This window comes from Aphis gossypii, unplaced genomic scaffold, assembly GCF_020184175.1.
Source record: "Aphis gossypii isolate Hap1 unplaced genomic scaffold, ASM2018417v2 Contig00369, whole genome shotgun sequence".
NCBI lineage: Eukaryota > Metazoa > Arthropoda > Insecta > Hemiptera > Aphididae > Aphis > Aphis gossypii.
This window is the reverse complement of record NW_026083082.1, coordinates 15,723-79,203: the sequence shown is the minus strand read 5'-3', so window position 1 is coordinate 79,203 and position 63,481 is coordinate 15,723. Positions and strand designations below refer to the sequence as shown.

Here is a 63,481-nt window from a genome sequence, read left to right as displayed (position 1 = left end):
CGCAAATTTTTATATGCATTAAAACCAACCAAATATGCGCTAAAAAATCTTAAATACTTATGCATAAATCTAAGCCTAAAATGTTAAAAATGCATGAAAATAAAAAAATATGCATAAAATGATTAGCAAAAAAAAAAAAAATATAATTTTTGAACATTAGTAAATAAAGTCAATGTTTTATCATTGTCGTAACACTCGTAACCGTTGTTTTCTTATCTTAGTTTACATATTTTATTCGGGTTGGGTGAATTGCGTCCCAAAAAAAAAAAATGTTAATACACAGATAGGTGAATTGCGTCCCCGATATTTTTTCTGAATAGGTGAATTGCGTCCCCAATACTTTTGGAAAGGTTACACACGAAATATTTCGTTCTAAGCGATATAACTGCAGAACAGCAGAACCTTTATTTTATTTTATTTTTATTTATATCATTTATCAGAATATCCAAGAATTAAATAATATTTTATCTCACATGACCGTTTCAGTATCAATACAATACGCGCGTTTAGAATCGGACTGAATAAATTTTTATATTTATATTCGATCGTTCGCGACAATAATTGCGATAACATATAATTACTATATAATATTTGTGAATTGTGATTTCAAATTTCCCAACCTATACAGTTGACAAGCAGTCGTCCGTTAGTCCGCAGTCATCAATCGTCAGTACTCAGTATATAGTGTAATTTATTTATTTATTATTAATTTTAAATGGCGTTTTCAATTAGTGAAAAAAATAAAAAAATAGTTATAATTGAAGGTTTTAAATTTCGATTCCAAAAACTATTAAGAAATGACGTACAACGTTGGTGCTGCTGTTTAAAATCTTGTAAATGTTTTTTTAAATGTGAAAATAATTTTAATATAATAGAACATCTACAGAGCATAATCACCCAAAACCAGAACAAAAATTATTAAATCGACAAAATATTATAATTTCTCTAAAATAAAAGCTATAGATGATATTTCGTCAAAACCATCTAAACTTTTACAAGTAGATTAAAAAAAATGACGTAGAAACAATAACAACTAGCGATGTGCACTAATCAAAAGAAATATTCGTTATGCACGTACATCTGTTCACCCCAAAATACCAAAAAGCCTTTCCGAACTTCACGATCTTTATGTATGTACGAAATAAAAACCATAAATTGGAAAATTTTTATTGGTGAATGACAAACCAAATGGCATAGTTGGTTTTTCAACGATATCAAATTTAGAGGTATTATGCAAAGTACAACATATTTATATTGATGGTACATTTAAATCGTGTCCAAATTTTTTATGCAAGTTTTTTACATTCATGGACTCCATAATGATAATTACGTGCCTCTTATATATTTTTTATTACAAAACAAACACACTGAAACGTATGTGCAATTATTTAAACATGTTTACATCATTGTGATACAATGGTTTCCTGTTTTCTCCTACGTATGTCCACATAGATTTTGAATCCGCAATACATTCTGCTGTAAGAAATGTTATTACCTAGCTCAAATTAAGGGATTCGTTTTCATCTAGGGCAAAATTGGTGGAGAAAAATACAGTCTTTTGGTTTACAAAAGTTTTTAAAGATTATAATTCTGAAAAAAGTCATTTTTAAAGTATTTATTTGGGTTGCCTTTCTTACATTCAGATGAGGAGAAGAATGCTTTCAGAATGATTTGCAATCTATTTTACTTATTGAAGACGAACGAATTAATAAATTCATAGATTACATATTTAAAACTTACATTACAAAAGATGCAAGTTTCCCACCAAATCTCTGGACTGAATTTACACCAACAACAAATCGGACAACCAACAGTTGTGAGGCGTTCCACTCTAAATTAAATAATCTATTTATTTCTAGTCATTAAAATATTTACAATTTTATTGATGTTATAAAAGATATTCAATCCGAAACATACATAAAAATACGTAGTAATCGACAAAGAAAATCACGTCAAATTATTGAAAAAGAAAATTATATTCGAGAAAAAATGGTTGAATATAATAACAAATTATTAACCAGATTTGAATACGTTAAAGCCGTTTCATTTAAATTTTTACCAGTTTATATACTTTTATAATAATTTTTTTTTTTTACATAAATAATTGACCTACAAATTTAACTAAAATTAATAATAAAACCAAATTTTTAAAATTCTTAAATCCTATATTTTTATTTTAAAATTAATAATTTTTTAACATTTTACTCAGTGACATACTATATTGATATATTTTTACATTATTAGAACCTTATGCAATTTATATAATATTAAATTTAAGTGCTTTTTGTTCATCTTACCAATAATCAAGCTGTTTTAATTTAATTGTATGATATGATATAATATAATATAATATATTATTATGCTATTACTTATTTAAATTGTATATATTTATTTTGTAAATTGTAGCCACTGGGTTGTTTCTTTTATCACGCGATTTATGTCATACTTAAAAATTTAGCTCATATTCTAATTAAAAAATAATATTGTAATGTTCACTTATAGCATAAAAGCATACGAACAACCAAAATAAATGCGCAAACGCATACAAATTCGCGTTTTACTTAGGTTATAGAGCTTATAAAATATTATCTATAATTTTTTTCTACGTACATCATGTTACTAATTATCTTTTAATTCAGAATTCTTGATGCAATGAATATTATACTTAAATATATTAAATTATTTACATGATACCATGATATTTTAATAAACATAAATCATAAATTATGACTTTAAGTCTCGTCATTCAATGTTTAAACCGGAGTTTAAACCATAATCTAAACCTTAAAACCGGTTAAATAACATGAATCCGCATACGGAAACCAATTTTCACATACGGAAACCCATCCGAATCAACCGTGTGAATATTTTTCACATGACATAATTGTATCCGTATACGAAAAAGTGTTTAGAATACGGTTTTTTGGGATCATGTGAAAACTCATGTGAAAACCACGATTTTCGTATACGGATCTTTTTCGTATGAGTTTCTGAATAGCCCTTTTATTAAATTTTCAATCATTAGCTATAAAAGTTGAACATTTTATACATTTTTAATTACAAAATCATTTTTCATTTTTCAATTTTCAATTTGATAACAATTTGTTATAAAAAAGTGTTACTAATAAAAATTTAATTACTAAAATTTAGATAAATATGAAAACCTACATATAAATATAGTGAAATAATATATAGGCTGAACGACTATTCCCGTTCAGAATCATAAACAAAAATTGAGTTTTATAGTTTAACATTAATTTGGTACCTTTGAGTACACACCTGAAATTAATTGAAAAATGATAGGTATATTTAGGTAGAGAGTAAGTAAAAAAAATACACAAATAATCTTATTAATTACTTAACGTCTTTTTTGTCAAATGCAATTTAAATAAAAAAAGACATTGAGTAGGTGTACTATCAGTATATAACTAATAGGCAGATTAAAACCAAATTTTATACTACATTACTTTACCATACTCTACGACAGTAAAGCAAAAAATGATTATAACGTGATCGAAAGTCGATTAAAATAATTTTAAAGACAAATAATGAAAAAAATATAAATATAATACGTTATCACAAATTATATTATTTTATTAATTGTATATGATTAATTTAAAAATAGATGTTTGATAATAAAATTAGTGAAGTTTAAAAATAGTATGTACCTATACAATATATTTTATTGTTCATATACGTCCAACAATAGAAACATCGGAGTGCAAATTAAAATATAAATTTAATATATTCTCAAAAATAATAATTTCATGCTGATGGTTATGAATTTTTTTGTAAAACGTATAGGTAGTTAACAAATTTAAAAGGTAAGTCGACTTTAACAATTGTATACGTATACTTATAGTAATAAATAAATAATATTTATAATATTAATAGTTATATTTAAATTATACCTTTAGATATAGGATAAATAACTCAAATAAACTATTTGATGTAATTAATTTTATTTAAAAAATAATAACTCAAATAAATGGGTATCATACAGTGTGATTAATTCACAATAAAGGTAAAATATAACTCTTCGATTTCAGCCGTATTGTACAATAGAACAATAGTAGGTAAACATGGTTAAAAACAACTCTTCATACGTAAAAAATACTTAAGATGGATTATATAGTTAGTTCAAAATAAGACCGGACCTCGGCGGCGACTAGTTTTCGTTCGCGACGGTCAGGCACCTCCCCCACCATAAATCACGTGACCATGGCTCCAGCTGCCTGTGCGGTCCGTGCGAGGTGCATGTGCGTACTCGCGTCATGCGTCGCTTTATATAAGAAAAATTTTCTATAGAAAAAAAAAGTATAGCTTGGTATTGTGTGTAGATACCTCGTGCATTTTTGAAATTCCAGGTAGCAGCTGGACACTTACGACAGCTGCTCTGCACATATGCCTATTATATCAATATAACATGTAAGATTTAACGAATTCAACGCATTTGTTCTCCACTCTCCGTGTCGACGCCTGCTTGAAAATACGCTCCGTGATTTTTACCCCTTGTTTTTTTGTTTTCTTGATTGTTTTCGTACGTTTTTTTAAACTTTTCGTTTTACAAATTCACTATGGGTGATCGTGTGGATATGGTTTCTAAATTGGACAACGTAGAGGAAAATATTTCACCTAAAAGAAGAAATATTCCAGGAAAAGTGAGTAAAATATTATAAATTAATAATATCGGTACTGTAATAATACACGTTTAATTTTTATGATTTTTATTTCACCGGTATTTCGAAATTTTGTTTATACGAATTTTGATTTTCGAAATTAAAAATACGAAATATATATAACATACTCCCCAAAATAAAATAAGTTTGACCAAATTAAATATAAATTTGTTTTTTAGTTGATGTGGAGCCGTCAGAAGACCATGATTATCAACATTTATAAGGACTTGAAATTGAAGTCTCCGAGTAAGCCGTACAAGGAAATTATGGTTGAAATTTCAAATATCACAGGTATTGGTCGCAATTCGATAGTTTCAATTATTTCCGAATACAAAAAAACTGGAACTGTTACGTCTCCTAATAAGACACGTAATAAAAAATGTCTGTTCGATAGCATTGACGATTTAGATCGTAATGCACTTCGTCAAAAAGTTCATTCCTTTTGGTTGAGAAAAGAAATACCAACCATCGACAAAATTTTGCATGCGGTGAATGAAGATCCTGCTCTTCCCGATTTCAAACGCATTTCGTTGTATTCGTTGATAAAGAAATTGGACTTCGTCTTCACCAAGAGGAAAAGATGCAGCGTGTTGACGGAGCGAGAAGATCTGTTGGTTTGGCGTCAGAATTATTTGTACGATGTACGTAAATATAGAGAAGAAGGTCGTACCGTCTACTATCTAGACGAAACGTGGCTAAATGCAGGTGATCGTGTTGACAAAGTATGGGTCGACCAGACAATTCGGTCAAAACATGACGCTTTTAACAAAGGTCTGACAACAGGTGTTACGAACCCGACTGGCAAGGGCAAACGTTTGATAATTGTACACATTGGCTCGCACAAAGGTTTTGTAGATGGTGGTCTGGTATTTTTTGAATCAAAAAAAAAATAGTGCAGACTACCATGACGAAATGAATGGTGACAACTTCCACGAATGTTTTAAGTCAATTCTTCCACGCCTTGATCCAAACTCGGTAATTGTGATGGACAATGCCTCGTATCACTCGGTCAGGACAGAAAAAATACCGACATCCAGCAATCCAACACAGAAAAATAAGACATTATATCGTAGTTAATTTCAAAAAACGTTGTCATTGACCGAAAAATGTTTAAACTACAATTACTTGCGAAGGTCAAAGAAATAAAGGGGCAATATATGTCATATGTTGTCGACAATATGGCCAAAGACGCCAGTCATAATGTATTGAGATTACCACACTACCATTGCGAATTGAACCCGGTAGAATTGGCATGGGCAATGGTTAAGGGCTACGTCAAACAGCACAATACGACATACAAAATCGATGACGTTAAGCTCCTTCTGAACATGGAAATTGAACGGGTCACCAGCGAAAATTGTCAAAATTTTCTTTAATATGTCAAAACAGAGGAGGATAAAATGACAGAAGTAGACGAAAATATGAATGCAATTATAGACAATTTAGAACCCTGTATCCTCACCATAACAGGCGATACTTCCAATTCTGACGATGACTTGTAATTATTGACTTGTACATAATAATTATTTGTAAATATTTTTTTGCCAATCATTTTTAAACTATAGATATTTGTGTAATTTTTATTTGTATAAGTGACTGAATGTATTATACTTTTTTTATAAAATTGTAATTTATGCATAACTGACGTATACTCAGCTTTTTGTTGAGTATTAATTAAATTAAATTAACCTATGTAATATTTATAAAAAAAAACAATACTTTAATCACATACTTAATTTTATATACGTTGCATTTATTATATTATTATTTATTTATATACATCGATAATTCACGTCCAACCGGCGACCTGACAGTGTCGTATAAATTAATACGCTTCATAGCTAAACATTGCATTTTAAATTATTTGTACTCGTCTGCAGTCGATACTAGAATAATGCAGCGCTCTCATTGGCTGCGGCGTGTCAGGCCGAGCCGCAGAAATAAGCCACGCCCATGCGTACAACTTGGTCGCCGAGGTCTGGTCTTATTTTGAACTAACTATAGGAACCAATTTTCGATATTTAAAATTTAATTTAGTATATTATAGGTAGTATTTAAGTTGTCATAATATGTGTCACTATTCTCAGTGAGTGTATAGTACCTACTTATGTATTAAGTATTTAGTTATATTTTACAATTTTAATTATATTCTCCAGTTACAACTCAGGTACTTTTATGCTTAAACGATTTTGAAAGAATACTTATACAGCGAGCCAAAACATTTCAAGTTGTTGTTAAAATAAGTTCTGTGGCCGGTCGTAAACAATCTAAAAATGCTATGAATCAAAAAGTCATAGGAAGAGCATTCCATTTACATCTGCCATTAGAGGAAACGTTAAAAAATTACCAATTCCTAACCAAGCTATAATTGAACATGAATTATATATTCTTGTTCGTAGCATTCCAACGAAAAACAAAAAAATATGGCAAAGTTTACTTAAAATTTAACAAGTGTATAATGCATTGTTATGGTTAAAGGCTAATAATATGTTGTACAAAGATAAATCTATTCCACACTGTAACAATTTTTAAAATGATATATCTATTCCACACTATAACAATTTTGAAATTATATATTGACTATGAAAACTAAATATTTATTATCAGATTTAACTACTGATGAAGATGAAATATTAAGTACCACTGATAACGACAACAATATTAGTATTAACGCTGAGGGCCTACATAAACATGCTCAGAAATAGGAAAATGAAAGTACTGGCAAGCAAAGGGACATAAGTGATATACAAGCTATGCTAACTCAAGCAGAACCAAGCGATGAGTACTACGAACAATACACAATACATACACTTAATGAACCTCGTAAGAATTCTAAAGCTACTGATCTTTATCAAATGCTAAAAGTAGATGCACAGTCAATTGATCAACGAGATTTACAATTAGATTGAAAGTGTTTTCCTGTATTGTTTCCTTTTGGAAATGATAGTCAATATTCTGACCGATTAGTACCACTTATGCCTTCTGAATTTATCAAATCCCGATTGTTGTCAATGAATTTTATTTTTAGAACTAACGTTCAATACTTTTTTTTCTTGTTACATGACTCTAATATTAAAGCGTTAAAGGCTGGTATTTATCATAAAATAAATACCAAAAAATCTCCAGAAAAATTAACTTCTTTAGAATGTTTAGAGTGTGCAAAACCTGATTAAAATTTATTTCCAACACTTTCAAAACGTGTAGATTCATATCAAACGCATAAGCACAACAGTTATTGCATGCGCAAGAAAAATACATCGAAAGGTATAGTTCAATGTTGTAGATTTGAATTTCCTAGGTATGTTACAAATCAGTTTACAATCCGTGATGTTGCTACATCTATTGCTGGACGAAGAAATCTAAAATCGAAAAGTAGACTTTATGATCAGAAGAAGAAAAAAATATAAATGATTATAATCCTGCTATTCTATTAGCATGGGAAGGAAATATGGACATCTAATTCATTGGTGAAAAGTCATGTGGCCTAAGTTCTTACATAATAAAATATCAGACTAACTCTGAAAAATCAAATGTTTCACAAACGTTTGATGTAATAAATAGTACTAAGTCTTTAAATACTAAATTATGGAATGTAGCCTTGCGCTCACTCAATAACAGAGAATGTGGAGTTCTAGAAGCAAGTGACACGTTGCTAGGTATACCTTTGTATGGAACTGATAAAAATACAACGATAAAATGGCTGGATGTAAAAATAATAAGGAACAGAAGACTAAAATCAAAAACAGTAATAGAAAATTTGGATAAGTCAACTGATTTGTACTATCCTTCGATGATTGATATTCATTACCCTAATAGATCTACTGAAATAGAAAAATTTGATTTTTCTAGTAAATACTACATTGTAAAAAAAAAAACCACGCTTGACAGAACTTGAGAGTTATGAGTATCCCAGTTATGGGCTTATCAAAAAACGATCACTGTCACATTTAATTAAACATCCTATTTATAACTGGAAATTAGAACCAGAAAAGTATTTTCATTCTTTATTGATGTTATTTAAACCATGGAGAGAAGAAAGCGAATGAGTAATCGGTGTAAGCAACACATATTTTGAGGCATTTATGTTATTTAAAAATACAGTTGAATCAGCAATATATTATCATAATCACCTGCAATATCTTATCACATCTAAAGATGATATTAATAAGATTATTGGGGAATTGCAAAATAACCAAACTTCACATACTACAAACGAAACAAACCATGAGTTTCAAATTAATGAATTAGAAGAAGCTATGGAAGAGCTACAAAATAATGAAAATAATGAAGAAAATTTAGACAATTTAGTATAAAATTTAAACGTTGATCAAAAACGAGTATTTGATTTTATTAGGGGTGAAATAGCAAGTGAAAATCAACCAATACGACACTTTGTTTCCGGTGTAGGGGGTACAGGGAAATCATATTTGATTAAAACTATTAAGGCTTATGTAACAAACCAATTAAATCGAAATGTAGCTATAACAGCTCCAACAGGAAAAGCTGCATATAATATACACGGTATGACTATTCATCGTTTATTATCGTTACCGGTAGAACATGGGCACACCCAATTATATAGACCCTTATCAAATGATTCTCTTAAATTAATTCATGAGAAAATGAAAAATGTAATTTTATTCATAATTGACGAGATAAGTATGGTATCTAATGTGACATTGATTTATATACATTTAAGACTATGTGAAATTTATGATAATGGTAACAGTGATGATGGTTGGTTTGGAAAAATCAATATTTTAGTTTTCGGAGATCTTCTTTAACCACCACCAGTAAATGAACAATCCCCATTCCTACCATTAAATGCAAAAAATAGTGATAAGTATCTACATGCATTGGGTGCTATAAATTTGTGGGAAAAATTGTGTACTTTCAATGAATTAACCGAAAACATGAGACAAAATAGTGATCCTGAATATGCAAATATACTGAAAATAATTAGAATTAACACAGTTACACAATCTGACATTCAAACTATGAATAAACAAAAAATTAGTTTTAAAAGCAAAGAAAAACCTGACGATATAATAAGACAAGGCCGTAGCCAGAAAAATATTTCAGGGGGGGGAGGGGGGTTAGAGTATAAATTTTAAATTATGTAATAAAATATGAAATTATAAAAAATATTATTTAAATTAAGAATATGACATTTGTTTTTAAATTTCGGTTAGGTAACTACGTACAATGTACATTATCTTATATTTTTACATTAATAATTATAATTCATTATACTTTAGTATACAAGTTAAATAAATATATATATAACGTACTATAGTACTACAAATTAATTTAATATGAAATTATAAAAATATTATTTAAATTATGAACATGACATTTTTTTAAAAATTTCGGTAGGTAACTATATACAATACATATAAAATAATTCACCTGCCACGTTTAAACTAATAACAAACTCGCTTTTAATGATAGCATTAAGGAATTGTGAGGATTTAGACGAAGTGTCACTATCATAGTGGTTTTCCAACTCTTCTAACGTGTACAAAACTGGACAATAAATTTCAATGAAACTTAGGAGTGCATCAAGGTTTTCAATCCACCTCGTTTCACACATTGAAATTAACGTAGTTTTATTAGTTCCTAATATATACTTAAGAATATTTTGTTTTAATATTTGTGTACGCTGAGCAGATGATTTAAAAAAGTTACAAATAGTATAGATTGTTCCTATAGAATTTCGAAATTGTTGAATTTTACAAGAATGACTTAGTGCTAGATTTAAAGAGTGAGCGCTATAGTGGACATACAGAGCTTTAGAATAATGTTCTCTAATTTTAGCTAATACACCATTTAAATGACCACTCATAGCCGTCGCCCCATCATAACCTTGACCACATAATAGTTCTAAATTTATTTTCATGCTGTTTAATGAATTTAAAATATTGATGCTATCCCATTTCCGGTAACATCGATTACTGGGACAAATGTTAAGAAGTCTTCTCTTATTTTAAATTCATTACAGTTATCTGCAGACATATCTATATATCGGATACATAAGGATATTTGTTCAATTTTACTTATGTCGGTTGTTTCATCTGCCATAATTGAAAAACACTTTGATTTATTTATTCTATTAACTATTTTTTCAAGAATTAAATTTCCACAAATCGAAATAAATTCATATTGTATATCCGGGCTAGTATAAAGTGCATTACATGGAGCACTTTCAATATGATTTTTTAATTCCGAATCTCCAGATTTAACACGCATTCGTAAAATTGCACGAAAATTACCATAATTTATTATAGGTTCGCTATCGCTTACCGTCTATCGTCCAGAATCCGACATACCCCGAAATGGAATTTCTTGCCTACCCATCATTATTATAGTATTAACTATTGGACGAATTTTTTTTTTTTATTTTCTTCAATCTGTTTTTTTAAACCTACATCAATTTGTTGAACAATATTTGGTTGTAAACCCCGTTGTACAGATAAAAAACGTTCAGCAGATTCTACAGATCTTTTATGGTACAGATTATTTGAATGTAATTGAAAAGTTTCCAACGCATTTTTCCAGTTTGAAAAACTGTTTAAAACCAGAGCCCCTAATTTAACGTGATTTCCTTTTCCTGCACATTCTCTGGCAAAAACTACACAGTATTTGCACAAAGAAGATTCAGTCTAAAAATTAATAGCCAAGTACTAAATTTATGTAATAAATAATGAAAGCACCATGTAGTAAACCGACGTTTTTAGTATAAAAACGTAGTTCTAAAGTCCAGTGGCCTAGAACTATATCACGCCACCGAGTCGGACCACTGATGCCGTTTCCTGATTGGATTAAACACATCACGCCACTTCATAGACGTAGATCATCCTATTCTCCATCACGGCATGTTCCATATAAATATGAATCCTCATCATAGATTTAATTAGAGTTAGTTAAGAGTCAGTTAGACTTAGTCAGTGTTGTCACTTGCTCTCCGGTAGTTAAGTACTTGTACTTACGCTAACGAAAGCTTTTTCATTTATTGTTTTAACAAGTTAATAAACGTATCAATTATCTTATTAATCTATTGTTTAACTTATATTCCTCATCTCTCCAACCTACGACGGAACGTGCATTCGTCGTAAAAGAAGCGTGCAGCAACCATCACTGGTTACTACAACCATTACAATAAATAGATTGTTTCCGGCCAAGTAAATTAAATTGGATCAATTTGAGTTTAAATAATTCATATTATAAATTTATATAAATAACCAATTTTTATTAAATTTGAATTAATTACTTATACATACATTTTATTCATTAGACCATTTACTTAGATTCCATCTAATATCACACGTTTTATTGCATTTATATTTACTTATTTTTTGTACTTAGCATTTTTTTACACGGAGTTGACGTAGTGTTTTTGTTGGGATAGAAAAAAACACGTTTGAAAAAACAATGAATTAAGTGAAGAAATTTCTATAATATGTGGTGTACCTCAAGGGACAACCCTATCACCTACACTGCTTAATATACATATTTATCAAATAAATTACTTGAATACACATGGAAAACTAGTTTGCTACGCAGATAATACAGTACTCTTTGTTGAAGGTCAATCTTGGGATGAAGTATTTGCTAGTATTCAATCCGACATGATTAAATACAAAATTGGCTATGTGAAAATAATTTATTTCTAAACTTAGAAAAAAACTACATATTACCACACTATATACTCGTATGTAGTTAATTCGAACTAACCAAATAAAACAAATCTATGTATATATGAGAATGGCTGTTTAAATCAAAATATTTTTACATGCCAAACCTTTTTTAAAATAGTTAAAAACTGTAAATACCTATGTATAGAAATGTGTCATAATTTTAAATAGAAAGATCAAATAAAATATATAACAAATAAATTAAGAAAACTTATGTATGCATTTAAAATTTTAACAGATATCTTAGAACTCATGACAATTAGAGTAGTGTATCAATCATTAATAGAATCCATAATTAGTTATGGTATTTCTATATGGGGAGGTATGTACCTACCTATGATATTAATATAGGTCCATTAAAAAAAAATACAAAATAAAATACAAAAAATTATCCTAAAAAAAGACTCAGGATACCACACAAAATATTTATACTTTGACATGAATGTACTACCAATAAAAAAATTATTTTATAAAGCGTCAGTAATTTATATAATTAAAAATAATTTTACTTACTTTTAAAACTGAACACGGACATAATACTAGACAAATATCTAATGTCAAAGTACCAACTAGGTATGCTCAAAAAATTAACACAAACCACATACTTAAATATTGGTCCAAAAATTTACAATATACTACCATTAGAAATTAATCAGAGCAACTCTTTTATGATTCTTAAAAAAAAAATTACACTTTGGTTATTACAAGAACAAAATATAGAAAGACTCTTAACAAAATATGTATAGGATTATTTCATAACTGATCATATTATTAGTATGAATTTAGTAATTATTGTTAATAATATAGTTTTTTTATCTATTTTACAAATAATGATTAATAGTATAATTTGTTTTTAGGTTCCGTTGATCAAAATAATATTATATTATCGCCAAACGTTTTAAAAGTATTAACTCCTACAGATAAATACGAAAATTATTTCAAAATGCGAACTCCTACTATGTCTCCAAAATTTACATTTGTGTTCGGTAACAGTCCTTCATTATTAATCATACCAAGTACAAAAGCCTGGATTTCAGAACTAATAACTATGCCAAGTCCACAAAATGCATCAAATACGTCAACTATTATAATGAATAATCCTAAAAAAATAAAAAATAAAAAAAATGTATTGCAAACTAAATTAAATATTATGAAAAAACAACTGAAACGACAACGTGCTATTATCATTTTTTTAAAGAAACCTAAAAATAAAAATAAAATTAATAAAAGAAAAGCTAAAGAGTTTTTTGAAAACGCTAAATTTTATTCAAAAAATTCGGAAATTTTTGTAAAAATGCAATTGCTTCACAGTAAACGAAAACCATGGTCCACTGCAGAAAAAAACTTCACGTTATCACTTTATTATAAATCTCCATCAACTTATAGATATATGAGGAAAAATAATCTAGTTTTACCTGGAGAGAGCACTATTCGCCGATGGTTAAATCCTATTAGTTTTTCAACCGGGTTTTCAGATAAATACTTTGAACAAATAAAACTGAAAACGTCAGAAATGTCGTATGTTGAAAAGAAATGTCTGATTCTTTTAGACGAGATATCAATAATGAAATTTATAGAATATAATAAGATTTTGGATTTGATTGAAGGATTTGAAGATATTGGAATGTTGGGGCGAACCAATAAAATTGGATCGCATGCTATAGTTGTGATGTTACGAGGGCTATACAAAAATTGGAAATTTCTATTGCGTTATTTTTTTACTGGAAGTGGTATTAAAGGTGATAATTTGGTACTTATAATTAAAAATTGTGTACAACAAGTTCTTGATCTGAAATTAATTCCTACTTGTATAGTTTGCGACCAGGGAACTTAAAATCGTCGTATGTTCTCTATTTTAAAAGGGACAGAAGATAATCCGCATACAACTATATGTGGTCAAAAGCTGTTTTTAATATATGATTTACCACACCTCATAAAAAGCTTAAGAAATAATTTATTAGATTGTGATTACATGATTGAAAAAACTAAACTCGTAACAATGAAAGATATAAGAAAAACATATGAAATTGACAAAAAATACAGCACGTGGAATGTGTAAAATCACACCAACCCACTTGGCCCCAAATCCATTCCAAAAAATGACGTGCAAGTTAGCAATTCAGCTATTCAGTCACTCAGTTTCAGCAGCGATTAGGACATGCATAACCATAGGAGAGCTCAAATCACCCACCGCAATCAATACTGCAAATTTTATTGATATAGTGAACAACATGTTTGACTCTGGTAATAGTAAATTCCTGTATGATCCAAATCCAAACAAAAGACCGATAAGTGATCGCAATCCTCAAGTGTTCAACAATTTAGAAAAAGCAAGACAAATGTTTAAAAATGTCATTAAAATATGTCATAAAACAAATAAATCTACCGTTCCGCCGTGTTTGACTGATATGATTTGGACAACAACTGCGATATGTCAACTTTATGAAAGTGAAAAGAACAACGATATTATGAAAAATAATGAAATGGGAAAAGGATTTTTTTTAATGACAAATAGACTTACACAAGATGCATTGGAAAATATGTTTTTGATAAATCGTCAAAAAAATGGGTAAGTGTATAAAATATTGAATTATTTACATATTAAAGTAAAATATAATAGTTGATGATTATAGTTATTTAATACTAATAATATTTAATATATTTATGTAGGTTTAACAGAAACCCAACAGCAAGAACTTTTCGTTGCTCTTTTAGTCATAGTTCATATAGCCTTATGCAATGTTCTTCAACATGCAATAATTGCGAAGCGGATAATGATGAATATATAATTAATGCATTAAAAGATGTTGAAGTACAAAAAACAACAGAGTTGGTAGAAGTAGCTTATGAAAAACAACCAGAAACTACTGAATTTAATTCAACATCAAACTCCCCGTCATTTATTTCAAAAAGTCTAAAGCCTTTAAAATTGTTTTATTTTTCGTTGTTATTTTTTTACTTTATTCGATGTTACCGGTAACGCTTTAGTCATAATAGTCATATGACTAGCAAGATTTATCTTATGTGATGGGCTTATATTAAATTTTAATCCCATCTTAAGATCCGTAACGTTTAATATGTAGATCGATTACTAATTTTTCACCTAAATTGTTTATCGGATTATGATCTTGATCAACTAATTGTATAGTTATTAAATCGATATTTATTTTATTTTATTTATAATATATTAGGTTAGTTGGAGATTGAATCAGCTTCGTCCCTATGTTCTCAGGGGAAAACTCATAAATTGATTGACTTGGAATATGGATGTTGAATGAACCTTGAGCTATATTGCACATTACTTTTATTGAATTAATACTGTTTAAATTTACCACTTTCTGTGAACGATGGCCATCAATGTATTGCATGTGTGGTTCATAATTTTTTTTCAAATCCCAATAAAGGTCCTATACTGTTTTTTTACGTTAAAACGTATTGTACCATTACTAAATATGATTGTTCTAAAATCTATTTGATCAATCCCGATATCAAAGGTTATTTTCTCTGTCAATTTTATTCCAAAGTAATCGTTATCATTATTAAAGTTATCTATTTGTGTCAAAATTTGATTTTTAATATCCTTAGGGCGGGTTGCATAAAGAACAGTCTGTAAATTTGTTATTGGCCCTGTAATTTACCGGCTCTGTAAGGTTTTTAATGATTGTATAAACTCTTTTCGGGTTGCATAAAGAAATATTAAATTATTGATAACCGTGGTTACCAAAAAAATTAAACCATATTTTTTTGATAAAACTAAACTAAACAATTCTTATCATAATTCATAAATGTAAATACAAATTAATTAAATTAATATCGATAATTTTAAAATGTCAAAGGTTAATGAAAGTATGTTGTTAAAAAAGAATTCAAGAACTAAAAATTTTGATGAAAGAGAAAAAAAAATCTCTTTGAACTTATTAATCCCCACAAACATATAATTGAAAACATAAAGGTATGTATAACAAATTTAGTTAACAAAACAAAACAATGATATTAGTGTAGGTACTTATAATATTGATGTATTAATTTATTTTACACCTATTCAAATTTGTTTTAGACTGATGCTTTTAGCATTAAACATAAAAGCAAAATATGGGATGATATTGTTATCAAATACAATGATCAGCAAACAACTGGTATAAGAACTGTTAAACAGCTAAAAACCGTATATGACATGGCCAAAAGGCAAGCAAAAAAATCAGTTAGTGATGATAAAGTAAGTTAAAATTTATAGATAAATACTAAGAATGTGTTGCAATTATGTATGAATTAGCCTGTTTTATTGTTGTCGTCAGGTACACTAATACAAAGTTATGATAAAACTATAATATAATATTATAATTTACTGTTTAATGAAATTAAAAATATAAGAAAACATTGTATTTAAAATAGGTGTTAATGTATAAAATCATTAAACTATTTACGGATGAGGAACAATCCATGGTTCTGGATTTGGTCCAATCTCAACGTTCATATATCTAATTTTTTTTTATTATTATTATTAACATAGCTTAGTGGCCATTTATTTGAAAAGGATGAAGCATGGTCAAATGTTCTTGAAACATTTAATTTGCACCAAACATCAGGTGTCAGAACAGTAGATAAAATCAAATATTTATTTGAATATTTAAGTAAAACTGCAAAAAGTGAAAATAAAAATGATAAAGTAAGTCCCATTATTACTTAATTTATCCTATCTCCCTTAAAATAACAATTGGTGATAGACACTCAGTAAAAGTTTTGATTTTAAATATTTTAAATGAAATGTGTTCTAGCATGATTTTCAATTACGTGACATTAATTATAAATTTAATATTTCTGACAACCAAAATTACTGTTATGCAAACTCTATGTTTCTATGTAGTAGAAGTGACTGACTAAGATTTAATGTGTATTCAAATTATGTTATTATTTGTATTACAGGTTAAAAGATTTAAAACTGGCGGAGGACAATACAAACAAAGTATGAACCAATTAAGTGAGCAAGTAATTGCAGTAATTGAAGACCGAATTACTCCGTTAGTAAATGAATTTGATGATGATTATGGCTATGCTGGTATGTCCTAGTTACGTATATATAAATTATATAATGCAAATAAAAATTAAGAAGGGCAATTGGGTAAGACTCTGATTCCTAACCTATCAGCCAATATTAGTAAATAGTAAATATATGATATGGTATATTTATATTACTGTATTAAAGTAAATTTTTCATTTACAAAAAATCTAAAATAAAAGGATTTTAATAATTCATAGAATCAAAATTATGTATACATATTATCTATTGTATTAATTTCAAAATGTTTTAGTAATTTATATGAGTTCTTTATATTTAAGATCCAATAAACGCTGATAGATGTGTTCAAAATGTACAAGATGATGTGGAAATTATTGAATTTGAAGATGGAGTAGAAGAATTTGATATCACACAGTAGATGATTTAACTCATAATTCCCATAAAAAAGTGGATTGGGGTATATAAATTTTATTTATTATGTGTAACTATTGGGATTTACATATATGAAGGTCTTATAAATGTATAAATGTATTAACTTATTTATAATTTTTTAAGGTATATTTAATATAGAATCTGAAACATCAACATTTAATAACAGTTACCAGTCACCTGAAATAAATTTGTCTAGTAATTTAAAAACGGAAAAAGATACTGTGGTTAAACGAAGTTCATCACAAAAATCTGTGATGGTCTACAAGAATTGGCAAAAAAAAAATTAACAAAGTATGTACTCAACAAAAATTTTCATCAGATATCCAAGACATAAAAATTAAAAAAGCAATGATAGAATTAGAAACGGCAGAAACTACACTGCAAATAGTAAAGACTGAACTTGCTACAAAAAAATTAGAATTGGATTCAAAAACAAAACAAATGAAACTGCAAGAAGAGATTTTAAATTTACAAAAACAAAAACTATTGGAAAATTAGTTTTGAATGAGTTTGTTGGTTTTTTTTTTATTATTTAAACCTAAAGGAATTATATTTATAACACTTTAGAATATAATACTGTATTTATTATTATTTATACTAAAATAGGATTTTTTTTTTTATAATATTATTATTAGTAAGTATTTGTTAATATTCATATTTAAAAAAGAATTATGTTTTTGTTATAATATTATTATTAGAATTTGTTAATATTCATATTTAAAAAATAACTATGTTTTTATTATAATATTATTATCAGTTTTTTTAAATATTTAATTTAATTCTTAAAAATCACATACAGGTACATAAAATAATTTTATAAAAATAATAATTGTAAAACAAATTTAATTAAATACAGTCTCAATTAATGTTCGACGTACTATATTTCCAGTTTGTTGTACAGGGTAAACTGGAACTTGTCGAAGCAAATTTTCATTTAGGAGAGTATCATCTATAGGTAAGGGATCATTAGCTTTAATCAAAATATTATGTAACACTGCTGTGGCGATGATTGTGAGCAAAGTAGTTGGTATTTGTGTCCGAATACCAACAGATAATACTGGGAACCGCCTTTTCCACACACCAAATGTTCGTTCTATAACATTTCTGGTACCGATTTGGGCTTTCTAAAAAATATTAAAAATGTATTGCTTTAACTAGAACAACTAATAATGGTTGTCATTTATGAGACATGTTTTGATTTTTCTAACCTGATAACGTTTTTCTGCTTCGGTAATTGGATTAGCAAGAGGGGTCATCAAATAGTTTCTACATGCGTAACCTCCATCTCCTAGAAGTAAAGCATCTCCAAATTCATGATTTTCAAATTGTGCTCTCAATAGTGAATTGTCAATATGGTAGAATCATGAACCGAACCAGGCCAACTATTAAAATTTGAATAAAATGTATACAATTTATAATGATTAATAAATTACGAGTATTTTTCTATGTATAATTATTTAGTTATAGTTACTAACCGAGCCACAATATTTGTAAATTGTAAATTACTTTTACAAACAGCTTGAACATTTATGGAAAAATATCCTTTTCTGTTTCTAAACCTTTCTCCAATATTACTATTGGGAGACTGTATTTTTATATGAGTACAATCAATTGCACCAATAACATTGGGAAATTGACGCAATTGATTGAAACCTTCATACACTGATTCTCTCTCTAGTTCTGTTCTAGGCATTTGAATGTATTGTGGTTTGAGGGTCGCAATACATCTAGACACTTTTTTAACAATACGACAAACTGTTGACTTATGTACACATATATGGTCTCCTAGAACTGCCTAAAATATAACATAATACATTTATATAACTCTGTATTTTATATAACATATTTCAAAGGTCTAACAAAAATTTATGTGAAGATTATGTAAAATTCTAAAAAAATTACTTGAAAAGCACCAGTTGCATAGTATCTAAGTGCAATCAGAAGCTGAAGCATTGGTGACAAAGACATGTTCCGGTGTGAATTATGATGAAGATTTCATCTTGTATCATGTTTAGCAACTCCATGAACATCATTTTAGACAGCCTAAAAAATACAAAATACTACTCTAGTCTCTGATAAATAAAATACCTAACTAAATATAGGCAGATGGTATAAACCCAAAAACTTAAATAGTGCATTTTCACTTGAGCCTTGAAATATGGTTAAACTATAACCTAAATTTTCTGTTTCATTTATAAGGAATCAAATAACTAATACATAGTTTGGATTTCCATTTTGGGATTTGAATAGTCTGATTTAACTAATCAGTTACATACAAATTGTAGAGTATAAACTCGGCTAATGGTTACTTTATATTTGTACCTAACAAATTACAACAAAAAACTAGTGAATTAATATAGGTACCTGAATCTTTGTTTGAAATCCGTATCATCATATTCACTGAAAGGATTCGATCTGTCACGAAAATATCGTGGTCTTGGTAATACCTGCAATACATCAATTATAAAATCTTCATCACTAGACGAAGACGAATCATTTGAACTAGACGAATCATATGCCATCGTTATTATAATATTGAAAAAAATTGTGCGTAGCCACGTAGGTATTTAACTTAAAAATAATTTTTATTCTTTAATAATCGCAATCGCAAAAACTAAAAAATATATAATATAAATTGAATATTGATAATATTGATAATAAAACGCGTTTATCTTATCATAATAATAATATTATATTATTTTAACCGATCTGTAACTAGTTACAGAGCCCAAATCGGATCTGCAGTTTACAGGTTCGGTAGCCGATAATTTACAGAGCGTTCAAGCAACACCTAATTTAATTTACAGAGCCATTAGCGCACTTACAGATCTTTAAGTCGTTACAGAACGTTTATGCAACCCGCCCTTAATACCGTAACACCCCTTTTTCAGCGTGATAAAACAGATTGGAAATTTATTATTATTTAGTAAACGATCGGGGTTTTCTAAATATATTTCAAAGTTGTTTTTAGTTTCGTTTATGTTTGCAAATGTATTATATGTTTGCAAATTTAACAAAAATATTTCCGAGTGATATACATCAATTAGTGGACAATAATGTACAGATAATGTGGTTGTATTACCAGATAAACTTAAAGTAACTGATTCTTGCATTGTAAAATATTAAGACATAAGTGTTCTCAATTAAATGAATTAAAATCTTGATAATTTGTGTAGTTATATTTAATTTTGTTTCCTTTAAAATAGTTTTGTACTTCAATCGGTGGAGGTAAATCACCGAAGCTATCAAAATATTCAACCTGCACTTTGATTTGTTTTATATGCATAGAGTTTAGGACGTAAAGTAATAAATTCTTATAAGATTTCAGATTTTAATTCGTCTTTAAAATAACCTGGTTGATTTTTTCTACGATCACTAGAACAATAGTGATTTTTCGGATAATTTGAAGTATCAAAGTAAGAAAATAATTTTCGTTTTATGTCATCGAAAAAGTTAGAAGTTCTTATTTCGTAAACTAACGAATCAGTATCTGAATACACAATGTTAATTTTATTTCTATACATATTTTTCATTACATTATAATGAAAATCATACATTATTGATTTTGAAATATCCAATATTGCAAATCCTACATAAATAGGCTTATCAAATTTAATTTGTTCCTTATTCATATGAATGGCCATTAAATTGTTTGTGTATATAGTTCGATCTTTAAATGTTGTTTTCGACTTTAATCGATGTGCTTTTTTTTCGTTAGATACTAGAAACATTGACATACGTTTTCTTACATTTTCCATAGACACTATTTACTAACAGCTTTCAGAATTGTCGCTCAAACTCATTCCTTGACTTAACTCTCATATTTGTACATACATTTATATATGGACCCATCCAACGAGATTGTGAAAAACGCAGAATCCTATGAACTTTTTTCACTTTTAATCCATTAACGATGGCCTGTTTCAAATTTATATAGTGAACTACATAATTATATTTCGATTCTAATGTTGTTAATAGTTTTTTTACTTTTGAATTGGGAGGACATTTATTCTCAGGTAAAAATGGGAAATCATTATGATTGTCATGTAATTGTTTTGGATAAATAACATCTACTTCTAAAATATAACCATATTCAGCATCATCTTCAATTTGTGTTATATCTATTGTCAAATCGTTAAACCATTCAAAATTTTTATGAGGTAAAGCAGATAGCATTGATTTTCCATATAGATTTACACAGTCCAAGTAAGCTAACCACGTTACAGGTTGTTTGAATCATAATTAATATTTTGAATATTAGGAATGTTAGCTTTTACATGTCTTTTAACTGAATGACAAATTCCACCACGTGATCCGTTCTCCAGAAAAATTTGAATATCATACTGTTTAAGCCGTTCTAATTTAACATTAGTATGTTTTAACATACAATCGAATGCAAATCCTGGAGCGGTAATAAAATGTGAAGCATCGAGTTTAAGTGTTTGTAAACAAAGATCTCTAAAATTTTCAAAAACATCAGAAAGTAAACATACATCTGTTGCTAAGTATAAGTCACTAAATTCTCCTAATGTTTTTATATTAAATTTTTTCCAAACCTTATGATTATGCGCATAATCTTCATCACTAATATCTTCATCGTTTAATGAATTATAAAAAAACTGTTTTGGTGGTAAACAAGTTTCATTTAATTTATTAGGATGGTCAATATATTCATAAGGAAACACTCCTTTTCGTGTAACTAAATTTAATGTTGACAAAGAAAATATTTTTAATGTTTCTCTAAATCTAGTTTTGTCTTCAGATAAACTATCAGCTAGTGAACTAAGAGATTCTGACATAAAACGAAATGTGTCAATACATTTTATATTGAATTTATCTTGAATAGTTTTACCAAATGATATATATTTTTCTGATGAATTAGGTATTACATGAATATCATTTTCATTACAACCAAGTTCACGAACAATGAAATGACTGTCATAGACTAAGTTATGAAAGTATATTGGAATAAATGAAACATTAGTTAATTCAAAATTACAATTTAAACAAACAGCTGATCTAAAACGTCCTGTAAAATGATTATAATCTCTTACTTTAAATAAATTATCGTTTTTAAATGATTTGAAGCAGCATTCACATAATCTAGCATTTTGAAATTTATGCTCTTCATCAACAGTTAATTTGTCCATGGGTATATTTATCTTATAAAGATTACACACTTTTGAACCTATATCTATCATTGTTTTTATGAAATGTTTTGCTGCATTACGGTTTCTATAAACATGAAGTTTTGTTGGAATTTTATATTTTTTTATTAAATATTTAGGTATAATGTCATAATATATTTTTACATAAAATGTATAACTCATAGGTTTATGTTTATGAGTTATCAATATATTAGTTTTAATGTCTTGGTTGTTTATTATAGGTTATAAATGACATTCAAAATCAGAATAAATTACTTTAGGTATTCGTTGAGATCTTTTAAAATTTTTAAAATAAATAGTATCGTCATCACCGTTATCAAACATTACAGGTCTTCCAAGTTTATGTTTTCCACAAATTTTTTTAAGTTTTTTTAACCCATTAATACCCCATAAGTAGTATAAAATGGGGGATTCTGAAACATATCCCCCTGATCCTTGCTGATCCGCTGATCCTTACTAATCCCGCAGACCCCTCCGCCCACTAGGTGTGTGACGTATATTCCGCATGACCCATACCGCCCGATCCACTACGTGTCTGACGTATTTTTACACCGCTGCCCCCTGACCATCATGTACCCCCGCCTCCTGCCGAAGACCCACTCACTACGTGTGTGACGTATTTTTACACCGCCGCCGTGGTTATCAAGTTATCAATTACGCTTATCATATTATTGTACCATTGTATTAATGTACATGCACCTTATTATTGTACATTCACCATTTACCGTACACACATCATATTACCGTACTCGCACCATATTATTGTACATACACCATATACGCGACCGACACCATATTATTGTACATGTATTCGAGCCACCACCGTAAATTTCATTTAATAATATTATTTGAAAATAATTTCGTATGTTTCTCCGACTAACATACAATTCTCAGTATGTCATCATCATTCTTCAAAGGTTTTACTGAGCAACCATTGTGTATAAATCTTTAGGTGGAATATATTTTTTAAATCACATGAGTTTTAAACCAGACGTGTTATAAAACGCAACACAGTATACTATTAGATTTATTCAGATACGTTTATAGCGAAACAAATATTTTATTTGACATTACGTTTACATAAAATATTTTTTTATATTTATTATTTCTCGTTATTATTTTATCTACAGACCTACAGTCTTTACAAGTATTTTTGTATTACATTTTTCACTTTATTTCTATCAGTTAGTTTAAATAAAAAAATGATTAACTCATTTTTCTTATATATCTGTTATTATTTTCTTAATCCAATATGGAAACGAGAATTTGAGGAAGATATCCTACTTTCACGAGCTGAGCTCATCGCAATCCATGGCGAAGTTTTTCAGGAAGAGTAAGCTATATCATTTTTATTTATAATTTATTTTTTAATTTGTTATTTTATATAGTGTGATGATTGAAACAAACCATGTGATTGCACCGATAAATGAGCGAACTATAAGGGTAATTTATCAAGAATACTTGGTGAGACATACGTCTATCGAAAAAATGATGAATTGGGCATCACGTGTAAGGACTTTATCACAGCAAATCAATCTAGAAATAAGGCGTTAAGAATGCTAATATCTAATCATTATTCTGATAACTCAATATTTCAATCTCCGTAGACGAGAGTATAGTAAGCTTATAATATATACAGATAAAAAATATTAAAATTAGGTATAAAAATTCGTTAATATTATTATAGGTTATGATGTCACTTGAAGATGTATTTCGTTTATCAAGGAGAATTACATATAACCATACTCAATATTATATATTTATGCAATTTATGTATTGGCTTAGGAGATTGGGGGAAATTGAGCCACTAGAATATAGACGGCGTCTAAAAGTACAATGTAGGGTAAATGCAATTATGATTTTAATATGGTACGACTTCCCGAGTGATACTCTAGATTTTATTATAGAAAGAATTCAGATTATAATATAGATGTAAATAATAGTAGTAGTATTCTACAGGAATTAGATTTAAGTTTCGAAATAAGTGTGAATAATTCTGTAAATTTAGTTTTTATTATTTTAATACTTACGTATCTACTTAATGTATTTTAATTGAATAATCTTTCCTATCAATAAATATATCTATATAATCAAAAAAATTGTATAATTCTTTGAGTATAGCGATTCTCAAAGCGGTATATGTCGGTATTATTATAACAACTATTTTTATGAGACTTCTATAAAAGTTAGCTCGAAATAATATAATAATCATAATTTTTGTCAAATGCTACGTAAACAACACTAGTATTGTTGACGACACGGTATGCGTTATATAAAATGTTCTATTGCTAACAGAATGGCCTGTCCCAGCCGGTCTTTGGTTCTATTGTGCTCAACACGCGCAGTTCAGTTTCTATAATCGGTAATGAAATTCAGTCCAATACATTGATACCCAAAATAATTAAAAATCTATAGCGATGTACACAATTATCATGGTAAATACCCAATTAATATTTTACCTAGCCCTGGCTGAATTTGTCTTTATCACCGCAAATGCTAAGATACTTGCTCCGTTGTCGACCGATGTACAATCGGTCTGATCTAGACATCTATAGCGTTTACTTTGCCATTGCTCTCTCCGTATTTTTACAGTCCTTACACAACAGTATTATCAATTTTTCTCAGTGTAATTTTTTTCAAGTGTTTAAACACTTTATTTTCATCCGTTTTATCTTAAAAATTTACATCATGTTTAATTGCGAACAGTGTCAGTCAGTTTTCACCATGAAACGTAATTTGGTCGCCCATCAAAAAAAAGGATACGGGTATACGTTTCTCGTGCACTATATGTTGTTATGGGGTATGAGATATCTATAAGATATCTACGAGATTACAAGGCTAAGTTAGTATGACCATGCCTCGTGTCAAGGGTAATGCGGATGCTACTATGACCATGACTCGTGTCGGGATAGTAAGCGCACCAATAATTACAGTGTACTAATGATGCATTTGAGATGTTATTGCACATTCTCAAATTCGTGTCCGAATTTGCAACAACAACTACAAGGACACCGGGTTTCACCCAGAAGGCGACAACTCGACGTAAACAAGAGACGCACCACAATATATAAGGGAGCTCGAAGACCAGCAACGGAGATGTACCAAAGCTATCAACAACTGAGCACTTTCACGACACTCAGCCACTTATTTTGTTTGTTACATGTATTTTATTTATATGCAATAAAGACATATTTCGTTGTTAAGTTTAACTTTCATTCAAATTAACCATTTGGATTCAAATCTGATACTGGCACGCAACAATTTAATATAATTGCATTTAATATAATTTTTATAAAATAAATCATTTAGGTTTTAAAACATAAAGTCTAAATTCAATTATATCTACTTGATAAGTAAATAAGTAAATTTATTATTTAATGAAATATTTTTATGTAAGATCAAGAAGACAAAGAAGACGAAGAAGCAGAAGAAGTGACATCCATTTGTATTTTAAATGCTGTAGAAAAAGGAGTGAACAAAAGTAATTTGTATAATTTGACACTACCTCAACATCAAAGGTGTACAGCGCATACCTTAAATTTGATAGCTACTGTTGACATAGAAGATGCTGAAAAAGATAATGCCTATAAAGTAATCAGCAGACGTGTATTTGGAAAATGTCAGGCTTTGTTTAACAAACAAAATCAATCGTCACAATGCGCAGATCAAATGAAAAATGTACTAGGCAGATATTTAATTACTCCAAATGCTACTAGGTAAGATAACATGGTACCTGTTGACGCCACAATCACCGTTTACACTTGCACGCAGTGTTCACCACCAAAGGCCCGATAAGCTTATCTGTTGGCCGACCGGTCACGGCGGTGGTGACTCCGCATACGCTTCCACAGTACCTGAGACGCAGCCGCGACGACCTGTACGTGTCGTCCGTTGCCGCTTTGTTTGCAACATCATAATATTACTGTGCGTCTGTGCAAACCTCTCCGTACGTACGTCGATATACATCGCCCGTCCCTCGTCGCAGTGCAAAAGTTTACTATAATATACGATCATCGCTCGTCCGCCAAGTGCGCAAATATTATTGCAGTGCTTGGACTATTGGCCATAATTATTATCATCGGCGACAAACTATCACTACAACGTCGGTACGTAGTATTGCGTAAGTGGTCCAGCTGTTCCGCCACGACATACACAGCTACATAGTACGTACTATCATTATTATTTATTGTTGATTTGTGTTCGTTTTCGTTTGCGACCGTTATTATTATTTAAATTATTGTTGTTACTGATCATATTTGGTCTATTTATTATTACATTTTACTTACAGTGGTCGCCTGTGACCATATTAGTACTAACATAGGTTAAGGCCTAGTTTTGTATTATTCAATTTATTTTATTCTCAATATTAGTCTCAATTGTTTGTCATACGCTATTCTTTGTCAATTTAATCCATATTCTAATCCTATACTGTTGGTAATTTGAAATTTCCTAGCAATAGTTTTGTTGGGCGTACCAGCCGAAACAGTACCTATATTATGTAAATTAATATAATATAAAATAGATGCTGTAGGTATAGGTTTACTTAGCCTGTTTAGTAAACATTTTAATACTAAATTATGTTTCAGATGGAATTCATATTATGGCGCCATTAAATGCATTGTAGATAATTTGAATAAAATAGATGAAGTATTTTCCATAACATCATTGCCGTCATTATCTAGACCACGCGAGACTTTATTTTTAATTGAGTATTGCAAGGTATTTTAATAATATTTATACTTGTTTTTATTCAAATAAAGTTAAATTTATCTAGTACTATCAAAGTATTTAATATTATACCATGTTTCAAATATTTCATGTAATGCAGCCAATTGCTAAATAATTGGACATATTACAAGGGGACAAACATGTGTGTCTAGAGTATTTACTTCCAACATTAACTGCCATTAAAAAATCATTAAACAACATGTCAAGTTTAAATCACTGTAAGCCATTAGTAAATGCTTTAAATAAAAGAATAGAAAAACGGTAATTTAAGTTCATTATAACTACTTAGAATTATTTTAACACATTTTACATAATAATGTTTTGTGTAACAGGTTTGAAAGGTACATGGTTTCTACTACATGTCAAATATCATCTGCTTTAATCCCTAAATTCAAATTAAACTGGGTCAGCTTAGAAGAAAAAGCAAGTATTAAAGAAAAGCTGGTTGACATTTTAAAAGCGAGTAGTGAGGATACAGATAGTATAAGTTGTTCTTCACAACCTTTGACTGAAACAGACACCGAGGTTGATGATTTTTTGGTTTTTGAAGATAACTCACAAGTACCACAGAATAATAATTCACAAAAAAAATTAGTATCTGAGTATTTATTAAACTCTAGCATAAAATCTCCTGCTGATCTACCATCATTATTGAAAAACGCTTACATAGAGTACAATACTGCAGTACCGTCACGAATGGATCATAGCAGGAAAAATTCCTTACTGTCCATGACGTCATTATACTGTTTATCACTGTTGATAATAATTGGAAGTAATGTATTTTAGATATTATAACCTTAAACCTAACTACCAAGATATCTACCATGACATCGCTGTCCCTCGCGTCTTGTTATTTATTCTTAATATAGAACAGTAAAAATGTAGCCTTTGGGTATTATTCTATTCTGTGGTATTATGTATTATGTAAACAGTAAAGTAGCAGTAGAGCAGTCGTTAACTCGTAACTTGTAGTCATTTTTTGTGGACAGTTTACGGTTGAAGTTTTTCTTTTGGGTTTAAAATAATAATGATGTATCGTTGTGAAATTTGTGATGCAAATTATGTCTCAGAATCTGGGTACTATAAACACAAACGTACCAAACACAGAGAATTAATTTCTCTCCAAAAACCTAAAAGTCTGTACTCCTGTAATAATTGTAATATGTCATTTAATATAAAAAAAAAAATAATCCAGCACGTTAAATGCCACTTACAACAAAATACTCGTAAATTAAACATAATATGTTCATTTCAACATTGTCTGAAATCGTTTTATACCATGGCTGGATATATTTTACATTTAAAATCTTATCATGAAAAAAAAATTAAATCGGAAGTGTTAAATTTTGATACAATGGAAGGTAATGTTTTATTTATAAGTTTATAACACTATGTATATTTTAGTATGTATAATATAAAATAATGTTTATAATATTTATATAGGTAGTACACTTAAATTAATATTAATTTGTTAGTTTATTAACTTGATAATATAATTAATTAATTGAAATCAGAAATTTTAATATGTAATTACTAATTAATCTCTAAGTAAGTACCTCCTAGTTGGTATTAGTTAAATCTAATATACAGGGTGATTCTTTTATCAAAAACAATCATTATTTTCAAAAGTATTCATGTATTTTTTTACATAGTTTCAAATTGTTATAAAAACAACATTTTTATAAAAAAATTATATTTTTAAATATGTTTTATCCTTATAATTTTTTAAGTTTTTTACTTTTTTGAATTACAACATAGATTTTTAATTTCATATTCCAAAGCAGAATAATTTTTTAAGTATTTTGATACATAAAAATCGAATTTAGGGTGAGTAGTTTATGAGTTATACTTATTCAAAAATTTAGACAAGCGGAGTAGTGGACAAACATTTTGCGGGGTAACCCCGTACCACTCCACTCCGCGCAGCAATGTTAAAATATAACAAAATAATAAGAAAAAATAATGAATACGAAATACCAATAAATATACAAACTATAAAGTATAAAGACATAAAATATTCACTGTTGTTCTATGTAAAACAAATAAAATTAACTAATACTTAAAGTTAGATTACATTTGATACTATGCATAATATAGATTCTTTTTTTGTCTGTTGACTGTCATCACCAACACTGATTGTATTACTAATAGTAAAATAAATTACTTTAATAGAAACAATATCATATAATATTAGGTATAACTGTAAAATTGTTTAATATTTAATATTTATCAGATTTTAAGAAATGGAAAAGATTTATAGAAGAAAAGGATAACAGCCAATATGTTAAAAATACAGCTGTAAAAACAACTCATAATAAAGAATATATTTACTATTTTTGTCATAGATCGTTTGTCCCTAGAACTTTAAATAAAGTAAAAAATATTTTGCAAAATATTAAATGAGTAATGAATGTTTGTACTTTTTATGATTTATGTATGTTTACAGGGGTGTAAAAATTCTAAAAACAGTGGATCTATTAAAACTGGTTTTGTATATCCATCAAGTATAAAAGTACATGTAAATAATTTAAAAGTGAATGTACAATATTGTAGCACACATATCTGGCATGATATGGAAATAGGTAAACAAAGATTGTTTACAGAAGATAGAAGTATGATTGCAGGTACCTTTATTTCATTTTTTTTTATTTTTTATAATATATACTTACATACATTACAATTAACTACTATTACTATGGTTATAGTGATTTATAATTTAAAATAATTAGCCACTTAGTCTGATATTACAATAATTAATGTTTAGGAAAATTGGCAATGGGTGTTCCTGTCAACAGAGTATTACAAGACATAAGAGCATCAACACTTCAAGAAGACTTAAAACGAATCCATTTGTTAGAAAAAAAAGATGTGCATAACATTAAAAGGGATTATAACATCACATATTCAACAAAAAAGCATGAAAATGATGCAGTTAATGTTAGACTTTGGGTTGAAGAAATGAAGAAAAAAGGCAATTCAAATCCAGTTTTGTACTATAAACCTCAAGGGAGTATAGATAGTACTGTTCCTCATTTTACAGTTAATGATTTTTGTTTAATTATAATGACTCCATTACAATCAGAATTGTTTATACAATTTGGCAATGATAAGGTGTGTATTGATGGTACGCATGGGCTGAACGGATATCATTTTCAATTGTATACAATTGTTATAGTAGATGAGTATGGAAACGGGTACCCAGTTGCCTTTTGCTTTTCTAATAGATCTGATACTAATACTTATAAGCATTATTTTCAATGCATTAAAAATACTATTGGCACCATTAATTCTTTTATTTTCATGTCTGATGATGAGCCTGCCTTTTATAACGCTTGGTGTTCTGTAATGGGATTTACAGATAAACAACTTTTATGTACGTGGCACGTACTAAGAAATTGGGTAAAAAATTTAAACAAAATTAATGGTAATGAAAAAAAAAATATTGTTTTTAAAACATTAAAGTCACTTATGTTTGAAGTAGATGAAAGTTCATTTTTTGTTGAAATTGAACAAGTTCTAAATGATCTTTTAAAAGATCCAGACACAGTAGACTTTGGAAAATATTTTGAAAAATGTTATTCAACACGAGTAGAAAAATGGGCAATGTTTAATAGAAAACATGTTGGGATAAACACCAATATGTATTTGGAATCATTGCACAAAAACATTAAATACTGTTACCTTGAAGGGAGCATTGTAAACGTTTGGACATGGCAATTAATGCTTTAATGTCACTTGTTCGTGATAAAAGTTTTGAAAGAGTAATTAAGATTTCAAAAGAGAAGAGAACATCAAAAATAATACAAATTAATGCAGCTCATAGTAAAAGTAAACAAATATCTCAAGATATGATTACTAAAGTTAATGACTACTGGTTGGTGATTTCTGAAAATGATATAAATGTTCAATATAAAGTTGAAAAATTTCAATCTTTTGATGGCTGTGCTTTGCAGTGTAAAGAATTTCAGATTTGTGTACATTCCTACAAATGTTCATGTGTGAATAATATTATTTATTTGAATATATGCAAACATATACATGCATGTATTAAAACAGAATTAAAGATTCCAGCTCATAATGACAATACCATTGTTCCACTGTCACGTGATTTGGTAATTGATAATGGTTTCACTCAAACAGATACTGAGAAAATCAATAAAAAGAATTGTGAGATTAAAAATAAAATGGAAATTATGTGTGGTATGTATAATTGTTCAGATTTAAATGAAGATGATCAAGACTTAATCATAAAGCAATGTGATAAAATAATTTCAACACTATCCAGGGGCTCAAGATTTAAAAAACCAATCGATGAAACATCAAAAAGAAAAATTGAACCACAGACACGCTTTTGGGCAAAACAAAAAGTGAAAAACCATCAACCTGCTCTATCATCTACTGAAGCTAAACATATAAGACAATCTTTAAAAAACAGTTCAAAAAACACTTTAAATGTCAATTCAACTCCAGCGTTTGATCATTCTTATATAAAATATTAATTTTGAATATTATTTTTAATAGGTATTTATTTATACTGAAATAAAACAAAAAATTGTTACTTGTTAGTATAGTTTAAAATTGTGTATAAAAATAAAATTAAAGATTTGTTATTTGATCAAAATTGTGATTGTTGTTGTTTTTGTAAACAAAAATTAAAAGTAAATCCCACAAGAATTGTTTATGAACTTTTAAATTTTTATGTAATGTATATTTAATATTTATTCATAAAACAATATTTGTTTTTTTTTTGTTCACAAAGTATTAACTATAGGAACTTGAAACTAGGTACTTAAATTATCATTTTCTATACTCAATGCAATCTCAAGATATTTAAACTTATTTTAAGCTCTTATGGGAACAAACATTTTTTTTTTTTTATATCTAATTTTGTCTAATTGCTATTAATAAATATCAAAAACACATTGTTGTGACAACTTCCAAGTGATTAAAGTTTAAATTTTGATAAAATTTGATATTATTTGAATAAAAAGTAAGATATTATTATTATCATTTACTTTGTTGAAATTCAAATAACTGTTTGTATTTCATACAGTAAATGAATGATTTCCACTCCCGACTATTTTTTAAGTAGGACATTTTCCTCATTTTCCATTTAATTTGAATATAAAATTCCTTTGTCTAATGTCAGATTTTTTTCAAGACAATATTTCGAAAAATCTATCCAACATCTTTAAGAAAATCGTTTAGTATAGTATATAATCAGGGATGCTACAGAAATGTAGCTCAGGGGGGAGGAAATTTCAAGTACCTAAATACTTATGGGAATATTTACCGCTACATCTTTCATCTACTCATACTTTGTAATAGTAACATTAATATTTTTTTAAAATCAAAACTAATTTAAGTTAATATAAAATTACACTATTAGTTTCTAATATTTATAAGAAAAAACATAAAGTTTTAACGAAAAACAACTTTATTTGATTGAATTTACATATTACTTAATATTTTATTATTTTATTCAAAAAGTAATGACAATCGTCTTTTGTTCGAAGCAAATAAATTAATTGAATCATCAATTTGTTGGTTAAAATATTTTTAAGAATTTTTTTTAAAAACTAAACTCATATTTGCACGTCTTAACGAATTTTTTAATTATTTTAACTTAAAAAATGGTTACTTTGTAAATTGTAAATTTATAATCGTGTATGCTTTCCAAGTATTTTGATTTTATTATTATTTTTTTCATAGACGATTCATATATTCAACCAGCTTTATGTAAAAAACTTCTTTTAAAAAACTTATAATTAGTATATAATATTTTAGTATTATTATTGTAGAAAGTTTTAATTATTAAATAAATATTATCAAATACTTATATTTATCTGATATTAGATATTTGATAACAAAAACAAATAGTGATAAACAGTATAATGACGTCATGGACAGTAAGGAATTTTTCCTGCTATGATCCATTCGTGTACCGTCATCAGCTCATGTTGAACGTCTGTTTAGCCAGGCGGACATCTTTTTAGTAGAAAAAGGGGCTCCATGTCTGATGCTAATTTTGAAATGTCATTATTATTAAAGTTTAACAAATATTTTATCCAAAATTAATATTACCTATTATTATTATTATTATTTTTTTTATTGAAAAATAGGCAGTATGACCATCTACAGATAATATTATATTATAAGTATAACAAGTACCTATACAAATTAAAACTAATACACAGATTAATAAAGAATTAATTTTAAAAAGAAAAAGATTTATTCTTTTTGGCAATGCACAATATCCTATAAATTCACCAGTTACAGAAGTAGTAGTGTAAAACGGTAAAAAGAATGGATAGAGGTCATGGACTGAAACTTGAAAGTATTGTGTTTTGAAATGTTTGATAAATTATCATGGTTTTATTATAATGATAGTTAAAGTATGAATTTTGAAAAGCTTAGTTCTTGGTTGCATTATTTTACTTTTGATATTCATATGATATACCAAATGGCAAATACACCTCACTAGTCACTAGGACTAGGTATGAGGTAACTAGGTACTATATACTAAAATGGTAAAATACAATAATGGTTTGATTAAATATTGTATTCTTACTATTAATTGAATATTTTATTATTTTACTCAATATATTTATATATTGTGTAACCAATTAATTATATTCTATTAAATAATATTTAGTATAGTTGTAGATCATTTACGTCAACAAATACATAACAATTGTTTTATTATTTTTTTGGATTTCATCATTGATTAAAGTATAATATATTAATATACAAATATAAGCACCTACAGAAAATAACTTTATTACATAGGGTAGAGTTGCCTACCTTGGACCACTTTGGACATTTATGAGTATTACAGCTAACAATTTAAAATAATAAGTATTTAACTGCACTAAGATGATAGTTAAACATGTAAACAACATTTTGGCATGGTTAGTTTTTTTTTTAATGTTTCAACAGTAACATCTTTTTACTTTTCAAAAATGCACCAAGTGGTCCAACATAGACAACCGGTTGCCCAATTTGGACCGCCTATATCTTTAATTGGACCACCTATATCTTGTCCATATACACTCCTAATATTTAATTATACATTTTGTTCATAAATAAATTAGAAATAATTAAATCAAATTATCTCTTTTGGAATATGTAAAAATATACATAATATATTATATTTATTAATAAAAACAGATACTTTTATAAACAAACAAATTTTTAAAATAATAAAATAATAAGTACAATTTAAAAGTTATCAGTCATACCATACTGACTAGTAATTTTTATAAAATAAACAACATTTTTAGAATAATATAATAAAAAACAATTTTAGAATAATAAAATAATAAGTACAATTTAAAAGTTATCAGTCATACCATACTGACTAGTAATTTTTATAAAATAAACAACATTTTTATACCTTCTTGGTTAAATTTAAAAAATAAACAACATTTTTAGAATAATATAATAAAAAACAATTTAAAAGTTATCAGTCACTACTTTACTGACTAGTTTAAAATCAATCATTTTACAAAATTAATATTTTCAGTCTTAAGTTATAATTAGGTAAGTCTTTATACCTAATAAATTTAAAATATAGGTAATCATGGTCTTTATTTAATTTTAAATATTGAATCTGTAGTAATTTTTACTGGTCACTTTTTTCAGTACACCAATGACACTCTTCAAATGTGTCACCACGATTCAATCCTAAACACTCTTCATGAAACCATATTGAACATTTTTTGCACATGACCATATCAATTATTTTTTCTTCCTGACAGAGAGGACAGTACCAACTAACATTACCAACATTTTTTGATGTAGATGGTATATTTTTCAATTTTTTCTTTTTATGTTGACTTCCTTGTTCATTCAGTATCTTTTTCTTTTCTAATTCCTTAGATTTTTCAATTTTTTTATTTTTGGTTTTAACACCATCAATTTTTGCTGCAGAAAAAAGTTTTTTTTTTGGTGGTCCTTTTTTTATTGTTTGCTGTGCTTTACTGCTTTCTAGTAAGTTTTTATAGGGACTGCTTGTTAAAACAACTGCCTTTTGTGCAGATTTTTTTGGTTTTGCATTAGTATCTCTTTGAGTTTTGGGTATAGGTGAGATTTCTTCAATTACTTTCAAAAATGTAGACCTATTTATAGTATTATCAGTGACAGTAATATTTTTATTTTCTTCCATATCATTTGTTTTACTGTTTAAATCCACTTGATCATTTTCCATGTCTTCACTTACATTCTCATTAGGAGTAGAAGATCTATTTAAATTATTTGAAACAATAAAATGATGATCTTCAAATAAATGTCTATTTACTGGCCAAATTCCAGAGCCTCGGAAACCATTTTCAGCTGTACCTATTGTTGCTGCACGACCATACGCTTCATTTAACAAACCTGTAACCTGGTATTGAGAAATGGTTTTACCATAATTCTGTCTTAACCACTTTTCTTGACTTTGTATGTAGTATAATCCCAATGGTTTGAAAAATGCAACGTCGAGAGGTTGTAAACGATGAGTGGTGTGCCCAGGTAGTTGCAATAAAATGATACCATGTTCCTTAGCAAATATTAATGCCTCCAAATTTTTGCTGTGTGTTGTGTGTCCATCCAATAATAATAAAACTGGCTCATCAATTGTAGATTTTACACATGAATGAAAATGTTTTAACCAAGATACAAATAGTTCAGAATTAATGTATCCAGTGTCAGAAATCTCAACTATACTACCTGAAGGTGCACCAATTTCTAATTCTGGCGCTTTACGTTTCCTTTTAAAAATTATCATGGGTGGAATATAAAATCCAGCAGCATTTGTGCAGCAAACAATAGTGGTATTAATACCCCTTTCTCCACTAGTTATGGACCCAACATAACGTTTGCCTTTTTGAGAGATAACTTTTTGTGGTTTCTTCTGTACTGTTGTAAACCCTGACTCGTCAACGTTAAAAACTCTATTAGCAGTTAATTTATTTTGGTCTACAATTTTTTCCAATAAGTCAAAAAAGCTCATAACATTTTCTTTGTTAAATCCTTTGGCTCTAGCCATCGATGTTGCTTCAGGTTGTCTGAGTACTATATTTGGATTTCGTTTCATAAACAAATAAAACCATTTTTTACCTGCTATTTTCTTCTCTTTTTAAATTTGTGATTTAGAGAATACTTTTCTGCTATATCGTATGCTAATTTTCTTATATCAGTAATAGTATATCCAAAAAATAAGGAGTCTAAAGCTAAAATATGACTAACCAATTCTTTTTCCATGTCTATGTTAAACGTAGTTGGTGTACCAAATTTTTTCTGTCCATTAACAAATATATTTTTATTGTCGGAGTGCCTCTTAATTGTAGCTTTTGGAACACCATATACTCTTTGGCACTGATTGAGACCATAAATGTTGTTACTATATGCTCTGATAGCATGTTGTAGATCTTCTTCTGACCATTTTCCATATTTTCCACGTTTAGCCATGTCTATAAAATAAAATTATGAACTATTTGAATGGTCCATTTTTGGAAACTATTGGTGGTTCAATACAAGCAACTTTGTTTTTTTTTAGAATAATTGATGGATACATTTCAATATCAATATAAATGTAAATTATTTTAAACGATTAGCTTCTATACAAAATTGCTTATAACACCATTTATTAATTAAGTGTAGTTTACTTACCTATTTTACTGTAAAAGCTTAAGGAATATTTAAAAAAAACAGCATGAAAATGACGGTTTTTGGATTAAGTGATATCACATTGATAGCGATGATTGATAACAATATGTGATAATTCCAAAGACGTTTTAAAACGGTTTTAAACAAATGTATGAATGTTATAATCATTAGTTATGTTTAACAGCTGATTAATTGAGGTGGTCCAATTAAAGAGCCGGTCCAATATTGGCGACTTTACCCTACATTTATTTAAAATGTTTAAGACATTTATTGAATTATTATGTTATTTGTTCGCTTAAAATAAGGTAGGCAGGTATAATTATTAATTTTATACTAAAAAAAAAGTAACTTATTTTTAACTAAGTTAGGTTACTTATATTTTCTATTAACTATAAATAGCGGGAAAGTGGGTACCGTTTTGCTGTACATTAGGGGGTGGGGTTGACCTCGGACTAGGCTAGGTTAAATTTGAATGCAATGATAGGTATCATTGTATACGAAAAATGATTCTGAACGAAGATGATTTGTCAGCCTAGGATATCATTTCCAGTTGTTGGTGAAAAAGGTGGTTTATACAAAATAATTTGCAAATATTCATAATTTTGACGAATTTTCGTCAAAATTTGAACTTCAAATGCTAATAAAAAAAAATTGTGCCTATGTATTCTTATAATTTTTAAATCACTATAAGAATAACATATGAGGAACTTTGTATAAAATTTTCAAGTATTTTGATTGGGCCAAAAAAATTTTATCGACACAAAAAAACAATTTTCAGAAAAATTGAAAATTTCAGTTGTCTATGAATAGCTCAAAAAAAGTCAAAATTTTTTGAAAATTTAACTACATACAGATACCACTGACATTAACATTTGGTGAAAATTTCAAGTATTTTCAGTGATTAGTTTTTGAATTACAACCATAAAAAAAAATCGATTTGGTCGAAAACTGGTTTTGCGTAAAAATTGCCGTTTTTCCGTCTTTTTTTTTTGTTTTTCTCAATGTTTTTGAAAACTGTTAGAAAATGTTAACTTTTTACTTCTATAATGCATCAAGGATATTCACTTTTACATCGGAAACCACCCCCATAGTTTGAAATTAGAGCATTATTTCGACTAGTTATGCTGTACACAGACACAAAAACAAAAAAAAAAAAAAACACACATCATTGTAAAATCAATACATTCTTTACTTCGTTCAGAATCTAAAACTTAAAGGTCTATTAAAAACTCAGAAGTTTTTCCCTATGAAGATTTCCAATGCAACTTTACCAAGAATAAGATGGCTACATTATACCGTGCCAATGTAGAGTTTCAAAAATCTTACTACGGCCATGACGAAGTGACACCTCTACTGAACCGATCAGATTTCAAAAATCTGTGTCCGATTATAGTTGTTGATATGAGCAAGCAGAACGATAATGTAAAAATGTCAACTGTCGACCTAAGGATTGAACTAGAAGCAGACGAAGCGTTTCCAGCATCCACTTCAGCATATTGTTTAATATAACACGACCAAATTATAACTTATAATCCGTTTAACGGAGAAGTAAGAACCTTGTAAATATTGTAAAACTTACTATTAATAAATGAAAATACTTTTTTTATATACATATCTTTTTATTTTACACAATACATATCTGAAATTAAAATAGTTTACGTTTTGGTACAAAATACATTCCCGATACGACTGAATCGAAGTTGCACGTTTTCGATAATGATCGCCTGTTGAATTGTAACGGCCCGTCGTTTTCATTGACTGCTCTGCTCGGTGATTGCATTGTGAAACTCGGTGGTGTTGACATCGGTGTAGAAGGTGACATTGGTGTTGGTGGCAACATTGGTGAAATGACCGTCGTTTCATTGGAATACTAAAATTTAAAAAAAAATATTTAATAATTGTTGTTTAAGGAATAATAATATATTTTTTAATTACCTCATGTGAGTTTTTCGCCCTCTGGTGTAACAATGATTCAGCTAATTGTTCGGCTGCACATATCTGTATTTGATTGGACAAATTTGGTATAGATTTAACGACTCGATCGTCTTGTATGTTCTTAATGAAAACTACCATCTCATCAACAGTTTTCGGCGGTGATTTATGTTGACTAAATTTCTTGTCGTGGTACTCGACAATTTCTTCATATTGTTTTATAACTAACGGAGCGATGAATACTTCTTTTCGCACGATGCTTTCGAAAATAGAACATTCGAGATATTGAAGTCGAAGAAGGTCGCCCCGATTCAACAGTACTCTACATCCATCACGATTTTTTGTATCGATTACCAACACATTTTCTCCACTGTACATCATACTCGATAGTTTTATTTCTGCATCTTCATAAAATATAACTCGTTTATATTTGTGCGGTGTGCCTGATATGAACGATAAGATATGCCCCATGAACCCGAATATTTTTTTTATAAAGCCTGTAGTAATATGCACGTACCGCGATGGAGTTAATAAATGAACAACGACTTGTAATTTTTCACTCGGATCAATACCAATATGTATAAACTTACGGGCTGCAAAGTCAAGTGTGTAGCTAGTAGGTTCGATGAGTTCAGCTGGTGGTTGTAGTAATCCGACCATATTACTATTTTATTACTTTATTTTTTATTACCTTTGAGCTGATACTATTTTCAATAATTTAATATATCCAATTTATAGATCTAGTATTATATTCTTGTTATATGAATTCGTAGAATTAAGATACGTATATTATTTATATTATTTATAGAGCTAGTTATATGAATATTTAGAAAGCTAATACGCATTTAATAATCGTGTCGTAGTAAACGCGAAACTTGTGTTCCGGTTTACCATGACACACACGTATATTCGGGGACTACGTCCATGATTAGTTTTATATAAAAAGGTTGTGGTAGTATTAAGATTCAGACATAGTTAAGCCTCAAGTACGCATAGACCGGTGCCGTTGTTCTATACTTAACAACAAATCGGGCTAGTCGTTAATATTATTATTTTACTCTGTCTCAGTTAATAAATAACTAGATTTTCAAACTTATAAAAACCGGGTTGTTTATTTACTACAAATTTCTTACGCTTTCCGAAGAAGATAGACGACAAAGTGGACTTCGTCGTAAAATCGTGTTGAGCCATCTACACCAGGACCGGCTCACTACATGGTGTTGGTGGCATATAAATAAAGGTCTTCTTTTTGTACAAGTCAGCGTTATCAGAAATTGATCCAGTCATATTAAATCACTTATAAAAATATTTAACTCTAAAAAAAATATAAAAACTGCGAGAGAACGGTTGAGACGTGAGAAACAGTATAAGGCTGACGACAGACTGAATGGTTGTCTGCTCTTGTAGAGCCAAGCATATGTGAATTTCAGACATTATTAGGTAGGGGTAAATTCCTCAATGACAAAGGATGGATATGTGACTCATAATTCGGGATTTAAATACACAAAAGACTATACATATCTTATAGATGTAAATAACAATAGACTGCTCGGACATGTCGATGAATGTCGATGTAATGGAATAAATTCCTCATATTTCAACTGACGATGCTTTTTAATTTGACCAGACGTTATTTGTTACAATAAAATACTTTATATATAAAAGTTTTAACAATAATCATCAATGGAGTTAGAGTTGAAGTGGGGCAAATATGACGACAGAGATAGTTCATATCCGGTTCGATTCTAACACCAGATTATTATTTTTTTTGCATTATCTGATGGAAAAACGTTATTAAAGACGTTGTTGGATACATTATGTAACTGGTGACTGAGATATATGTACAATAATATGATAAAATAGTTCTTCTGCGCATGTGCATAATAACTCGAATATAATATGTATATAAATATGATGTGTACGGTAATATGGTGTGAGTATGGTAATATGATGTATGCACGGTAACATGGTGTATGTACAATAATATGATGTGTGTACAATAATATGATAAGCATAATTGATAACTTGATAATCCCGGCGGCGGTGTAAAAATACGTCACACACGTAGTGGCGGGGTCTGCAGCATGTGGTGGGGGTAGATGAGGGGGCAGTGGAGGTCAATTTAAAATACGTCACACACGTAGTGGGCGGAGGGGTCTGCGGGATAGTTAGGCTAAGCGGGTCATGGGCTCAGGCTCATGGTAATGCGGGTTATGGGGACATGGCTAAATATACTGATATACTGGTATGTTCTCATCTTGGTTCTGCGCATGTATGCTACGTCACTCTATCCGCATTATCCGAGAATACGCGCCAAAATTTAAATTAATGTAGTTAGTATAATCATTGTAGATTATAAACATTATAGGTTCACTTTTGCATGATGATGACTGTCAAATAATTATTACCTTTCTAAGAAAATTTAATAATCAATATTATAACTTTATATTATATAATATAATATATATAGAGGGTGATTTTTTTATCAAACAACGTTTTTATAAAAAAATTATATTTTTAAATATTTTTTATCCTTATAATTTTTTAAGTTTTTTATTTTTTTGAATGACAACATAGATTTTTAATTTCATATTCCAAAGCAGAATAAGTTTCTGAGTAATTCGATACATAAAAATCAAATTTAGGGTGAGTAGTTTATGAGTTATATGTATTTAATGTTTATCTGCGCGGAGTGGAGTGGTACGGGGTTACCCCGCAAAATGTTGTAACGGTACACGCTGTGGCGTGTCACCGTTCCGTGTAAAAATAACGCTGACGATTTTTTGAGTAATCAGCCTGTTTTTATTTCTATATAAATTAAAATCAATTATAATTATAGGGATATGATTCACGAACCCGAGACCGTACGGACTATAGGTTCGAGACCATTTGACACTTTGCGGAATATTTATGTTTTATACAATTCTGGGTGGAGGTACGGATTGTCACGTCCGGCCCGCTCAAGTAAGTGGCGTCGGTTCGTGGGTCCGTCCAGGTAGCGTGGCCTAAGCAGGCGCGCTTGGGGGGACTTTTTATGTGTGCGTCACTATCTGGTATGACTGGACTCGTAATGAGACGATGCTCCTCTATGGCCGGTGTTCAAGCCGCAGTCACGGAGCCGTTGGCCGTAACGTCGAAAACGTCGGTCTGGTGTCACGACGACTTCTGGGTGTCTGGGTTATGGACGAGCGGTGTAAATGATGATTCGGCGCTGTTGGTCGTCGCGCTAGTGTCGGTTGTCGTCGGAATGTGATGGCTGGTCTCGTAAATATACGCGGTGGTTTCTCCTTACCTCTGGCCGTCGAAGGTGTGCTGTTACGCAGGTCTTGATGGCTTGAAGCGTGGAGAAAGAGTTGTTCTTTGGTCGGTCAATGTACCCATATTTATACGGTTTGACCGACCTTTGTACGTGTGTCATTGGATCTGATCGTACCGTTGGACGAGTGAAACTGACATCGTTCATGAGGTCGCTAGATGCCAACCGTGTTGTTTTCCCTCGGCTTTAGTGTGAAACTTGCTTGTGAAAACTCGCATTATTCATATGTGTTTGTGTTATCATGTGTGTTGAGTTTCTTTGCCTAACACTTGTTTATTATTCAATCATATTTTGGCCGTGAGAACGGCCGTTTTAGTTTATTATATGGTGTTTGTACCGTATCAATGTTTGTCCACTACTCCGCTTGTCTAAACTATGAAGAAGATAACTCACTATTAGCTAAGTTATCCATATTATTTTATTATTTTTTTTTATTCAAACAATAGGTAACTAAATTGAAAATAATATTAACAGTCAAAATTAATTTAAGTACTTATTTCTGTTAAATAAATAAAAAAAAAACACGTAATGGTAAACGACAATTGACGAATAAACCTCGCAGCTCTAAAGAAAGCAGTATGAAACTATGAAAATTAGAATGTGAATAATAATTTTCGACGACAAGGGACAGACTCGAGACATACGAGACTCAACAGACTATATTTTGTTTATGACTTTATGTCCACTACTCCACTATTCTATTAGAGCCCGCATTTATTAGGTGGTTTATTGAAAATTTAAAATGAATCTGTGTCCCAGGTATTTATTTAATTAAAAGTAAATACGATGAACCATGAACTATCACTCTATTATACGAGTTTAAATTATTTACACCGACGGGCAAGTTATCTCTGTAATTGAGTAATTCTATGAATGAACAAAATATAATAATAAGTAATAATATTAATAATGATTAGGTAATGAGTAATGACTAATGAGTCTACAAACATTACAACCGTGTATGGCGGGATACTGAGTACCTAAATGGCTAAATAATTGTTATATTTTTCTTTTATTAATGACGAGGTTACCCCTATAACATTTCCGTTTATAATATACTATATAGTTATATAATATTTTTTGTGAATATGCAATATTATGTCATATGATAATTATTTTTATAAATTATTGTCTAGTAATTATTAATTAATATATTTAAAATTTCAGATTTTTTTTTATAAAATTAATTTGTACAAAAGTGAATTTATTTTAAATCTGGTTGACTAAAAATTAGTTTTATAAATGAAAAAAATATCATTTGTTTTTAACAATATTTTTATTTCACATTTTTTTTTTTTTACTTCGAGTTTGTTAAATACTATTAAAATTTATTTAAATAAAAAAGTACAATTTGGATTTAATCCAAAACTCAAAGTAATTGATTGCAAATTTTTATTATTAGTTGATACAATGCTTGTTTGTGGTAACTTCAACACCTAGTTCAACACTAGAATTACCTAAATTCTAGTAAAAATATTGCTGAAAATGATTAAAGTTGTAGGTACTATTAATTTGCGTAAGCTAATATATAAATAATTAATAATCATTTAATAATTGTGTTAACAATAATGAAATAATATATTTATACCTACATATTGTTTTGAGTTGAAGAAGTATAATATTGCTGCTTGTATTTATAGAGCATTGAATTTCAGATTCTGAACGAAGTGAAGAATGTATTGATTTTACAATGATGTGTGTTTTTTTTTTTTTTTTGTTTTTGTGTCTGTGTACAGCATAACTAGTCGAAATAATGCTCCAATTTCAAACTATGGGGTGGTTTCCGATGTAAAAGTGAATATCCTTGATGCATTATAGAAGTAAAAGTTAACATTTTCCAACATTTTTCAAAAACATCGAGAAAAACAAAAAAAAAATGACGGAAAAATGGGAATTTTTACGCAAAACCAGTTTTCGACCAAATCGAATTTTTTTTATGGTTGTAATTCAAAAACTAATCACTGTAAATACTTGAAATTTTCACCAAATGTTTATGTCAGTATTATCTATATGCTGTTAATTTTTCATAAAATTTTGATGTTTTTTGAGTTATTTATAGACCACTGAAATTTTCGATTTTTTTGAGAAATTTTTTTTAAAGTGTCGATAAAATTTTTTTGGCCCTATCAAAATACTTGAAAATTTAATACAATGTTCCTCATAGGTTATTCTTATAGTAATTAAAAAATTATAAGAATACATAGGCACAATTTTTTTTAATTAGCATTTGAAGTTCAAATATTGACAAAAATTCATCAAAATCATGAATATTTGCAATTATTTTGTAGGTATAATTCATAAAATTTTTGTATAAGTAGCTAAGAGTTGAAAATTTAATACAAGATTTTTCATAAGTTTTCCTTCAAGTATCTATAGAGAAAACTCGAAGCATCATTATAGGAAAAATTTTAAGTGCGTTTGAATTTTAAATTTTAACGAAATAGCGTAACGATAACGATTTATCCTAAAACGATTTTAATATTTGTTATTAAACAAAAAGTATAAGTCGTAGATACTTGAAAATTTTACCAGTTATTTAGATTTGAGTTTTCTTTAGGTGATTTAAATTTCAAAATAGTTTGACTTTTTTTGAGCTATTTATAGACAACTGAAATTTTCAATTTTTCTGAAAAAATATTTTTGAAGTGTCGATTAAATTTTTTTGGCCCTATCAAAATACTTGAAAATTTAATACAATGTTCCTCATAGGTTATTCTTATAGTGATTAAGAAATTATAAGAATAGATAGGCACAATTTTTTTTAATTAGCATTTGAAGTTCAAATATTAACAAAAATTCGTCAAAATCATGAATATTTGCAAACTATTTTGTAGGTTGGTATAATTCATAAATATATTTTTGTATAAGTATCTAAGAGTTGAAAATTTAATACAAGGTTTAGTTCATAAGTTTAGCTTACAATAATTATAAAATAACTTAAATTTTGACGTATTCAGGCCATTAAGACATAAACCACCTTTTTTACCAACCACTGAAAATTATCCTAGGCTGACAAATCATCTTCGTTCAGAATCGTTTTCGTATACAATGATAATTATCATTGGATTCAAATTTAACCCTCCTATAATATATAATAGTGATCCAGAAGGCACCTAATGTACAGCAGAGCGGTACCCACTTGCCCGCTTTTTTATTTAGATTTTACCGATTTAATACTAGGTGTGTGTGTAGTACAAAAATTTGAATATTTTAGGGACTGATTAATACCTAAGGTATGTCATTTGTTGTAGTGTTGTAAAGTGTTTAAATGTCTTTTAATTTGTTATTAACTATATTCTTACAGTTACATAGTTATGTGTGTATCACTTAGTATTATATACCAAGAAGTGTATTGCATACTACATAAACATCATTGTCGATTGCATAGGCGAAACTAGATAATTTCATAAGGAAAGGCCAAATGATAAATATCAAAAAAAAAAATTATAATTACAAAATAAGTTTTTGATTAAAATTGTTATTTTTTATTAAATGAGTGTTATCCAGTCAGTATTATTAGATCAGGCCATGGCCTGACTGCCTGGCCCGTCGTTTTGCCTATGGTCAATTGTACAGTAATATTTCATTGAATAATTACTATGTAATAATAATTGAGTTTCAGCATGAATAGTGGATTTCAACGCATATGCTGTTATAAAATTAATTTGATGACAAGAATAAATCATTTATCCATTCCAGCCCTGCTATTTACATTTATTGTTAAAGCATCATGATTTATGACAAGAAATCATCATTGAATCTGTTATAAAACACAATACTTTTGTATAATCATTTAATTTTATATGATAAATAAATAAATAAATACATTTATATACTTATTTATATGTTGAAAAAGTGTTACTTGTCAGTACAGACATGGTTATTTTTTTAGAATAAATAAATTATGAAATTAACTTATAACTAATTAATTAAATTATTAGGTTTGTTAAAATATGAACTAATTATCATAGTATCATAATCGATTTGCACTTAAAATATTTGACATTTGTATCTGTTTGTAACGGTTTGTAATAAATAATAATTATAATCTTATTTAATATTTGTATGCTTAAATTATTTTAATTGTCATAACTATGTCTGCTATTGTCACAGTATTCACAAGTTCAATGGCAAATTGAAATAGAAGCGTATAATTTTGAATATAATATATTTTTGTAGTTTTAAAAATTAAAGTCTATCTATTTTAAACTTTTCAGGTGTTGTGATCCTGCTTTTCCCGACCGATTTCCGTACAGTAGCATTGCCTTATTTAGTTGTAGTTAGTATTAGTGGTAGTTGTAATTAAAAAAAAAAAAAAAAAAGTAGTTTTAGCTGTAGTTTTAACGGGAGCTCCCCCCCCCAAAAAAAAAAAGTTGTAGTGGTAGTTTTAGTTGTAGCTGAAGTTTTTTTAAAAAAAAAGTAGTTAGTGGTAGTTGTAGTTGACAAAAAAAAAAAATTAGTTGTAGTTCTAGTTGTAGTTTTAGTTATAATCTTAGTTGTCGAAGAGGGTCTCACTCAGACAGCTAAAAGTGCCGACGAATTATTAATTCCGACACAAAATTGTCGAAGAGTAAGCTCAGACATCTAAAAGTGCCGACGAATTGTTAATTCCGACACAAAATAGTCAAAGAGATCTTACTCAGACAGATAAAAGTGTGGACGTTTTTTTAATTCATACATAAAACAACTTATAAGCTTTAAAATGAGTTTAAAAGAAAAATTGGATGAGGTAGCTCATTATATTGTGATCCAATATCCAAAGTTAAATTTTGGGAATGTCTCAGTTTCTGACAGTTGTGTAACTAATATTTGCAATATCATCTTTAATAAAGAAAATGATCGTAGTTTAAAAAAAACAATTGCAAATGCTATCAATAGAAACACTTCATCTCTTCGTAAACGTATTACAAGTATGAACAATATTGATATATGTAATGTGTCAGAAATTAATAGTACAATAATAAAATGTATTGAAAAGTATAACTATACATCTTGTGATTTCTTAAATTACAATAACAAAATTCTAAATGATATATGCAGAATCATTAAAGCCCCTGCAGATAGTTTTCACCGTAATAGAGTATATCAAAAATGTAAAAAACACTTCAATGTGTCTTTGTGCAATCCATCAGATGACACAAACCATATAGATTCAAATACTGCTTATATTAATGAAAATTCTGGTATTAAAAATAATAGTTTTGAAAATTGCACTTCATATTCTGATTACACAGAGCCTGAGCTTGTGCAAAATGACTATGTTTCACTTGAATACACCAGTGTATCTCCCCAAAGTGATTATAATTGGACGATAAAGGATCCACTAATACTTAGTAGTACTCCAAATCTAACAGAAAACATAATCGTTGAATCTGATTTTGTTACACCAAGTAAATTAGAATGCAGAAAAGGTGTTGGACTTGTGGCAAGTCCCCTTAGAAATGCATTTTTTAAGAAAACTCCGGTTAAGTCTGGTGTTGTGCTGCCTTTGGAAACAAAAAAATTGTTTTCCAAAACAATATAACAGCAATGAATGTCCATTTTTTGAAGGAATTTTAACATTTTCATATGATGAGTGGTCCCATATGTTATATACACATGTTAACAGTAAAAAACTTTTAGATAAGACTAAATGTCCTATTATGTTCAGAAAGCGCATAAGAACTGTGAACAATACGCGTGTTATTAATGCGAAAAGGGTTAAATATTTTAATAACCATTGCAATGTGCTCATGTATTGTAGTCATGAGGGGTGCAAAACTTTTAGAATAAAAGTTCAGGCTCAAAACCGAACGTTTGTGGAAAATGTAGAAATGTAAAATAGAATATAATATAGAACGATGTTTAAATGACATAACCATTAACAATAATATAATGAGTAATATAGGAAAATTATATTAATATTAACATGATGGAATAAGTCTTCTGATATTTTAATTATATATATAGTTAATATCAGTAGGGTGAAATAGCCGGTACTGGGTCCCCCCTGCTTCACCACCTCCCCACCGACTGTATTGCGCCACCCTGCGCCACACAGCGCCACCCCCTCCCCTCCCGCCCGATATACACTACGTCATCGCGCCACCCCCTCTCCTCACCCTCCCCCCTATCCACTACATCATCGGGCCACCGCCGCCCATACTGCGCCACCTCCTCCCCCTCCCGCCCCATATACACTATGGGCCACCCCTCTCCTCACCCCCAGTCCTATCCAACACGTCATCGGGCCACTCTGGCCCATACTGCGCCACCCCCTCTCCTCGCCCCCATCCTATACACTACGTAATCTGAGCACCGCCGCCCATACCGCGTCACCGTCGCCCTGCCCATCACACTATTATCATGTTCTATTATCGACGTCGTCGACGGTGGCGCCATCTGTCCGAACATTTGGCTGACGCGGTTCTTCCGCCTAGTATCAGCTGCTAAATACGATATGTGTTATCACGTTATCATGTTATCTTCGACGGTGGCGCCATCTATCCGTACATGCGACTGACGCTTTTTCGCCTCGCATCAGTACGATATCTCCATATAATCACGCTAAAACCCCGCCACTTGTACCACGATCGCCGTGAGTACACACACGTATAAAACATATACATATACGTATAAAAACATATACATCCGCGTATAAAACATATACATAAATGTGTAAAACATATACATCCGCGTATAAAACATATACATAAATGTGTAAAACATATACATTCGCGTATAAAACATATACATAAATGTGTAAAACATATACATTCACGTATAATACATATACATACACGTATAAAACATATACATAAATGTGTAAAACATGTACATACATGCATTCTTTTAGTAGGATGCGGAGTCAAATACTAACGCTATTGAATCGTTTAATATAATTAGATGTTTATTCAATAAAAATATACAGGTTATCGTGTTATAACCGGCATGAATAATCTACATGTTATCCGACGACATCATACGATTCCGTTTTACATCTATGGACTCGATCATTACTATTACCGCGATTATTACGAATGTCATTAAATTCATTTTGAATATTCGAAATAAATTGAGCGCCTTTATATAATAACACATATACGCATTTAGGGTTATGCACGGCGTGCTGCTGCCAAACTTCATCATTTTCCTCCCAATTTACCAGCAATAGACCGCAGTAGTAACATTGTACCAAATCCTTAGTTCCGGAATAAATGAATCCGCATTCAGCCAGTGAATATTTATCTTGATACGATCGAGGCGGGTGTGAATCGAATGTTTTCAACCTCGATAAAAAGCTTGTATACTGAGGATATTCCGGATCCGTTGTAACGGACAAAATCCAATGTAATATATTTCTATTCCGTTAACCCATATAATATGATGCGATTGTGCTCTTCGTCCCGCGGGCCCCTCTGCTGCTGCCCGAAGACGACACCAAGTTATAATGATGTGCACACACATACTGTCACTATTCCTAGTACCCGTGGTCCGGAGTGACCGGACACCAATATATTAATTAGTGTTACCAATTAAAATATTATATATATATATATATATTCTATTATATCGGCCAAGTATGATGACATAACCATTAGGTAACGTCGTCGATGTAAGTTATCATGTGCATGATAAAGCTAATGGCCGTATTATCTTGTCACTTGTATTGTTCCACTCCATTGAACAACATGTTGGAGTAGTCAAAATCCATCACCGAGGGGTCTCGGAGACGACTCTCCAGCCACTGGACATTTTTGGTGATATATTATATTATTATTATTATATACAAAATAAATACCTTGGCCGGTATTGAATATTAAATTAAATATTAAACTAGATATACAACTATCTTATATTTGTTATTATTGTTATATACGCGCCGGTAACCGATGCTCGGAGCCGTGCCCTAGTATGATGTGCTACTATATTTAAATTATTATTATTATTCTTTTTTGCGTGACCTTTACTTGAGGCGAAGTTTTTATGCCGTGTGGCTTTTCTTGGCCATAACGTACCATTCATATTTTTCTTTAATTATTATATAAATATTACGGAATAACCATCCCCAAAAACAATGTGTTAATAACTATTTTTTTATTTATTTTCCTTCCTTTTATCCACATACTATTATAAAATCCCGCATGCTCCGGTTTCCAAATCTCGGCTGCGGGTTGGCGACCTTACCATTTTCGTCAGGGTACGCTCCACAAACCGAACCTGGGTACAAGATTGTGTGAGACGTTACACCGTGTTCTCTTGTACCAAATGCACTAGTGATCGACAACCGATGGAGCATTTTAATAAATTCATTGTAATGCGTCGTATAAAAAATAATTGTATTTAAATCGTAGAAAGTGTGTTCTATCCGTTAACGTTTAAACGCGGATAATACGCTTCTAATCAGTGCGACGGACTACCAGCAACTGACGACTATATGGTGACAATTCGTAAGGAATGCTAGCCAAGCAAATTATTCATAATAAAAATAATAATGTAAATTAAAATATTCGAATAGTTATCCACAGTATACAACGTTATCTCCAGTTATCAGATACCGACCATCGTGCTGATGTTTACGAATACCCTTCACAACCCGCCCGTCAACCCGCGCACCAAATATTCGTATGTGTCGCAGCCGCATGTGTTGCAGCCGCATGTGTGCCACAGACGGTCAGTGCAGTTCAACGTCAACTGTTGTACATTCGTATTACTTCGCTCACTCTTTTAAATATTATATTAAATTTTTAAAAATGTTTAACTGTGTATCATGTGAAAAAGTGTACGTTCATAAGCGCGATCTGAATAGACACGCTAAAGCCCACGACGGATCGACGAATTCGTGCGGGATATGCTTCAAGACGTTCACCCGGCGGGACAAACTCAGTATCCACGTACAAAACTATCATAGTAAGTACACATTTTTTAAGTATATATTATACAAGTATAAAAACTAATTCGTCGCAATAAGAGTAGTTAAATCAGTTTTTTTCTGTGTAAAATTAGAATTTTACACATATGATGAGGAACGTCAATAATTTGCTCGTGGTTATTAATTAAATTGTTTTTTAAAATAGTGATCGCTAAAAACACTCCTGATTGCCTCTGATGCCGAAAGAGGGGGATACGCTCGAGTTCAAGGCGTGGTCTAAGACGGAACGTCTCCCGTTCGTAGTGTATGCCGACTTTGAAGCCTTATTACTGAAAACAGACCGGAGATACGGCGTTAATACTACGGCGATACACAAACACCATCCCATGAGTTACGGCTACCTCGTCGTCGCAGCGGAGGGGGTACCGTCAGATTTGTTCGAACAGTTCGACATACCGAGAGCTCCCGTCATTTTTCGCGGCTCGGCGACCGAGGACGATGTGGCAGCGCGTTTTGTCCACGCTGTCATCGATGTGGCCGATAAGATAGCCAGATTATATAAAGAAGTAAATGTACCGATTATTATGAGTGTTGAGGATTGCCGCGTGCACGATAGCAAGACGCTGTGCGACTTGTGCGGTTGCTCGTTTGGCGAACAAAACTGTAAAACTGCACATCACGATCACTTGTCGGGTCGTTTTCTAAAAACACTATGTAACACGTGCAATCTCAAATTAAAAACACCTAAATTCGTCCCGTGCTTCCTGCATAATCTTTCCAACTACGACGCACATTTTATCGTGACAAACTTGCCGGACGCTGGTAATAACAGAATATCGGTAATTGCGAACACCGAGGAGAAGTATATTTCATTTTCGAAATATATAAACAACTCGTTCTCCGTCAGGTTTGTGGATACGTGTCGGTTCATGGCGACGAGCTTGACAAACTTGGCGGAGAACCTCTCCTCCGCGAACCTCGATAAGTTCCGCGAAGTCTCGAAAGTGTTCAACCCTTCGGAGATGGCGTTGGCCACGAGGAAAGGCGTATATCCATATGAATATACAGATTCGTGGGATAAATTGGACGCTACGTCGCTACCGGATAAGTTTCAATTCTATAGCGCGTTGACGGAGACGCACGTGAGCGACGTGGATTACAATCACGCATTACGGGTTTGGAATCATTTCGGCTGTACGACGCTCGGCGCTTACAGCGATTTGTACTTGAAAATCGACGTGCTGATAAGCGCCGACGTGTTCGAGAATTTCAGGGATATATGTATGGCCACATATCACCTGGACCCTGCGCATTACTACACGTCGCCCGGATTCAGTTTCGATTGCATGCTGAAGTTTACGAAAGTTCAACTTTCACTTTTGACGGACTTTGAGAAAGTTCTTTTTATCGAGTCGGGCACTCGTGGTGGACTGGTTCAGGCTAGTAAGCGCCACGCGCGTGCCAACAATACTAAGACGCCCGGATACAATGCCTATGAACCCAGCACGTCCCTCATATACCTAGATGGTGATTATAAAATATAAGTTGTATAATATGCGTGAATCAATGTTTTTTCCTTATATATTTAGCAAACAATTTGTACGGGTACTCAATGTGCAAATATATGCCGATTAGCGATTTCGAATGGTACCCGGGGAATCCGGAAGTCGCGCTAGCCCAGCTAGAGTGGATGAGCGAGACGGACGATGTGGGTAGAATTTACGAAGTCGACATATCGTATCCGCAACACCTGCACGATGCTCACAACGATATGCCGTTCTTGCCCCACGCCAGCATACCGCACGGATCGAGCGTCCGAAAGTTGATGGTCACATTTTTGCGGAAAGAACGCTACGTGGTTCATTATATGAATTTAAAACAGGCCATGGCCCACGGTGTTTTAGTCGAAAAAGTGATTATTAAAATTATTATTATTATGTGTATACGGATCGTGTCTTACAACTTTTTCGTACATTTCAGACTCACAGAGTGTTGGAGTTCCGCCAATCTCCGTGGCTATCCCCGTACATAAATGTGAACACGGAATTACGGAAGCAGGCTGCTAACAAATTCGAAGAACAATTCTTTAAGGATCTAAATAATTCGGTGTTCGGTACGTTTTTTTATAAATTTATTTCACAATTTACGAATTTTTTATAAATTATATCAACTCGATTTTTATTACATGTATATAGGTAAGACGATTGAAAACATGCGGAAAAGATTTAATTTGGAACTCGTATCGTGTCCCGTCAGAATGCGAAAGCTCATAAACCGTCCGACGTTCAAGTATTGCACTACTTATGGTGAGAATCTCTCGGTGGTTATCCAGCATAACAGTGAAGTGGATTTCTGTAAGCCCATCTATATAGGATTTTCCGTACTAGAACTCAGTAAAGTTTTAATGTACGGATTTCATTATGATGTCATGAAGCGACATTACGGCGATAAGATTGATTTGCTGTACACCAATACTGGTGTGTATACAATATGAAGTCTTGAATAACAATATATATATTATATTATATTATATTATTATTATTATTATTATTGTATATTTCAGATTCACTATTCTATCGTGTGGTGACGAATGATTTTTACGACGACTTGATAGACAATCCAAATCTTATGCGGTTTATGGATACCTCGAATTTACCGAACGACCACAAGTGCTATTCGACTGCTAGGAAACGGATTCCAGGCCTGTTCAAGAACGAGACCAATGGCCGTACCGTTTACTAGTACATAGAGCTGCGTGCTAAATCATACGCCTACGACGTGGAACAGGAAGTCTGCATTCGCGCGAAAGGTGTTATGAGGCACGTGACAATAAACATAAGCGATGCTTGTTTGCCGACGATGTCGACGATGTAGAATCGTACGAGTGCGACGATGAATTCGACGGTAACGTGGAGAAAATGATCGCAGCCGATTCCGCACTGAAAGCTGTCACCCAAATACATCGAATTGCCTCAACGCCTGCTGCGTCTCCGTCGACGGCGGTCACACCATCCCCGGCACATTGTTATAGCCACATGCCTTTTACTCCGTATAGAGAAAATGTTTCTATACGATCGTTTAAGCATGAAGTGCGCACTATTAAAACTATGAAGCTCGTCTTAAACAGAGCAGACGATAAGCGGTATGTGTTGCCGGATAATATCACGACTCTGGCGCACGGTCACTATCTCGCGAAATACTGATTTATTGTTGTTAATATTTCTATTGTTAAATTATCACACATTTATTACATATTAACCTGATAAAATATCTGTATATTATATTATATAATTGTGAAATAACCGCGCATGTGTATTTAAATGTATAAAAATTCGTTGTATTGTAAGATGTTAAAATATATTAACACCGTTTATTTAAATTATTATTATTATTTCCATTTCAGTATTCTTATGAATCATATAGTTATAATGTCGATCGTGGTGTTTCGACGTAATATGTATATTGTATAGTATAGAGTAAAATATATATATAATATATACATAACCCCTTAAAAAGTAATATTATAGTTATGCTTTACCCCTAGTATTTCAACTCATACTATATCGAGTTAAATATATTTATAAACTATACAATACCCCTTATACGCACAGCTGCGTTCCTATACTCACTGCGACTAAATATATGTACACGTGATGGGGCGAAGTTAATCATTACTCCTTATCGTCCTTATCACCACACGCACACTCGTACACACACTTGCCCGACAAATCTCACGATTTCGGTAATATTATTTGTTCGCGCCAAACAATTAGCGCAACCAAGTGTCCATGCCCGACGACGACCAGTCTCCTTATCTTCTTCCTTTTAATCGTTTCCCTTCTCTTTCATCCACTCCCCATATATAGTTACTTGTTGAATTATTATAATTGTCTTGTTCATTTATTATCGTTGTCGTATATTATGTTATCTATGTAAATTATTGGTCAGATTGCTGTCCATTATCATTTTTTGTGTTTATATCATTATTTATTCTTATCATTGTTTTTATTATTATGCGGCCAACGCCCTAATTATTATTATTATTATTATTGTTTATTGTTTTTCTCTCTCACAGTTTGCTGAGCTTTTTTTTGTATTGTAAGTCGCATTGAGCGCAACCAACACAGCAATTATTGCTTCTACATTGTTGTACTTATTATTTATATTCGTTGTCAATGCGACACGAATTTCATTATACTTGTCTCGCCATCCAGGCATAAAATTATTGGAGTTTTTATTTGTTGCGAGCTTCCTCATCAACCGATTTGTCGTGTGTGAATGTCATTACATCGACTCCTACTGAAGGTTAGTACATTATACATCGCATACTCATCGGTTACGATCTCTTCGTCTGCTCATCGTGCTGTTCATCTCCTGCGTAAGACCGCCAGCACTCGCCGTGGTGTGTGGGAGGCCGCCCAGGTCGTCCAGATCAGCAACCTCGTCGTCAGCATCTCAAGACCTCAGTATTTTAAGTTTTGTCCCTAATTGTGTAAGCTCGGTGATCATTGCACCATATCGATCCGACCACCGAGCCCCCTCCCCATAATCAACTTGTACTTGTCCTAAATTCCCTCCCGTTCTCTCCCGTTCGTTCGGTCAGTGGACATTAGGTTGCCGACTTGCCAATATTCAGGCGAAGGCATAGGGTTGCCTATCTATTGCCATTTACGGCGTTTAAAGGTTATGGCCAATGCCCCCAATTTGTATAATATTCTCGATAATATGTCGAGTGGTCCTTCGGGTAGTCCCGAGTGAGGGCTCCTACATTATTATTATTTTAAAAATCCCCACTCAGTCGCTGTGTGATAAGACGTGGATGGGGATTTATATGTCAACATACCTACAGGAACATGGATGGTCATTTCTTCATCAGTCAGTCTTTAGAGTCAAGTATTTTCGAACGTGTGATAATAATATATTAATATGTCAGAGTGCTCATTTTTCGACCATATCCCTAAGAAACGATGCGTGGTAAGTTTTTCAACTATTATTATTATTTTTTTTTTTATCATCATTTTGTACCACACCTCATACTACTACTTAAATTAAACTTTATTTTATTTTAAGTCGCCACCATTATTCCTCGAGTCTTATGATCCGCGTGACTTCATGCTTACTGTAGCTGCAGAACACAGTGAACCCAGCGTCGATTATTCGCTCGGGTTTCACGCCGGACAACAATTTCCGTGGAAATCACCCGATTCAAGTCCGCCATTGCAACAGTCTACGCAGGAGATGTCGAGCTGGAATTCACCGTCCATCCTAAAATTATTATCTGCACAATTCCCCAACGATAGAGAAATATTAAGTGAGTCTTAATATTATAGATAAAATTATTATATATTTTTTTTTTTTTAAATTACGTATCATATTTTCAGATGACGCGCAATCATTTCATTTGAGTGACTTTGAGTGGGAAGATATTCCCCGTAAAGAAAATACCCCACATTAGAAAAAGAAAATAATATCTGAATTTAACACTAAAATGTAATATATTTAATTTTATGTAAATAAAATATTATTTTATAGAATACCGATGTTAATATATTTTTTAAAACCAACTCATTGCTTGGACAAAATAATTATATAACTTGTTAAATGTATATTATTATATTATATGTCCCTTAAAACTATAGGATCTAGATAAAATGAAAATAAAAACATATTTTTTTTTTTTAACCATCTCATCTTTGCTAGAATAATTATTCAACACGCTAAATATATATAATTATATTATACAACTCCTAAATGCGTATAAATACATGTTAAGATATACATATTAAGAAATATCGAAACCTTATAACTAAACCTTTTATACTATTACGAATAAATTATTATCATTATATAGGGTTGAGATAAAATATAAATAAGAATAAACTTACAATTTTTTTTTTTTTATTAAAAATAATAAAACAATTAAATAATAGTAATAGAAAATTATCGATAACCGTTCATAGAGGATTTCGATTATAGATTTCATTCAAAATCTACGATAAAGCTCCTTCTATTCAATCCCTTATAAATGAGACTAACAGGAGGTACAACGCCTAAATTATATGTTTCAATATCCACATCGTTCATCCGGATCGCCTTGGGTAGAAATATATTTATTGAACCGGCGCCATCGTGGTCCGATAATATGCAGGACACTGCAGTACCAAATTTCGTCTCGACATTTCTGTGTTATGGGGTAACGAACGTCTTTGCGTAGTTCCCCGACAGAAAGGTTGACGGAGTTCAATTGAGCCTTTAGCGATTGTAAAAATGCCATAATCGTACTGAGAACAGAAACAGTAAATGTTAGATAAAAATAAATTTGGTAAACGCGTGTGTATGCGCATGTCGTTATGCATGAATAGATATTTTTATTATTTTTTAAAAAATATTTAATTATTTTATTCGACTTAAAATTAACGCACTTTAAGTTCACGGTATTTATCTGATGAATGTACGGAACCGAAGTCACTTGTATTTTTAGTAGATCGTATAGTTGCGGATATTGACGTTGTTGAATGTGGTGAGAGAATGAATTCAGAACTGAAAAATATAACTCCTGTTAGTTTCATATAATATATACAAACGAATGATATTTTAAAAATTATAGACATTACACTCGATTGCATATAATAATAATATTATTTTTTATTAAACAAAACTCATTTTATTTGAACGGAGATGTTGTAAAATCTAGACTGTAGTGTAGATGGACGATAATATGAAGAGATGACTGCTTCGAATAGTTGAGAAAATACGACTGATTTAATATTCACTGACCGATGCCCGCTCGTCTAAAATTATTATCAGCAGACATCCCCACCATAATCTATCGACGTGTACAATATCGAGCGGATACATCGATTGATAAACGCATATGCGCATATTACGGACGAAAAGGGCCATCCGCTTAGCGGATCCTGCGCGTTGTAATCGGAATATGTCGCTACGATCACAAGCGAATGACGGGTTGACCTTCGCCGCCAGATGATGGTATTTTACACACCGCCTGTAGGGTTGTCCAGATGTGGCTAATGAATACGCTTATTTGTGTGAAAAACTCGACATTCGTGGGCATTATATTATGTATGTATCTATTTGCAGGAGACTATATAATAATATCGTGTATACAGAAATGAAATTATATTATTCTACAAATTATTTTTAAAAATCGTGTTATGGAATGTGAGGTCGTTTGTGTAACGCTGACCAACCGTCAATCCCAGATGTGGAGTAGATACATGTTATACACACGCACACAGATATATGCGTAATAAAACTCTTTACACAATTATATAATATAATATACATATATTTCAGAAATATTATATACAAAAATTAAATAATATAACACATTATTTTTACATATTATTTTTAAACCATTTAAGCAATGCGAAAACTCGATTATATGTACATTGCGTGCTACCTAAATTCATATGGTATAAATAGCACGGTTGTATATTTTTTCCCGGCCCCGCATGTAGCTGGTCGAGACGCGGACAGCCCAAATCTGTGCCCATCTCGATGATTTTGACATTGGGAATGAAGTCTTGAATGATCTGCCGTTTTTCTTCGCCTTTCACGTAAATGCAATCGAAATGTAGTGATGTTAAAATCTTTCCTATTTCCGAATATTGGACGTCCCCGCAAACCGGTGACAGTGATGGTAATTGCGATACAACTACATGTTGACAGCATTGAATTTTGGCGTATTTTCGCGTGTTCTAATATGTTTAAAAATCAATGTTGGCTAGCCCACCCGTCCAAGTCTACTATAGACTTTTCTTTTATCATGTACTTTGAGTGGGGACCAAGTATGCACTGGATATCCAGAATAGCCAAAGTCATAATTCTTGCTATTGCAAGAGCTATATTATAATATATATATAAATATATATGATATCCATCGATTCTATCCTCGAGTATAACTATCCTGGTGTATGCGTGCGTCAAGTCAGTTTTCAAATCTTTAATATTTTTATTTATACTGTCTATGGATTCTATAAAAGATTTAATTTTATTTTCGTTTTGAGAAAAATATTTATCGATATACGGTACGAGTGCCGAGATTTTTTCCACGTTTGTGTCAATTATATAAGTATGTATAGCTAGCTCTTTTGTAAAATTTCCGCCGAGTACCGTTATTTTACCATCGATTATCTCGATTAAATCGACGTGTAAGGCGAGCTCTTTTTCGTATTTTTCCTCTATATCCGCGATTATTTTATTCAACCGACTGGTCGGTGAACCTCCAAACGCGTCCATCGTACCGCGGTAACTGTGCTTATATTTTTAAATCCACCTTATTTATCCAACTATTATGTTCGTCCGAAAAGCCTAACCATCGAACGAAAACACGATGACCCTTTGTGCGAATTACTTTTTCCACCAGATAATCGTCGGGGTACATTGTCCTGCTTATTTCTTCAGCGTAAAAACCGCCGGCGATCGGGCTCCCCATATAATCTTCAAGGATAAATGTTGCCGGCGTAGACTTATTCACTTTAATAATAGTAAATATTTCCGTAGACCAATTGGGTAAATATCCTTTGGTGAAACACCCTTGTACACGCTAATGCGGACTTTGTCACCAACGCTAAATTTTTCCCCGTTTTTTCAACATCGTATTTTAGTGTTACCCGTGACGGGTGAGCGTCGGTCTCCATCGTCGTCATACCGATCGTTCTATGCATTGAATTATTATAACCGTCTACTAAAGCGGGTAAAATCGTGATCCAAACGTGCGAACCTCTGCTAGTGAATTCTTTAAACATACGAGCTTTAATCGTGCGATTGACCCTTTCTATTATCGATGCTTTATGCACGCTATAGTACATACATTTTTATATTGTGCTTTTTTACTAGAGCTTCAACATTTTTATTGTAAAATTCGCGGCCCTGATCAACGTGTAATAGATTAGGTCTGCTCTGTGCGAAAATTTTACCAGCTGCTGCAGTGACTTCCTCACCCTTTTTGGTCTTCAAGGGCGCGTAAAATAAACGTTTAGTAAAACAATCAATAATAAACAGTATATAGTTATACGATTTATTCACGGCAGAATATTGTTGCATGTCGACGAGGTCTGCTTGGAATAAATCGTTTTTACCGTAAACAATGACTCAACGTCGCGGATTAGGCCGACGCGTGAAGTTCCGCCGCAATCGCACGCTTAGACATTGGGTATTTTTTTCAATAATTTAGCCTCGACTAATTCTTCACAAATCGATATTATCTCGTTACGAACTGCCATGTTGCCCGCAGCGAGAGACGAATACAATAGACGCAGTCTATCGATCAACTCGTTAGGATCGTTCCAATAAGTGATATTGGTGTTTTTGTAATCGTATATTAATACTCGCACCCGTTAAAATATTATTTTTTCTCGAAAACAAATTTGATATTATTCCAAATTTAGGTCCTTTAGATTTACGAATACGTTCACCGTTCAACGTCCTGTGCGCCGATGTCTGAATTAAGATCAGTTTATACGCATTTAAATCCGCCTGTGTATTGTTGCGTGCCAGTATCAGATTTGAATCCAAATGGTTAATTTGAATGAAAGTTAAACTTAATAACGAAATATGTCTTTATTGCATATAAATAAAATACATGTAACAAATAAAATAAGTGGCTGAGTGACGTGAAAGTGCTCAGTTGTTGATAGCTTTGGTACATCTGTCGTTGCTGGTCTTCGGGCTCCCTTATATATTGTGGTGCGTCTCTTGTTTACGTCGTGGGTCGCCTTCTGGGCAAAACCAGGTTGTCCTGTTGTTGTTGTTGCAAATTCGAACACGAATTTGAAAATGTGCAATAACATCTCAAATGTATCATTAGTGTACTATAATTATTGGTGCGCTTACTATTCCGACACAATGTGGTCATAGTAGCAACCGCATTGCCCTCGACACGAGGCATGGTTATGCTAACTTAGCCTTGATATCTTGTAGATATCTTACAGATATCTCATAGACCATAACAGTATATTTCCCTGACTCGGGGGAATTAAGGAATAACAAATCGATAAGTCCCGCCGTCACCGGGTATGTACGTGTATCGCCTTCTATGAGTATCACGTTATCGAAAAATTGTATTTCTTTTCCGCCCAATTCGAACGCGTCGTTAAATAATTTTCTTGGACCGTATATTCGGTCCAACACTGGTTTTGTCCAAGGACCGAAACGTGCATTCAAATCTACATACGCTGTAGGCGAAGTCTGTTGGAGCGGGGAACGATTCACAATAGAATCCGCATCTGGCAATGGCGACGCCGCCCTCTAGGGTAACGATGCGGGTGGAGGCGATGTGGCCTGGAAAGGTTTCCTTTTGTTATTCGAACGTATCTCGTTCAGAGGCTCGATAATGGAGCCAAATGTGTTATTTATTAACGCATCCGTTTCAAACCTGCCCGTTTTTAACGTTATATTTTTTTTTATATTCGCCCTCGCTTGAATTATATCCGTCAATATCGTAGGCGATGATGCTGTCGAGTTGTTCTCTTTATCCATAATCCCGAGTCAATGTAGCAAATTTAAGCTCGCCGTCTTTTTATATAATGACGTACTTGACGAAGCCGTGCCTATAACGACCGTCATCACGCGCGTTTTCACTACTGATAACGACGAATTCAAATCGCCCGCCCCGCCAGCACGCCAAGCAAAAATCTTTAAACTCTGAGTACTTGATATCGCCAGAGCAATGCTCGTCGTAGACGTGTTTTAAATTTCGTCTTGTTTGAAAAGCACTATAAAATTAGCGTTGTCGCGGATCAATTGTTTCGGGACGCGTAAATACGATTGTGCAAAGTAACACACATCTATAAGATGATGTCTTGAGTGGGTAAAATATGAGCGAACAATGTTATGATTATTAGTTATGACGTCGTCAAAAAGAAAAACCGAGTTAGGTAGAGCTTTTTCCGGCTGAATAACAGTTTCGTTCTCGCTGAATTTATATAATTTAATGCCTGGAACACCGCTCAAAATTTTATCGAGCATTACATATTTAGCTTGATCTAGCGTTTTTGAATAAATATACACATTTTCAAATTTAATCCCGTTCTCGTGAACCGAAAGCGTGAAAATAAGATTTATTTTACCACATCCGGACGGGCCTACGATCAGCGCGCGTATTGTGTTCGGAAACAGCGGTCCATGTCTCGGGGCGCGCGGTGACGCTCCGTTATTACATAACGATAGTGGATCGATATTGTCGACTCTGAGCTTTATCACTTGGTCGACAAACCGCATTGTATAAATACGCGTGACGTTCGAGCGACGTGCTCATATAATGTTATCGCGTTCGAAGTACAAGTCCAATAGCGGTGCAGGTCTACTGAACACCGTAATAAATAGTCTACCGTTTGAATTACATCTGCCCGGTTATCAGTACTGCGGGCCGGGGACTAATTAAAAAAAAAGACTCACTCTCGGGTTGCCGGGAATAACGGTTTGGATTCGGCGTGCAGGAACACGATATAGCTTACGATAAAAGTAATTCTCTGACCGATCGCAGTGCGGCCGACAGTGTATTGGAAGAACGTGCTTGGAGCAGAGCGGGAGCAAAAGACGCAGATTTTAAAGAAAAAGCCGCCGCGTGGTTTGTAACTACGGGTATGAAGGCTAAACGAAAAATCGGTAGTGGCTGTGGGTTCTCTAGTACCTATAGTCGGGGCGTGTAAAAAAGCGTTTAGATATTTTTTGCCATGGTTTGTTCGATATACGGAAGCATTAAATTTTCCAATCGTCCTTGAGTCATTGTCGTCCGTAACTTAGTTTTAATATGTGTTAGCTTCGAAAAAGCTCTTTCACACGAAGCACTTGTGACTGGTATGACGGAGAAACCTTTTAATACTTTTCTATGCTGAAAAAAAATGGTCTCAACACCATTTTCTCGTAACCATTTAAACCAAAATGCACAGTCTTTATTAGTAAGAATATCATCTTTGTTTCGTGCTTTCAAAAGATGTATTTCACTTACAAATTCATCTTTTGATAAATCAAAATGATTTGTCAATAA

General features: G+C 31.1%; 7 protein-coding genes and 2 pseudogenes across 7 annotated transcripts in view; 5 read left to right on the top strand and 4 right to left on the bottom strand.

Annotated features, from left to right (window-relative positions):
- The first annotated feature begins 4,577 nt into the window (after nucleotides 1–4,577).
- LOC126553918 (uncharacterized) lies at nucleotides 4,578–7,588 on the top strand. Its single transcript, XM_050209033.1, has 3 exons — nucleotides 4,578–4,661; nucleotides 4,859–5,545; nucleotides 7,385–7,588. The coding sequence occupies exons 1-3, from the start codon at nucleotides 4,578–4,580 to the stop codon at nucleotides 7,586–7,588; spliced, it is 975 nt and encodes a 324-aa protein (XP_050064990.1).
- A 7,193-nt stretch (nucleotides 7,589–14,781) lies between these two features.
- On the top strand, nucleotides 14,782–15,972 carry LOC126553917 (uncharacterized). Its single transcript, XM_050209032.1, has 3 exons — nucleotides 14,782–14,942; nucleotides 15,044–15,285; nucleotides 15,959–15,972. The coding sequence occupies exons 1-3, from the start codon at nucleotides 14,782–14,784 to the stop codon at nucleotides 15,970–15,972; spliced, it is 417 nt and encodes a 138-aa protein (XP_050064989.1).
- A 228-nt stretch (nucleotides 15,973–16,200) lies between these two features.
- On the top strand, nucleotides 16,201–18,320 carry LOC126553919 (uncharacterized; annotated as a pseudogene).
- A 314-nt stretch (nucleotides 18,321–18,634) lies between these two features.
- LOC114127001 (putative nuclease HARBI1) lies at nucleotides 18,635–20,344 on the bottom strand. Its single transcript, XM_050209031.1, has 4 exons — nucleotides 20,270–20,344; nucleotides 19,298–19,617; nucleotides 19,031–19,181; nucleotides 18,635–18,946 (listed from the first exon to the last, which is right to left on the bottom strand). The coding sequence occupies exons 1-4, from the start codon at nucleotides 20,342–20,344 to the stop codon at nucleotides 18,665–18,667; spliced, it is 828 nt and encodes a 275-aa protein (XP_050064988.1). The 3' UTR covers nucleotides 18,635–18,664.
- A 7,468-nt stretch (nucleotides 20,345–27,812) lies between these two features.
- On the top strand, nucleotides 27,813–33,784 carry LOC114126298 (uncharacterized; annotated as a pseudogene).
- A 1,198-nt stretch (nucleotides 33,785–34,982) lies between these two features.
- LOC114124217 (uncharacterized) lies at nucleotides 34,983–37,605 on the bottom strand. The gene is made up of 2 exons (XM_027987405.2): nucleotides 37,373–37,605; nucleotides 34,983–37,173 (listed from the first exon to the last, which is right to left on the bottom strand). Exon 2 carries the CDS (start codon nucleotides 36,795–36,797, stop codon nucleotides 35,343–35,345), a length of 1,455 nt encoding a protein of 484 aa, XP_027843206.2. The 5' UTR covers nucleotides 36,798–37,173; nucleotides 37,373–37,605; the 3' UTR covers nucleotides 34,983–35,342.
- A 1,409-nt stretch (nucleotides 37,606–39,014) lies between these two features.
- LOC126553916 (uncharacterized) lies at nucleotides 39,015–39,772 on the bottom strand. The gene is made up of 2 exons (XM_050209030.1): nucleotides 39,305–39,772; nucleotides 39,015–39,239 (listed from the first exon to the last, which is right to left on the bottom strand). Exons 1-2 carry the CDS (start codon nucleotides 39,770–39,772, stop codon nucleotides 39,015–39,017), a joined length of 693 nt encoding a protein of 230 aa, XP_050064987.1.
- An 11,932-nt stretch (nucleotides 39,773–51,704) lies between these two features.
- Nucleotides 51,705–54,289, top strand: LOC126553915 (uncharacterized). Its single transcript, XM_050209028.1, has 5 exons — nucleotides 51,705–52,995; nucleotides 53,058–53,380; nucleotides 53,449–53,581; nucleotides 53,664–53,945; nucleotides 54,083–54,289. Exons 1-5 carry the CDS (start codon nucleotides 51,705–51,707, stop codon nucleotides 54,208–54,210), a joined length of 2,157 nt encoding a protein of 718 aa, XP_050064985.1. The 3' UTR covers nucleotides 54,211–54,289.
- Nucleotides 54,290–63,151: 8,862 nt separating this feature from the next.
- The window catches only part of LOC126553914 (uncharacterized), a 744-nt gene continuing 414 nt past the window's right edge, over nucleotides 63,152–63,481 (bottom strand). The window contains exon 1 of the mRNA XM_050209027.1: nucleotides 63,152–63,481. This exon is cut by the window's right edge and continues 414 nt beyond it. Within this exon, the coding sequence (XP_050064984.1) occupies nucleotides 63,152–63,481 (330 nt within the window).

What these genes read in the sequence shown, in the direction of transcription:
- LOC126553918 (XM_050209033.1), top strand. Translation starts at nt 4,578, where the DNA reads ATGGGTGATCGTGTGGATATGGTTTCTAAATTGGACAACGTAGAGGAA. An exon ending in GAAGAAATATTCCAGGAAAA is followed by an intron (nt 4,662 to 4,858) that starts GTGAGTAAAATA and finishes TTTGTTTTTTAG; the next exon opens with TTGATGTGGAGCCGTCAGAA. An exon ending in GTTTTGTAGATGGTGGTCTG is followed by an intron (nt 5,546 to 7,384) that starts GTATTTTTTGAA and finishes GCTCAGAAATAG; the next exon opens with GAAAATGAAAGTACTGGCAA.
- LOC126553917 (XM_050209032.1), top strand. Translation starts at nt 14,782, where the DNA reads ATGATTTGGACAACAACTGCGATATGTCAACTTTATGAAAGTGAAAAG. An exon ending in ATAAATCGTCAAAAAAATGG is followed by an intron (nt 14,943 to 15,043) that starts GTAAGTGTATAA and finishes ATATTTATGTAG; the next exon opens with GTTTAACAGAAACCCAACAG.
- LOC114127001 (XM_050209031.1), bottom strand. Translation starts at nt 20,344, where the DNA reads ATGGCATATGATTCGTCTAGTTCAAATGATTCGTCTTCGTCTAGTGAT. An exon ending in TTATAATTGATGTATTGCAG is followed by an intron (nt 19,618 to 20,269) that starts GTATTACCAAGA and finishes GTTATATTTTAG; the next exon opens with GCAGTTCTAGGAGACCATAT. An exon ending in TTTACAAATATTGTGGCTCG is followed by an intron (nt 19,182 to 19,297) that starts GTTAGTAACTAT and finishes CGGTTCATGATT; the next exon opens with CTACCATATTGACAATTCAC.
- LOC114124217 (XM_027987405.2), bottom strand. Translation starts at nt 36,797, where the DNA reads ATGAAACGAAATCCAAATATAGTACTCAGACAACCTGAAGCAACATCG.
- LOC126553916 (XM_050209030.1), bottom strand. Translation starts at nt 39,772, where the DNA reads ATGGGGCATATCTTATCGTTCATATCAGGCACACCGCACAAATATAAA. An exon ending in GGGCGAAAAACTCACATGAG is followed by an intron (nt 39,240 to 39,304) that starts GTAATTAAAAAA and finishes TTTAAATTTTAG; the next exon opens with TATTCCAATGAAACGACGGT.
- LOC126553915 (XM_050209028.1), top strand. Translation starts at nt 51,705, where the DNA reads ATGCCGAAAGAGGGGGATACGCTCGAGTTCAAGGCGTGGTCTAAGACG. An exon ending in ACGGTGTTTTAGTCGAAAAA is followed by an intron (nt 53,381 to 53,448) that starts GTGATTATTAAA and finishes CGTACATTTCAG; the next exon opens with ACTCACAGAGTGTTGGAGTT. An exon ending in TCTAAATAATTCGGTGTTCG is followed by an intron (nt 53,582 to 53,663) that starts GTACGTTTTTTT and finishes ACATGTATATAG; the next exon opens with GTAAGACGATTGAAAACATG.